This window comes from Glycine soja, chromosome 4 (assembly GCF_004193775.1).
Source record: "Glycine soja cultivar W05 chromosome 4, ASM419377v2, whole genome shotgun sequence".
Classification (NCBI taxonomy): domain Eukaryota; kingdom Viridiplantae; phylum Streptophyta; class Magnoliopsida; order Fabales; family Fabaceae; genus Glycine; species Glycine soja.
The window spans coordinates 25675466-25747554 of NC_041005.1; the positions used below are offsets into that span (position 1 = coordinate 25675466).

General features: G+C 39.2%; 3 protein-coding genes across 4 annotated transcripts; 2 read left to right on the forward strand and 1 right to left on the reverse strand.

The window, feature by feature from the left end:
• The first annotated feature begins 6785 nt into the window (after nt 1-6785).
• LOC114410697 (ABSCISIC ACID-INSENSITIVE 5-like protein 1) lies at nt 6786-7318 on the forward strand. The gene is made up of 2 exons (XM_028374644.1): nt 6786-7209; nt 7314-7318. Exons 1-2 carry the CDS (start codon nt 6786-6788, stop codon nt 7316-7318), a joined length of 429 nt encoding a protein of 142 aa, XP_028230445.1.
• A 21967-nt stretch (nt 7319-29285) lies between these two features.
• LOC114409555 (kinesin-like protein KIN-8A) lies at nt 29286-34091 on the reverse strand. Of its 2 annotated transcripts, none has more exons than XM_028373045.1 (7): nt 33472-34091; nt 31954-32227; nt 31470-31520; nt 31278-31370; nt 30830-31195; nt 29986-30639; nt 29286-29657 (listed from the first exon to the last, which is right to left on the reverse strand). In XM_028373045.1, the coding sequence occupies exons 1-7, from the start codon at nt 33861-33863 to the stop codon at nt 29625-29627; spliced, it is 1863 nt and encodes a 620-aa protein (XP_028228846.1). In that variant the 5' UTR covers nt 33864-34091; the 3' UTR covers nt 29286-29624. The 2 variants fall into 2 exon arrangements, with proteins under 2 accessions (XP_028228846.1, XP_028228847.1); XM_028373046.1 differs by having other exon boundaries at nt 31954-32219; nt 33472-33643.
• A 21941-nt stretch (nt 34092-56032) lies between these two features.
• On the forward strand, nt 56033-56497 carry LOC114410699. The gene has a single exon (XM_028374645.1). The coding sequence runs from the start codon at nt 56033-56035 to the stop codon at nt 56495-56497; it is 465 nt and encodes a 154-aa protein (XP_028230446.1).
• Nucleotides 56498-72089: the final 15592 nt, after the last annotated feature.

A 72089-nucleotide genomic window follows, 5' to 3' on the forward strand; every position in this document is an offset into this window, starting at 1 on the left:
TCACAATTCTCCTTATGGCGATCACTACAATGGTGGGAGGACAGCTACCAAGGTGCTTCAATCTGGATTCTATTGGACTTCAATTTTTAAAGATGCACATGCTCATGCACAAGTTTGTGACGAGTGCCAAAGGACTGAAAGCATCTTAAAGAGGCATGAAATGCCACTGTAGAATATTTCGGAGGTGGAAGTGTTTGATTGTTGGGACATGATTTTGTTGGCCCTATTCCATCTTCATTTTCTAATGAATACATTCCAGTGATAGTGGATTATGTGAGTAAATGGGTTGAGGTTGTTGCTTATCAGAAAAATTATGGCAATACTGTGATTAAATTCCTAACAAGCAAATCCTCAAGGTTTGGTGTGACAAGAGTCTTGATTAATGGTGGAGGATATCATTTTTACAATGCTCAACTAGAAATGGTCCTCCAAAACTATGATGTGAGACATAAATTTGTTTCTCCACATCATCCATAAACCAATGGCCAAGCAAAAGTTTCTAATAGAGAAATTAAGTGGATATTGGAGAAGACTGTGGCTTCTTCAAGGAAAGATTAGGTTCACAAGCATAATGATGCCATGTGAGCATATAGAACTGCAATGAAGACCCAAATTAGGCTCACTCTTTTCCAAATGTTTTTTGGCAAAGCTTTCCACTTGCCCGTGGAGATGGAGCACAAGGCCTATTGGGCAATCAAATTTCTGAATTTTGTTCCTACATAACCAGTTAAGAAGAGAAAGGTTCCGCTTTTAGAGCTTGAAGAGTGGAGGACTTATGCTTATGAGTCTTCTTAGCATTACAAGGAAAGAGTCAAAGCCTATCATGAGAAGAAGTTGCTCAAGAAGGAGTCTTATGCTAGACAACAAGTGCTCTTGTTCAACTTAAGATTGAAGCTCTTCCCTGGAAAGCTCAAATTCAAATGGTCTAGGCCATTCATCATCAAAAAGGTCAAGCCCTTTGGTGCTGTAGAATTAGTTGAGCCTTCATCCTTTGAACCTAAAAGAAGTTGGATTGTCTATGGCCAAAGGTTAAAGTCTTACAATGGTAAAGAATTTGAGAGATTGATGTTAAAGAAGCACTTACTAGGAGGCAATCTAGAATTCCTATCTCTTAATCTTCTATTTTTCTGTCTTGTTTCTGTTTAAGTTCCTTCTTGTTCTGTTTATGTTTGCATTCTGAAACTACAGTTTTGCATAACTTCCCAACAAGTTCACAAATTAAAACAAAAACAGATATTCACTCACTGGTTAAGCTAGGATCGTCTAGTGAGATACAAATCTGGAAAATTCCCAAAAAGCTATGAAGATGGATGAAGATTATGCATAAACACGAAGAACAAAATACTAAAAAGCGCATCAGCTTGCCAAGAAAGCAGTGCTCGACTAGTGAGCAAGCATTTTGGCAAATGCCTTATATGCATGAGACAATCATCAAATGAATCAACAGATTCCAAGGTCTCTCATTCACCAACATCAAAGCCTCATCCAAAAACTCCTTTCGAATTTCATCTTCTTTGAGAGTCACATCTTTGTCCACCAAATGAGGCAAATGGTTAGCTATAATGTTCTCACAACCCTTCTTACCCTTAATCTCAAGATCAAACTCTTGCAACAAGAGAATCCATTGAATTAGCCTTCGCTTGGAATTCTATTTGGTGAGAAGATATTTAATGGTTCTATTATCCGTGTAGATAATGACTTTAGACCTAATCAAATAAGATCTAAACTTCCCCAAAGCATACACAATAGCCAATAATTCTTTCTCAATTGTGGCATAGTTGAATTGTGCATCATTCCACACCTTGCTAGCATAATAAATGAAGTAAAAAAAAATCTTGTTCCTCCTCCACTACCCCGAGATTGCACCCATTGCACAACCACTTGCATCACACATCAACTCAAAGTCTTGATTCCAATTAGGAGCAACTATGGCAAAGGTTGTGATAAGCTTTTCTTTCAACAATTGAAAAGCCTTAAAAAAATCTTCATCAAGGTGAAATTTGACATCTTTGACAAGCAAATTGTATAGAGGCTTGAAGATCTTAGGGAAATTCTTGATAGATCTTCTATAAAAGCCCGCATGATAAAAAAAAAACTCCTTAGTCCCTTAACATTCACCAGAGGTGGCAATTTAGCAATAACATCAATTTTGGCCTTGTCCACCTCAATACCTCTAGCTGAAATTTTGTGGCCAAGCACAGTTCATTCTTGCACAATGAAGTGGCATTTCTCCCAATTAAGCTCCAAGCTAGTTTCAATTCATCGCTTTAAAAAAGCTCAAGATTGGAGAGGCTCCAAAAATAGAAAATTCATTCATGAATACCTCAATGCACTTCTCCAAAAGATCTGAAAAGATGGCTAGCATGAAATGTTGAAAAGTTGTTGGAGCATTGCACAAACCAAATGACATTCTTCTATAAGCAAACCTCCAAAGGGGCATGTAAATGCAATTTTCTCTTGGTCTTTCAGATCAACCACAATTTGGTTATATCCAAATTAACCATCTAAAAAGCAATTGTAGGCTTTCCCTACAAACCTCTAGCATTTTGGTCCATGAAAGGTAATGGAAAATGGTTCTTCCTTATGGCATTGTTAGCTTCCAATAGTCAATACACATCCTTCAATAGGTCACCATCCTAGTTGGAATAAGCTCATTCTTTTCATTGTGAATCATCGTCACACCACCTTTCTTTAACACAACTTGAACCGACCGGACTCACCCAAGCTCTATTTGAGATTGGATATATCATACTAGCTTCAAGCAATTTGAGGACCTCCTTGCGAACTTCTTCCTCATGACCAAATTGAGCTTTCTTTGAGGTTGTCTAAACGATTTGTAGTCCAATTCCATCATGATTGTAACATCCCAAAATAAAATATACTTATTATAGAAAATTAATTAACAAGAATAGAAAATATATAGTTTAGATAAGAAAACATAAGATAGAATATTTGTTTTATCTTCTATTTTTAAAATGTTAGTTTACCGTATATTTATATTTAATATAAATAAGGTAAGAAAAGATATTCTATAAAAAAATATGATAAGATATTAGTTTTATTTATATGTTAGATAAAAAATAAGATAAGATAAGATGCAACCAAATAAGTAGATGATTAAGATTAAAAGAATCAAGGGACGTCAAAAAGAGAGATTACAGAGAGAGGCAAATATATAAACAAGAAGGAAAGGTGAGACCAAAACAATGAAAAAGCCAGAATGCATAGGGAGAGAACGTGTTGTGACTATAGGATACGTTGTGGGAACATCTAAAGGCTTCCATGGAATAAATTTTTGGGAATGCATCTTCTTGAATTTACCAATTATATATTGATAATTGATACATTGATTCTTGCATGAATTGACCCTTGTATGGTTAAAAAATTAGATACCGTAGTATTATTATGAGATCATGAATGGAATTGATTAAGAGACTTTGTCATTCAATTTGTGTTTAATATATACATAGATATATCTTGAATTTGTTATGTCCGGTTGCGTCCAAGTGCATTTGGACTATACCAAACAAGTAAATCCCTAAGGTTTTGATGTTAACAAAATATAAATTATATGTATTAACCTTTCATGCTTAAGCTACAGGTTCATATAACTCTATGAGATACAAGCAGAAAAGCATGAACTAAAAGACTTTGGGTGATAGGCAAAGTATCAGTCATTGGACGATATTGCTTTAGCGTCCAATCCTAAGAAGACAAGTGTTTTAGCACTTGGCTCACAACACAAAAGCAATGGAATAGTAACTCGATTCTCAAGTACTAAAAACATTCACAAGAAAGTAACGTCCATAGGCTTAGTAAGAAACTTGTGCCATAACGCACAAAAGGGAAGATTTAAATTGCCTTGTCTTGACATTCTTAATTCCTTGTCTTGTGCTGTTAACATTTCTTGCAATTCATACGATGAAAGTCAAGTTTGAGCACTAGGTGACACTGGCAAACTGTACTTCTTTGAAGATATGCTGCAAAAAGTGTTTGTGGTCCCCACTCTCTCTCTGCACAGTAATGGCCTTGTGCAAGCACTAAAGCTATTAGACAATGACTAGTAGGAATCTCTCAACAGATCAAAGCTTTTAAGTCTATATAAAGCTTAAAGATGTTCGTGTTAAAAAAATAGTAGAATTACAAGAGAACATTATGAGACAAAACAAACAAGTGTTGTAACGCTGTCAATCCGTTGGATGAAAGGAAATTTGAGCAAAATGAGTGAATATTAGCGAGTTTCATTGTATTCAAGCTTACTATGTAAATACTCTTTGGATGATTAGAATACATTTTCTATCAAACATATATTGTTTGTGCAAGTCAGGAGGCTTAGTGACAAAGAATACTTGGGTCTTAATATTAGGGAGAGATTATTTGTAGAGTTAGGAGGGGCCTAGAGAGTACTCATTGTAGCCTAAAGTGGCATAGAGAATATTTGGTTGTAATCAAAGGTTTGATTAGTGAAACCCTTTAAGGTTTGAAGGAGAACTGGACGTAACCCAAGAGTTGGGGTGAACTAGTATAAAATCTTTGTGTTTGTTTTTTTTCTATAAATCACTTCTACGCTACAATATCCAGGTTTTGTGAACTAGTTTTTCTGAGCACAACATGATTTTAAATCTCTTGGATGAAACCTTTCATCCATTGATATCTGTTTGAGAAAAGTTTTTAATAGTTTACAAAAGACTAAGCATTTATCCATCACACTATTCAACCCCCTTCTAGTGTGTTTCAGATACTTCAAAATTCATTAAAAGTATATATGTCATGACTCCATTAGTTACATGATTCTAGGTCCCATTGGCATGTATGATTTTATATTATAAATATTCTTATGTTTATATTATTGTTTATATACAAGTATGATATATTGTGTTCTGTTATTAATTGATAATTGTCATATTATAACAATGTCAAGGTATGAATGTGAAAATTGTTATTGAGACTTAGTGTTTGAGAATTAAATTTATAGTTATAAGAGATTACATGTTTTTTTTATTATTTGTAAGATTCGGTCATTACCTTTTGGGAAGGAATGACGATAAACATTCTATTATGTGAATAGGATGAGAGATATTACCATTCGAGATGGAATATCATATTATTGAAAATATTCACGTTTGGGATGAGATACCTATTAATTTAAAATATCCACATCTGGAATGGGATATTAGATACCTCTATCTTGCTTGGGAAAGACAGTGGGACATTATTGCATGGATATGAGTTCATAAACCTTCATGAATATAGGATTTACAGTGGATCCAAGATCCACATTGATTTTGGGAACCAAAGAGTTAAAGTCTAGTGATTCTGAAAAATCACTGTCATTGAATGGATATGAGCTCATAAACCTTAGTGAATATAGAATTCACAGTGGATCCAAGATCTACATTGATTTCAAGAACCAAAGAGTTAAGTCTAGTGATTCTTAAAATCACCGAGTTGCATTGTGATATTTATTTGAATACATAGAGATGTTGACATTTATTTATTAAAATATTTTATTCATTGAGAATGTTATATGAACTAAGTGTGGTTGCTTTAATTATTTGACTAATATTGGAATATTGATATAATATTCTATTTTAAATTCTCTATGGATATCGTGATTGAGTTTTTCGGGTTACCATATCGTCTGAGAACAACACTATTTGTGTACTATTTTAGAATTTTTTTTATTCACTGGGATTATCACTCTCATTAAAAGTATTTTTTTCAGAGCATAAGGAAAAAGTTGTTGAAACTGAAGAGACTTTTAAGATTTAGTTTTTTTTTTAGTCACAGAATAGTATCGGATATGGCTTATTCTATTATACTTTTGGCATTTGTTTTAGATGTCCATATTTAAAAGTAATGATTTTACTTATGTAGTCATACATTTATTTAAACCATTTCAATTTCTAAAATTTTATTTTGTAGGCATTTTAAAGTATTTTATATTATGAGTTGTTATTGTAACGACAAACTCTACAATGATCTTGTGCATACAATAGGAAGGACTAATCCCCTTGAGATCAAAGATATGCCAACCAATTGTTCCTTTAAACTTCTTGATCAAATCAACCAACTTGGCCTAAAAATTTATGTTAGGCCCTAATAAAATTAACTTAAATATAATTAAGAGCAAGGTTATCAGACTCGCGATTCTACGTAGAATCGTGGAGGCTCCGTAAACTCGACTCGTAAAATCGAATTGTAAACTCGTAAGAGTTTACTCAAATAAAAAAAATATTACCAATGGCAGTTAAAGTCTCTGACTCAAATCATAAACTCGTAATGCTCAAGACTGAGTGAAACAAATGTTGTTTTAAATGTTACCAATGGCAATTAAAGTCTCTGACTCTTTGCAGTTTGCAGTGTTACCATTCCTTCCCTTCTCGTCATTCCCCCTTTCTTTCACTCTGTTGGTGTTCCTTCTTTTCTCTCTGATATTTTTCTAATTCCAATTCTTTCTCTCTGTTTCAGAATTCAGATTCTCCCTTCTGTTTGTGTTCAGGTACCCTTGCTTTTAGTTTTATTTTCCTCTTCCAATTCAGATTCTCCTTTCAAATTTGTATCATACTTTTATTTTCTCTTATTCTTTCTTTAATGTTCTTTTGGGGAAAGGTGGGTTGGTTAAAAATTCATGCAAATTTGTTGAAAATTAGAATCAAGTTATTGATTTGATGCACTTGATTTGATGTAGATTTGTTTCTCAACTAAGCAAACAAAACTCAATACTCTCACTCACCCTTGATGAGTTCTATTGCAAGAATTAAAAGAGCTTAGGATCCATGAACATGGATGAATTCCTTTCTAGCATTTGGAACTCTGATGATAACAACCAAGTTAACCCACCACTACCCACCCTTGATGAAGCTGCAAAGGGTAAAAGTGTAGTAGCAACAGAACCCACCACCATTTCCCAGCCATTATCTCTCCCTCCCCCAATTTGCAAGAAAACTGTAGATGAAATTTGGTCTCAGATCCACAAAAGCCAACCACACTACAATGAAGCTAACAATAGCCTTGCCAAGAATGAGCCACTACTCAAAAGGCAGCAAAAACTTGGGGAAATGACTTTGGAGGATTTCTTAGTAAAAGCTGTGGTGGTACAAGAATCATTATCATTATTCAAGTCTTCATTATTATATCAGAATCAGATTGGTAACCTTGCAAGTAATGGACCATTGAGTGCAAGTTATAGGTTCTACCCGGAATTTTGTAAGTGTTACATTTAAATAATTATATATATATATATATATATATATATATATATATATATATATTCTTGGTAGAAGTATGTAAATTGGGGGAAAGATATGCAGGTTAGACTAATTAACGAAGAGTAACCCATAACCGGACGGTTATAGATTAATTCACAATTAATTAGTCTAAAAATTATCGTTTTGTGTGCATATTAAAATTTAACAAAACCAACCTCTAAACCACGCTCAGGGTCTCATTCTGAGCGTTTTGATATATATATTGCCTACTTTCGAAAACGGCCCCCAACGGGTGCAGAGAAACACGAGGAACTGGAACCAGAGAGGCGGAACGCAAACTGAGGCAGGATTTCAGCATCCAAAAAGGTCCAGTTTTTCTCCTTTATGGCTGAGTATGTGGTCGAATCAAAGGAAAAGGTGGGCCCTTTTTGGCTCCAATTAAAATAGGACATGTGGCATTTGCTTTTTGAAAAGAAAATGAAAAAGAAAAGAAAACCCTTTTTTATAAAAAAAAGCCAAATCCTCTCTCTTTTTTTCAGAAACTTCTAGCAGCCCCTCTTTCTCCCTCCATTTTGCTTTTTCTTCCTCTTCTTCTCCACCATTGTTGCCTCTCTTGAAGCTCCAAATTCCCCTTCATTTCTACCCCAAATTGCAAGGAAAAGCTATTTTCGGGGTCTAGGAGCCTACCTCTACTTCGTGGGGCCTTAAATTTCAGGTAAGGGTGAACTTCTTCTCACTTGAAATCTGTGGGTGTTGGGTTTTTGGGAGCTATAATGGGTAGTTCTACTAGGTTATTGCTTTAGGGTAGTTGTTTGTGAAGGAAATTGTTGAAATTATGCTAAACTTGACATGTTTGATGTAAGCAAAACTACCCATGTTGATTTAGGGTTTAATAATGATGCTTTGAGATATATGTATGCTTAAAATGTAGATAGAAAATTGGTAGAGGATGGGGAGAGTTAACTTAGAGTTAAATGTGAGAATGGTAGTGTTTTAGGTGAAAAAGTGTGAGATTTTGAGGGTTAGAAAGCCAAATTTGGGGTTAGTGGAAATTTGAGTGCAAAGTGAGTTGATTCTAGTTTAGAATGTCAATTAGGACTTGTAGGAAAGCTTGATCAGAGCAAATAAGGAAAATGAGTGATAAATGTGAAAGAAAAGAGCAATTTATAGAGTAAATTGAGTGTTGAGAGGTCAAATTTTGAATAGGTGGAAATTTTACCTTAAAATCAGTTTGAGCAAGTCTAATTCAATGTTATAGACTTGGTGAAGATGAGAGTTTACCCCAAAATCACCCAATTTTCATTTTCACCTTTCAAACCTTGAAAATTCACTAAATTTGATGGGTTTTGGATACCTAGAATTTGCTTTACCTTGGTTTGAAGTTTGTTTTTGGCTTGAACATGATTTATACATAATTTAGGACTTGTAGGATCCAATTTGAGTGGAATTGGATGCACGTAAGCTTGATTTCGAAAATCTGCAGAATTATGCAGCAAAGCTGTCAAATTGTGCAGCAAATTCTGTCATTTATGCAAAAAAAAAAAAAATGGTTGTGCAGTGCTAGTTTTTGCTGTCACGGGAAAGGCAGTATATCTCGTGTTCTAGACATTCTTTAGCAGATCCCAACGGTCAAGATTTAGATTTCTGTATTAGGAACCCCCAGTTAAATTTTCAAGGCGATCCAATGGTTAACGAATCGGAACATAGAGGATTATGCTGAGGTATGAGGGTAGGAAAAACTCTGTGGAATTTGAATGAATCTTGTGCAAAGATTTCTGCCTCCACTTTGTTTTTCTTTGTTTAAGGTAGTTTCATGACAAATGGAATTGAATTGTTTAGATGTTGTGAAAGTTTGGCGGGGTTGATGGGGACCCGGGCTGAGAGGAACGAGGAGAAGGCTACGTGTGTGCACGTGAGCTAAATTTAAAGGTGGGCAACTGGGGATGGTGTGCTTATGCCTGGCTTGTGGAAATGGGATAGTTGATTTGTGCCATCGCCCGACCGCCACCTAGTACCACATATGACGGGTGTCCCATAATCCAATAAGTTTGGTGTGAGAAAGCATGGAAGAGTCAGTCTTCCTACTTTATTTGTTGACCACAGAGTGGTACTTGGAGATATGTCGCGGGGGTCAGGAGACCTTGGGGACGTCAGGTGGGGTGCTATTGCCCAAAACCAAGCTTGGCCAATCCCAACCCAACCCGGGCATAGTCAGTTAGTGAGAACCTGTGGCGTACCTAAGCAGGCGAGCTCCTGGCAGTCAACCAATAAAAGAATAAAAGTCCACGAAGCAAGGAGGCTTGTGTGGCGGCTGGCCAGCTATCTAGTTTGTGTTATATCTGAAAAATCCCCTCTGGTAATCGATTACCATTCTTGGGTAATCGATTACAGGGTCTAAAAATTGAAACATGACGTTCAGTAGCCTCTGGTAATCGATTACCAATGTTGTGTAATCGATTACACAGTGTTATATGCTACTGGTAATCGATTACCAATTGTGTGTAATCGATTACACAGTGTCATATGCTACTGGTAATCGATTACCATTTATGTGTAATCGATTACACGGTGTAACTTTCAGGTTCCAATGTGCAAAGGCTGTTGTAATTCATTTTTGGGCACTGGTAATCGATTACATACTGTGGTAATCGATTACCAGAGAGGAAATCCCTTGAAAAAGACATTTTGACTATGCGTAGCCGTTATGGGGCGCATTGTATTGTTACCTGTGTAGTTAGATTTCTTATGAAAGAGTCTACCCTCTTTCTTTTATCTCTTGTAGATCGCGATGGCAGCGCAGTTGATCCATGATCGCGTTGTGATGGAGTGCCTAGAGGGTGTTTGGGAGACCCTCGAAGGCAATGAGAGGTGCCAATTCCGTGTCACAATTCGACTCACTGCTACTTCACTAGTACATCCGGAGCAACCCGCATGCACACTTTAGTAGCCTGTTGATGGAAGCTTGCTTGTGGGGCTTCTATGGAGGCTGGATCTTTGAGCTTCAATGTGGTCCTTTAATGGTGATTTTCCACCATGGAGATGCAGCGGAAGACAAAGGAAAGGAGGTGAGAGGAGGCGCCATCCATTAAGGAATAAGCCATGGAAGAAGGAGCTTCACCACCAAGATGAGCCTTGGATAAGAAGCTTGGAGAGGATGCTTCAATGGAGGAAAAGAAAGAGGGAGAGAAAGAGGGAGGGGGGAGCACGAAATTGAAGGAAGAAAAAGGGAGAGAAGTTGAACTTTGAGTTGTGTCTCACAAAACTCTCATTCATCAAAGTTACAACAAGTGTTACACATGCTTCTATTTATAGACTAGGTAGCTTCCTTGAGAAGCTTTCTTGAGAAAACTTCCTTGAGAAGCTTCTTTGAGAAAACTTCCTTGAGAAGCTAGAGCTTAGCTGCACACACCCCTCTCATAACTAAGCTCACCTCCTTGAGAAGCTTCCTTAAGAAGATTCCTAAAGAAGCTAGAGATTAGCTACACATACCTCTCTAATAGTTAAGCTCACCTCCTTGAGATGAGAAGCTAGAACTTAGCTACACACCCCCTATAATAGCTAAGCTCACCCCCATGACAAAAAAAACATGAAAATACAAAAAAAAGTCCTTACTACAAAGACTACTCAAAATGCCCCGAAATACAAGGCTAAAACCCTATACTACTAGAATGGCCAAAATACAAGGCCCAAACGAAGGAAAAACCTATTCTAATATTTACAAAGATAAGTGGGCTCATACTTAGCCCATGGGCTCGAAATCTACCCTAAGGCTCATGAGAACCCTAGGGCCTACCCTTGGATCTCTAGCCCAATCTACTTGGAGTCTTCTACCCAATGCCCTTGCGGGATAGGATTGCATCACCTGTGGAGTGGATACTACCTACACCTACTCCATATCGACTAGTTGAGCCGGTTCAAGTGATAGAGGTGTCATCCTCTGAAGAGGATCTTGAAGAGGACCCAGAGGAGTTACCTCCTGAACCTGCTGCGGACGCCCCTGACTTCCCAGAGGATGATGAGGACCCACTCCCTGATGTTGATTCTCCAGAGGATATTATGTCAGCATCTGAGGCAGACTCTACAGAGGAGAGTGGCCCTAGAGGGACAATGAATAGTGACGACTCTTCATCATAGCAGACGGCTCCTTAGATTAGGCGTACATACTTTTTATGGATGGGTGTATCTAGTTAAGACTGCTAGGTTTAGTCTTTTGATTTTTGGGTGGGTAGACCTCTTGTATAGAAATTTTGATGATTGTATATATTGTGGCTGAAGCCACCACAGTTGTTACCTTTGCTCTGGATGTCACTGTGCTATTTTGCAAACTCCCATATTTTAGACAGTTTTAGATGATGGAAACAATTATGTTTTATCTTGTTATTTGAAAAAAAAAAGAAATGTTAACGAACTTTTGATTGGTGCCATCTTGTCATACCCTAATTTCGTCCGGGGATTATTATTTGATGACATACAACCTTTGATTGGCCGCTTCGAGGTACTTGGCACCCTTTGTTGCACAATATGTGAAGTCCCGAGACGTGCCGAAAATCAAAAGGCTTACGCGATCCGTGAAAATTCCGTAATGTGACGGAAATCGAAAAGAGGTGTTTTTCGCAATCCGTGAGTTTTCGTAACTTCTTCGAAAGCTAAAAAAGAGTAAATACATAATCCGTGAAGATTTGTAACCTTGCGGAAGGAAAATAAGTATCGTTATGAAATTCGTAAAGTTTCGTAACATTACGGAAAAAGAATTACCAAAAAAGGTAAAGGAGGGTGCATTTAGTAAAAAGGGGGGTACAAATAGCAATCAGGCCCACTTGGGCTTTCCATATTCTTCCTCCAGAAGACTGTTGCTTCTGGAGGAAGCAACCTTGCTCGCCTGGGCGAGCTGGGTGGCAAGCTCCTCCCCTATTTTGCTATAAATAGGGGGATGAGTTAAGGGAGAAGGGGTTCAGCCTTCTTGGCACTTCGTATTCTCTTAAATTTGCTGAGGAAAATTGTTTCCGTGAAGAAAATCCAAGACGAGGCGTTTCCGTAACGTTTCCGTGAGTAATTACGCGAAGATTCTCGACCGTTCTTCAACATTCATCGTTCGTTCTTCGTTTTCTTCAGTCTTCAACGGGTAAGTACCTCAAACCGAGCTTTTCAATTCATTCTATGTATCTGTGGTGGTCCACATTTTGTTTCATGTATTTTTATTCTCGTTTTCATTCGCTTTCTATACCCCCTTTTGACGTGCTTCAGTCATTTATTTAAGTCATTTCTCGCCTAATCTAAAAATAAAATAAATTTCCACCGATCATTTGAATTGTATCATCCGTTAATTTTGGTTAAAATGAATTCTGACCGTTCGGTCGTACCGCAACCACGTTGAAAATCAAAAAAGAGGTAAAATAATAATATGATAATAAAAAATATCTTTTAGTGAAATGAAGCGGAAAAATCAATCGGACGTTTTCTCTTTGGGATTTCTCATTCTTAATTGAAATGACTAAATAACTAAAGCGAAACTAAGGCTAAAATCAATTCGCCAAGTCAAGCTCGTCCACCAAAAAAATCACTAAAAAAGGATTTGAAAGTTTTATCTCAGCTTTTTCTTACCAAGTTAAATGGATCATTTTTTTAGGCCCAACACCTTTAAGTGATCACCTTTCAAGTAAAAGAATCGCTTGATTCACCTCTAAAGAAAGAACTACGTAGGTCTGATTTCCTCTTTGATGGAGGGTACGTAGGAGCAAAAGCTCCGCTTTTGTCGACCTCAAAAAATAAAAAGATATAAAAGTTAAGGTAACACAATTTCCACAATTCTAAAAAATAGGCTGTTGTCCTTTGAGACAAACGTGAGAGGTTCTAATACCTTCCTCAAACGTAAATATAACTCCCGAACTTAGAATTTTCATTTTGACCGGTTTCCTTTGGTTTTTCCGACGTTTTCCACAAATAAACGTTGGTGGCGACTCCACGCATCTTTCCTCCTTTGGAAAGCACACCCGTGAGCCTCGCCTTCGCTCGCCCGCGAAGGGCATGTTGCGAAAGTTGGCGACTCCGCTGGGGACTTTTTGTGAGTTAGGCCTATTTTAAGGAATTGTGGAATTGTGAAACTTTGTTTGTGCATTTTTTGAACTGTGTAAAATGTAAATAACTGTTGTCTATTTCACATTCTTTACACTGCATTCTAAGCACCCACGGGTTTGAGTAAAAATGGGGCCCTATTCCCGGGTTCATGGGAATCTAAGGAGTGGAGGTGAATCTATCATCATGCTAGGTCTCCGACTTGCTTGATAATAGTGAAACCTCGTCTAGAGCTTTCTCTCTTTATAATATGTTGTCGTTGGTATTCCATACCGCCACAATATTATTATCTTGAGTGATGATACCTCTAGAAAACAGCCGTGTGAGTTATGAATCTTTGGGAGTAGTTATTAGAGACCCCTAGATACTATCCTGTAGGTCCCTAAAATAGGGGCACGGAGCAAACACACTGCGTGCCGTTTTAAACACTGCCATGCATGTAGTCCTAAATGTCATATACGCCTTTTCTTGTAATTATTTATGGATATTGTCGTACTCTGTGCATCCCCCTGTTGCGCTTTTGCGCATCGGCATCATGCCGTCACACATGCGTTGTATGTGGGTCTCGTCTTTTGTCATGGGAAGTCGAAAGATCCATATCGTCTTCTTAACTGCACACATGGGGCACTGGGCCCCCAAATGCGCAGTAAGGAGAGATGATTTTCTGGGCCCTCGTGTCCGTAAATGCATTCATATCATGCACCGCATAAACATCTCTTCAGCATCATAATGAACATATCGTTCCTGCATTTGTCCGTAGTCACATTCCCATTTTGCATGAGTCATTGCATAATCATGCATATGCGTTCAACATAATTTTTGTTCTACATGTTTGCTCATACATGATCCTTGTATTTTCCCCTACAAAACAAAAAAACAAAAAAAAAGGGAGGCATGAAAATTCATGATGCATTCTTAGTTGCATGTGTTAGGTACCATGAGCCAACCATGTTGGGATCATAAACCCATTTCTAAAATTAAAAAAAAACACAAACAACAAAACAAAATGATTGAGCATGGTACCTAATGCGTGGTTAATTAAGAAAGGATGTCTCTTCGGGCATCTCAATCTCATAATTACATTTTCCATGCATAGCATGCGTATTCTCGAGTCTTTCATCCCTATGAAATGTTGTTGAAGTATTGGCGATCAAAATTGCCATTCTCTGGGTTATGGGGTTGAACCAAGCTCGTGCTTTTACGAAAAGGTTCATCGAGTCAAGTTGAAGTATGGAAGTAACCATCTTGCAAAAAATTGGGGCAAAAGATGGATCGTGTTACATCGCTCCTTCGTCTACAGCCAAACACATTTAGGGCTGTCGATGTCCCTGTTACTTCCAGTTTCACCTTGACGGAGATGTCATGGACCATGTTGAAAATCTAAATTGATTCAACCCCATATCCTGTGTAAAAATTCGCAATACTTCAATTGTGCATCATTCGCATACATCCATGTTGTTCATTGGTTGCATTGCTCATTACATTCTTTCCTTGAAAAATAAAAAAAAAAAGAACTTAATCATTGTTATAAAAAAGAAAAAACATGCTTTACGCTGCCCTTACCGAACCCGTGCTAGAGCTAGAGTAATGGGTAAAGAGGAGGAGGTACAAGAGTAGATGGAGGCCAACGTGGAGGCCATGAAAGAGCAAATGTCCGCAATGATGGAGGCCATGATGAGCGTGAAGAAGATAATGGAGGCCAATGCAATTGCAATTGCCGCTACCAGCGTTGTTGCTAAGGTGAACCTGATGTCCCCATCCGACATCAATCAAATGAATCATCCAACCTCAGATATGGTAGGCAAAGACTTGGGAAGTACGGGCGGCCCCCATGATGTGCAAATTCAAAACGAGCACGCCTTCCCGCCATATGGCTTGCCTCTCAACTATACGCCACCCAATGTGGCGTACACTCCCAATAAGAATGTCAATAACTCCACTCTTATACCCATTAAGAGCCAACAACCTCAAACTGATCATGCACCTGTCTCTTAAACCGTGAGGGAGACATATGAAATTCCCCACCACAATCTAGCCGACTTCGAGCCTTGCCTCGGATATCCCACTGAAGGGCAAGCAGTTGGTGGTATACCCCTTGAAAACACTTCGGAAGGCCTTCAGTATCACCCCCAACTACACCTCTTGCATTCCACAAACAAGTAAAAACCCTCATGCTATGGCAGAAATGGGAAAGTTGGACCATCTAGAGGAAAGGCTCAGGGCCATTGAAAGAGGTGAAGATTATGCCTTTGCTAACCTAAAAGAGTAGTTCCTAGTACCCAATATCATCACCCCTCCCAAATTCAAGGTGTTGGACTTTGACAAGTACAAGGGGACTACTTGCCCCAAGAACCATCTAAAGATGTATTATCGGAAGATGGGGGCATACGCAAAAGATGAGGAATTATTGATACATTCCTTCCAAGAAAGTCTTACTGGGATAGTTGTTACTTGGTACACTAACTTGGAACCTTCCCGAGTCCATTCTTGGAAGGACCTAATGGTTGCCTTCGTTAGGCAGTGTCAGTATAATGGCTTCGGATAGGATGCAACTACAAAACATGTGCAAAAAGGGGGCACAAATCCTTCAAAAGAATACGCCCAAAGGTGGAGAGACCTGGCAGCTCAAGTGGCACCTCAATGACGGGAAAAAAATGATGACAATAATAGTAGACACATTACCAGTATTCTACTATGAAAAGATGGTGGGCAACACACCTTCAAGCTTTGATGATATGGTCTTCACCAACGAAAGGATCAAAGTGGGTCTAAAAAGAGGCAAATCTAATCATCATGCTTTGATAAATGCAAAAAAAAAAACTAGGGCAAATGAAGAGGGTGAGAATGAGGGAGAAGCCCATGCTGTGACTGCCATTCCTATACAGCCAAGTTTCCCACCAACCCAACAATGTCATTACTCAGCCAATAACCAACCTTCTCCTTACCCACCGCCCAGTTATCCACAAAGGCCATCCCTAAAACAACCACAAAGTCTGTCTACCGCACTTCCAATGACGAACATCACCTTTAGCATAATCCAAAAACACCAACCAAGAAATGAATTTTGCAGCGAGGAAGCCTGTAGAATTCACCCCAATTCCGGTGTCCTATGCTGACTTGCTCCCATATCTACTTGATAATTCAATGGTAGCCATAGCCCCAACCAAGGTGCATCAACCTCCATTTCTCCGAGAATACGACTCGAACGCAACGTGTGCTTGTCATGGAGAAGCCCCGGGGCATTCCATTGAGCATTGTAGGGGCCTGAAGCGTAAGGTGCAAGGTCTAACTGATGCGGGCTGGCTGAAATTTGAGGAGAATCGCATGTAAATCCTGACATTGACAAGAGGTGCCACACATGGGGCAATTTTGAAAGCTGTTGTTAGATGTCTCTAATGACTCATCAGGATTTTCAACTTTCACCGGAATTGGGTGCAAGCCATTGGTCTATTTGCTCAAGCGACCTGTGCTCCTGAGTTTGGACTTCCAAGACCATTCAATCAGAGATTACTCGTCTTGCACGTTGGTGGGGCTGCCGTAGAACAACAAAAAAAAGTTCAAAACAAATAAGTTTCAGAAATAAAAATAAAAATAAAAATAAAAATACAAATAAAAAGTTCAAAAAAAAAGGGGGCATTTGATTGACTGTCTTTTCAAGACGTTCATGTGAGCTCATTTTATCATTCCGGAAAGTTTGTCTTTTTAGAGATAAGTGAGTTATCAAGAATAGGATGTTGGACAAATGACCTCAGTTACCTTAAGAAAAAGGGGGGTTGAATTAAGATACAAAGACTATTCCCCAATTAAGCTTTCACTCTCTCTTTTCGGATTAACAATGCACCCTTAACATGAATTACTCAAAAGACAATTCAAAATAAACTTCTTTAAAGCAAAAGATAAATAGCAATAAATAAAAGAAGTTTAAGGGAAGAGAGGAATGCAAACTTGATTTATACTGGTTCCGCCACTTCCCGTGCCTACGTCCAGTCCTCAAGCAACCCACTTGAGATTTTCCACTCTCTTTGTAAAATTTCTTCTATAAAGTCTGAACCGCACAGGGACAACCCTTCCCTTGTGTTTAAGAATCCTCTACAACAAGAGACCCACGGTCTCTTAATCCCTTTTCAGAAATAAGAAGAAGAGAAGAAGAAATCTCTCTTAAAAGAGATAGATTGTACAATGAAGATCAATCAAAATTCCTTATTGAATATGCAAGTGGTTGACCAATGAATCTTTTTGAGAGGATAAGACAGTTCTGTTCAGAAAAAACTATTAATCTTTTGAAAGGATAAAATTTTTGGGAAATGAAAACTCCCTTTAAATTCGTGTTTCCAAGTCACCTTTGATGGCCATTCATAAAACATTTGAATAGATGTGACTCTTGGAAATTATTTTCTGAAAATCCCCCCTGGTAATCGGTTACAAGACTTGTGTAAACGATTACAGGTTATGAAATTTGAATTAAAACATTCAATAAACTGCTGGTAATCAATTACCATCCATGTGTAATCAATTACACGTTATAAATTTTGAATTCAAATTTCTAGTGACTGTTATAAACATTTTCAGCTGCTGGTAATCGATTACCAGAGAGCAAATCTCAATTTGAAATGATAGAATTCTTTGGTCAAACCTTTTGTTTTTCAATTTGGAAACTTCTTCCTAAAGATTCTAGAGATCAACTTGATCATACATTTTATTGGATTCTTGTCTTGAATAAAACTTAGAAGCACTTGATCCTTTAGCATCATCAAGACATCAAAACATCTTGCTTCTACATAGGAGTCATTTGACTGAAAAATCCTTCAACTATTTCTCGTCCTTGGAAAATTCTTTTTGCAAGAATCAACTGCTTCTTTCATTCTTCCTCACTATGAGGTTGTGAAAACAAGACAACAATTGGTACCTCTAAGCCCTACACTGGGGCAATGAAAGGCACCATGCAAAAACCTCAAGCGAACCTAGGGGCAGATTAGAAGTTTTCACCCAATAGGTTCCCAGCTACAAGGTCATGACGAAAGATAACAATTGGTACCCCAAAGCTTTACACTGGGGCAATGAGGGACATTGTGCATGAGCCTCAAGTGAACATAGGGGCAGATCAAAAGTTCTCACCCGTCGATGTTTTTAAACAAGAAAAAAAAGGGAGACTAGCCCTGGAAGTTCAATAGATTGATTAAAAGTCAAACGGCTCCATTGCCGTCACTCCGAAATGGTCAAGTGACTAAATCAAACAGAATATACACTCTGAGGGAGTTCCCAGAGAGATTTGCAAAAGATGGGATAAGGTTGCATGAATTATCACCTTTTTCAAAAGGACAGTCAATCTGTGTTTTCCAAAAAGATTAAATCAAAATCAAAATCACAAAATAGGGAAAGAATGTCATGAACATTGTACAACTTTCCATTGCATTGCATTGTTTCATATAAGGTCAGCGTTACCAAGTTTCACAACAAAGGTTGCATGCATCTGCATCCCTAAAAATCATGTTAACTGCATAGATTTCCTACATCTCGTGTCCAATCTTTTTGGATGACCGGCCCTCTCGATGAATCGATCTCTTGCTTTCTCATAAAGGTGGACCCTTGGGTATTAGTACCTATCACCTTCAGAGGACTGCACATCGTCGCCTGCAGAGGGCTGCACGCGCTCGCCTTTAGAGGGCTACGCGTCCTCATTTTCAGTGTGCTCCATATCCACACCTTAGGAGAATATAAGGTCCTTTGCCCTTAGATGCTTAACCGAGACTTGCGCTCCCGGTTAAAGGGCCAGTAGTTTCATTTTATTGGTTCCTGGGCCACCCCTTGATATTGGAGGGCAACCAACTGTGCGAGCGCATCCAGAGAGGGAGACTATCACGCATCTACTATGCATATCGGGGCAAGATTTCACCCATGTCGCTGCAAAAAGACGAGTGCGGATCATGCGCACCAACATGACCAATCTTACGTGGATATGGATGACGTTGCTATTTAGCAACATTCTGCCCAGCGACCACGATGTCAATCTCCGCCTGCAGATGTATCGGTTGGTCTGTGCCGTCATGACATAGGTAAGTATGCACATGGCTCAATTGATTTCTGATGTCATCTATTGTTTGCAGGGATCACGCCCACAAGACGCCCAGTGGACCCAAAGAAGTCCAACAGGGCCCTGGGGTTTCCAACTCTGGTTACGGGCCTCTGTAGTCCTACATGGTGCCTATTTCCCCCGGCAATGTCACGTCACCATGACATAGGTAAGTATGCACATCGCTCAACTGATTTTTGATTTCATGTATTGTTTGCAAGGATCGCGCCTGCAAGACACCCAGTGGACCCGAAGAAGTCCAACAGGGCCTTGGAGTTGTCAAGCTCTAATTACGGGTCTCTGTCAGTTCTACGGAGTGTCTGTCACCTCCAGCAAGGGCATCAGGTCCCCTACTAATCGAGTTTTCATCAAGAAGTACTGCGTCCCCAGGCAGGCGCAGGGCGAAACACCAAAGCAGCCTGGGGATGGCCGGCAGTAGGCAACAGACGCACCGCCATCACCTCTAGAGTTCACCTCAGCTCATCCACAAAAAGGTTAGAGTGTTGCTTACGATCCATGACCGACCAATAGGCGACCAAGTCCAAAGCCAAAGGTAAGCAAAGTACTAGGTCCATGACCTACAAGCCATCATGCGTCCAGCTCAAGACGTTAAAGAAGCGCTACTAGGAGGCAACCTAGTAACTTTTAAATCTCTGCTTGTTTGATCACCTTTGTTTCTCAAGTAATAGTAGGACACACCTAGTTGCTCTTGATCCTAGGAATTTAAATAAAACAAGCACAGGCTCGGAAGGTAGTCATACCTCACAAAAAATATATGTATATATGTATGTTTAGGTAGCAAGATACCTTGGATATGCATGTATATAGCAAAAATATTATACGTATGTTTAGGTAGCAAAATACCTCATGAAAAAAAAAGAGAGCAAAAAGAGAGCGAGCAAGAAAAGAATAAAAAGGAAGAAAAAAAATAGAAAATAAAAAATAATAAAGGTTGTCTAGCTAAAAAACAACATGCTTGTGAAAAGAGATAACTTCCAGTTTTTCTTTGAAAAATTCGCTGATCATAACCAGTTTTTGAAAAAATGTGTATACACCTGAAGGGTGAGTGCTGTGAAAATTTTCCCGAACGCCCAAAATGGACTCGGATGAATGCATGAATTGATAAAAAAAACATATTTTGGAAACACTAGGTTGACTTAAGTAGGGAAAATGAATCCTGAGCCCTAGTGTCACATGACCATAAAAACTTGATGCTTGAGTGTCCACATGGGTGCATGCATGACCAGTTTTGCATAAAATTTCCTAATCATCATTGTTGCATGTATATCATGGAAATAATGTGGGACATCCCCTTTATCCCCGAACCGCTGGCCAAACCCTGACATATATCATGACCAGCCGTTCTACAAGCCTTGAGCCAAAATCCCAACTTATCATAAACTTTGACCCTGGATGAGAATGTCGATCCTTGCCCTCGGAAGAAAACAAAAAAGAAAAAAAAGAGAAAAAAAGAAAAGAAAAATTCTCAATCAAAGAGGGGGAGAAAGCAAAAAAAGGAAAGAAAATTCCCAATCAAGGATCGGAAGAAAACTGAAGAAACATCCAGAAAGGTTTTTAGGCCAGACAATATCTGAACAATACAGAATTGTCACCAAGTGAACAAGAAAAAGGAAACCACAACCTAAAGTGATCCTTGTGACACCCTCTACCCCTCACATATATATTAATAAAGGAATAAAAATTCAAATATTAATTAAAAGTATTTTTAAAACATTTTTAAATACAAGCTTTTCAAATGGGTAAAAGGCTCACATTCACTTTCTTCTACATCATATTCAAACTTGTCCAAATAAATAATAAAGTCATCTCGACTCAAAGAAAGTCATATAAGTCTCATACAATTAATATAGAACCTATATCCTAATGTCACATCCTATCAGAGCATGGTGTTCCCGTGTCCTCTAGCATGAGGTTCTTCATAGTCATCCACCTATTCATCTGCTCCCCCGAACACAAAGTTCAAGATCATCACAGGATCCAAACACAAACAACAAACCGGGAGTGAGTTATCACATTGCTAACTACTAGAGAGAAACAACACAACATATAGTAGCCAAATACAATTTACTTAGCATATCTCACATTATTTCATCACTTTGTCATTCATCAATCACACTTTTCATCCATCAATCACACCTTTCAATCATCAATCATTATACACAGGAATCACACACTCCGATCAAGACATAATAACACATCAATTTCATAATAAACAATTAGCAAGCGTATGCGACAGTTATGCTAAGACTCAAGCCTATATGCAATGTGGTACCATGTCAGTGAAAAACCACCCTGGGGCGCTTAAGAGTACATAACAAGACACACCACACAATGGGTTTGTCAGGTCACTCTCACTAAGTAAGATCATAGGGAGACCAGTCAGGGTCACGATGTTTTGCGAGAATGCTCCAACCATATAGGATCAACATAGGCTTAAAGGAGCACTCAAACCCGGTGACCCCCAAGGCCTACACTCCGAAGAGTCCGTCAGGGCCTCTCCCTCCTGATTCAGGTCCAACCCCTAAAATTATTTTAGCACACAGACTCTATCTATGAACTGTACAAAACACACGACACCTCAATTGTTCTCAAAATAATTTTAACTCGTCGCCCTTTAAGGGTCTTATCATTAACTCGTCGCCCAAAAAGGGACTTAGCATCAACTCGTCGCCCTAAAAGGGACTTAACATCAACTCGTCGCCCTAAAAGGGACTTAGCATTAACTCGTCGCCCTAAAAGGGACTTAGCATTAACTCGACAACCCCACTTTTTTTCGGAGCCCCATGAATGTCATTGCCTAGTGCTGTTCATGCATCCTCCACCCAAAGAGTTTGGAGCAATGCTTCATGATTGCCTAGTGTGGACCCTCTAGTGCAATCCTCCATTCTCCACTTTTTTTTCGGAGCCCCATGAATGTCATTGCCTAGCGTTGTTCATGCATCCTCCACCCAAAGAGTTTGGAGCTATGCTTCATGATTGCCTAAGTGTGGACCCTCTAGTGTAATCCTCCATTCTCCACTTTTTTCGGAGCTCCATGAATGTCATTGCCTAGTGCTGTTCATGTGTCCTCCACCTTCGAGTTTGGAGCCCCGCGAATGTCATTGCCAAGCGCTGTTCGCCAATTCTCCATTCTCCACTTTTTTTCGGAGCCCCATGAATGTCATTGCCTAGCGCTGTTCATGCATCCTCCACCCAAAGAGTTTGGAGTTATGCTTCATGATTGCCTAAGTGTGGACCCTCTAGTGCAATCCTCCATTCTCCACTTTTTTCAGGAGACCCATGAATGTCATTGCCTAGCGCTGTTCATGTGTCCTCCGCCTTCAAGTCTGGAGCCCCGCGAATGTCATTGCCTAGCGCTGTTCGCCAATTCTCCATTCTCCACTTTTTTTCGGAGCCCCATGAATGTCATTGCCTAGCGCTGTTCATGCATCCTCCACCCAAAGAGTTTGGAGCTATGCTTCATGATTGCCTAAGTGTGGACCCTCTAGTGCAATCCTCCATTCTCCACTTTTTCGGAGCCCCATGAATGTCATTGCCTAGCGCTATTCATGTGTCCTCCACCTTCGAGTCTGGAGCTATGCTTCATGATTGCCTAAGTGTGGACCCTATAGTGCAATCCTCTATTATCCACTCTTTTCGGAGCTCCATGAATGTCATTGCCTAACATTGTTCATGCACCCTCCACCCAAAGAGTTTGGAGCTATGCTTCATGATTGCCTAGTGTGGACCCTCTAGTGCAATCCTCCATTCTCCACTTTTTTCGGAGCCCCATGAATGTCATTGTCTAGCGCTGTTCATGTGTCCTCCACCTTCAAGTCTGGAGCCCCGCGAATGTCATTGCCTAGCGCTGCTCGCCAATTCTCCATTCTCCACTTTTATTTGGAGCCCCATGAATGTCATTGCCTAGCGCTGTTCATGCATCCTCCACCCAAAGAGTTTGGAGCTATGCTTTATGATTGCCTAAGTGTGGATCCTCTAGTGCAATCCTCCATTCTCCACTTTTTTCAGGAGCCCCATGAATGTCATTGCCTAGCGCTGTTCATGTGTCCTCCACCTTCGAGTCTGGAGCCCCGCGAATGTCATTGTCTAACGCTGTTCGTCAATTCTCCATTCTCCACTTTTTTTCGGAGCCCCATGAATGTCATTGCCTAGCGCTGTTCATGCATCCTCCACCCAAAGAGTTTGGAGCTATGCTTCATGATAGCCTAAGTGTGGACCCTCTAGTGCAATCCTCCATTCTCCACTTTTTCAAAGCCCCATGAATGTCATTGCCTAGCGCTGTTCATGTGTCCTCCACCTTCGAGTTTGGAGCTATGCTTCATGATTGCCTAAGTGTGGACCCTCTAGTGCAATCCTCCATTCTCCACTTTTTTCGGAGCCCCATGAATGTCATTGCCTAGCGCTGTTCATGTGTCCTCCACCTTCGAGTTTGGAGCTATGCTTCATGATTTCCTAAGTGTGGACCCTCTAGTGCAATCCTCCATTCTCCACTTTTTTCGGAGCCCATGAATGTCATTGCCTAGCGCTGTTCATGTGTCCTCCGTCATCAAGCGCGGAGCCTCTGGTGACTGGGAAATATGTTTTTCTGTTATTTTCCGAATCGGTTCCTTCGCCAAACATGTGTATATGTGTATATGTACGAGAATCGTCATCACGGAAAGGGCAGGACGGACGAAATCAGTGTCTTATCTTTGCTTTCCTCTTATCTCCGATGAGAGGTAAGTAAAGAGGGGCAACTGTCATACCCTAATTTCGTCCGGGGATTATTATTTGATGATATACAACCTTTGATTGGCCGCTTCGAGGTACTTGGCACCCTTTGTTGCACAATATGTGAAGTCCCGAGACGTGCCAAAAATCAAAAGGCTTACGCGATCCGTGAAAATTCCGTAATGTGACGGAAATCGAAAGGAGGTGTTTTTCGCAATTCGTGAGTTTTCGTAACTTCTTCGAAAGCTAAAAAAGAGTAAATACATAATCCGTGAAGATTCGTAACCTTGCGGAAAGAAAATAAGTATCGTTACGAAATTCGTACAGTATCGTTACGAAATTCGTAAAGTTTCGTAACATTACGGAAAAAGAATTACCAAAAAAGGTAAAGGAGGGTGCATTTAGTAAAAAGGGGGGTACAAATAGCAATCAGGCCCACTTGGGCCTTCCAGATTCTTCCTCCAGAAGACTGTTGCTTCTGGAGGAAGCAACCTTGCTCGCCTGGGCTAGCTGGGTGGCAAGCTCCTCCCCTATTTTGCTATAAATAGGGGGAGGAGTGAAGGGAGAAGGGGTTCAGCCTTCTTGACACTTCGTATTCTCTTAAATTTGCTGAGGAAAATTGTTTCCGTGAAGAAAATTCAAGTCGAGGCGTTTCCGTAATGTTTCCGTGAGTAATTACGCGAAGATTCTCGACCGTTCTTCAACATTCATCGTTCGTTCTTCGTTTTCTTCAGTCTTCAACGGGTAAGTACCTCAAACCGAGCTTTTCAATTCATTCTATGTACCCGTGGTGGTCCACATTTTGTTTCATGTATTTTTATTCTCGTTTTCATTCGCTTTCTATACCCCCTTTTGACGTGCTTCAGTCATTTATTTAAGTCATTTCTCGCCTAATCTAAAAATAAAATAAATTTTCACCGATCATTTGAATTGTATCATCCGTTAATTTCGGTTAAAATGAATTCCGACCGTTCGGTCGTGCCGTAACCACGTTGAAAATCAAAAAAGAGGTAAAATAATAATATAATAATAAAAAATATCTTTTAGTAAAATGAAGCGGAAAAATCAATCGGACGTTTTCTGTTTGGGATTTCTCATTCTTAATTGAATTGACTAAATAACTAAAGCGAAACTAAGGCTAAAATCAATTCGCCAAGTCAAGCTCGTCCACCAAAAAAATCACTAAAAAAGGATTTGAAAGTTTTATCTCAGCTTTTTCTTACCAAGTTAAATGGATCATTTTTTTAGGCCCAACACCTCTAAGTGATCACCTTTCAAGTAAAAGAATCGCTTGATTCACCTCTAAAGAAAGAACTACGTAGGTCTGATTTCCTCTTTGATGGAGGGTACGTAGGAGCAAAAGCTCCGCTTTTGTCGACCTCAAAAAATAAAAAGAAATAAAAGTTAAGGTAACACAATTTCCACAATTCTAAAAAATAGGCTGTTGTCCTTTGAGACAAACGTGAGAGGTGCTAACACCTTCCTCAAACGTAAATATAACTCCCGAACTTAGAATTTTCATTTTGACCGGTTTCCTTCGGTTTTTCCGATGTTTTCCACAAATAAACGTTGGTGGCGAGTCTGCGCATCTTTCCTCCTTTAGAAAGCACACCCATGAGCCTCGCCTTCGCTCGCCCGCGAAGGGCACGTTGCGACAAGGTTCTAGTGATATACAGGGTTGCTTGCAACATTTAATTCAATTACTCCCTTAATAAGCATGGTTTCAATTAACAGAGATGAATTAACAGAGAAGCTTTGAGAAAGAAAACACCTTAGCATCGTGGAGCAAAGCTTGGAGCTAGGTCATGAAATGAGGCCTTCGACGAGTGAGGGCTTTCAAGTTTCAATCTTCTACGATGACGAGGACCAGCAGTCCAACACAGCAGCACAACAGCGATGACGAGGACCACCACGATGCGAGTAGCTCAGCACCCAAACCAAACTTGAACAAGGCTGAGTGAGTGAGTAGAAAGAGTCACGAGAGTCATTTTCGGAGGGTTTTCGTACGACGTCGTTTCGGGTTTTCGTAAACCCGCAGACTCGCGAGTCTACCCAAACTCGCCCGAGTCTGTGCTAAATCGGATGAGTCTACTCTATTTTCGATTCTGCTTCCGATTTAACTCGCCGAACCTTAGTGGAATCGTAAAATCGTACGATTTTATGATTTAAATCGCGAGTTTAACAACCATGATTAAGAGCAATGAAATTAGTTCAAGAAAATCTGTTGTCCCAAGAAACACAATTGTAACATAGGTCGACAGCATGCCATTGTTGAAGCTAGAAAGCAAATAAGCACCTTATGGGTAAGGTCAAATAGGCCGAAGGGCATAGGTAAATGGGGTGGGGCTTTAGGAGGTGGAAGTAAGTGAGATGAAGGTTGTAGTATTATAGTGGATATAAAAGTGGAGAAATTTGGCATAGGACGGTAATATCAAGGTTTAGAATCCTTAAAGTTAGCTTCAAGAAGTTTGGTCATACTTAGGGCTTAAGAGATGGTTTGGGGTTGAAGAATGGCTATTTCGCGTCTAATTTTGGATTTAAGTCGTAAGATGAAACAATTTAGGATAACTTCATGGTTGAGACCATTAACTTTGTTATAGAGTTTTTCAAAATGTGTTTGGTAGTCCAAAATAAATCCTATCTGTCAGAGCTCAAAAAGCTCTACATGGTGGTTTTCATAAGTTGAAGACCCAAAATGCAAGGGAACTGCTTGGGGCACCTAGCATTTTTGCTGGTACACCCAACAATTTTCCCAAATACCAAAAATGCCCTTATGGGTATTTTTGGTTACAAATAACATATTAGTTTTTTTATTTTTGTAGCGCCTTTTTTATTGTAAAACCGCACTCCCTTAGTGTAACTTACTTTTGTTAGCGTCCTTTTGTCACTGTTTGTTGTCGTGGGTGGTGCACGTACGTTGTTTACAGATATATTGTGAAGTTCAGAGATTTTTCATCGTTGAAGAAGAAAAGCGTATTAAAAAAATTCAAAACATATGAATTGGCAATCCGTATGAACCATATGGATTAGCAATCCGTATGAACCATACTAATTGCCAATCTGTATGTTTTGAATTTTTTTAAAATTATAATTTTTTTATACATTATTTTGTTTACAAAATTTGATAATTAAACAAATGTGATATTTAACTGGATGTTGTATTAAGATGTTTATTACAATAATTAGTAATTAAATAAATTTGATATTTAATTGAATGATGCATTTGGATGTTTATTACTGTGATTGAAAATTAAACAAATATGATATTTAATTGAATGATGTATTTAGATGTTTATTATAGCAATTGATATAAATGAATTTGGTATTTTTTTTTACATATGTAAATTTTTATCAAACCTATGATTTTTATTTACAATTTATATATGTAAACAAATTAATTATTAGATAAAAATTAATTATCACAAAATTTATCATGTAAAGTTACATGTGCATTAAATATATATTAGAAATTTTAGTATTATATATAGCGACATTAATTATTTATAACATAATTGGTCTATTAGATCAGTTGATTAAAGTGTTATGTTAATAATGTGAAAGTTATAGGTTCGACTCTTGCTTGGATCATTAATTTTAAATTAATTCCAAAATTATATTTTTGGAAAATTCGTATGAGGCTTACCAATTAACAATCCGTATTGGGCTTACAAAAGGGCAAAATCAACATTTTGCACGTTATGTTGGGTGTACCAGCAAAAATGTTGGATGTCCCTAGGAGTTCCCAAAATGTAACTCAAGGGCCTCGGTAAAAGAAAATCAATAATAGAGTTGTTGGTTGTAATACACCCATTTGAATCAACTAAAGGCCTCGCCATGCCTAAAGAAGACAACCATGTCAGCAATTTTCCCATGAAATTTAATAAAAGTGAAAATATTGCTTGACTTGGAAGATCGAATTCAGGGGTTCAAAACCATCGAAGGTTGAAATTTGGATTTTGGGGTTTGGTATAGGGTTAGGGGAGGGGAAAACATGGGGTAGATAAAGTGGAGGTGTAGCAAAAATATTAGTGAATAGGGCAATGGACAAAGGGGAAGCAATGGTGGTAAAATTGGGCGGTGGTCTGGTGGTAGGACGGGTAATAACAGCACCTGAAGAGGGGGTTGTAAGTGGTGGCATGCAGGTTCCAAAGGTGGAGGTTAGCTGAAGTAGACCAAGAAGGTCAACTAGGGTTTTCGTGATGGATTCATGGTGTGAATCCTGAAAGTCACGTTGGTTGTCCAGATGAGTCAAATTGTCAATATAAACTCATGTTGCTTATACAAACTTTTGAAAAGCGTTTTGTCAATCCAAATGGCCCTGGCTAAGTGTCATTATTTCCTAATTTTCCATTTGAATCTCAATTATCCATATACAAAAGAAAATTTTATCTAATGACCATAAATTCTAAAATCCACTAGTACACCATTTAAAGTTGTCTTTGAGAACGCCTCATAGGAAATAGTGAAAACATCATGTTTTTTTATTGTTTTTTTTTCTATTTTCATTTCTTGTTTATATTTTCCCTATATAAATTTCAAATAATAAAAAATAAAGAACAGGAAATAAAAATAAAAATTATTTTCAACATAATTACATTAGAATATGTATTTTTTATTGGAAAATATGAAAATTGGTTCTGTAACTTTAAATAAACAAGGGGTTACTGTTAAACAACAATAATAGTGCATAAAGTTGTACGGCAGTAATTTATGCTGGTCATTTAAAGGCAGGCAAACATTTATCTAGGCTTAAAGCAAACTTTAAACTAATAAAACAATTTATTAATATCATTATAATTTTTGAAACTTCTCATTATATCAAATTATTTCTTAAATTTTATGGTAATTAACTTTGAATTTTTTAATCTTAAATAGTAAAATGCAAGTATTTTGCTTAAGGCCAAAGATTAAAAAAAATGCAAATGTCTAGTGATGGGCAAAGTAAGGGAAAAGAAAATGAGTATGAAAGGTTAGAATATGACCCTTTATATAAAGAGAGTCGTAGTGAACTTATTTCTTTGTTTGCAGTAATGAAAGGTCGTATATAACGGTCAGGCTATTATTGTTCATTATTTAAAAAATTAATAATTTAATTTTGTTCTGACACCATGAACTTATTTTTATCTTTAAACAATCATAAACCTTATTTCAATATTGGAGGGCTGGGGCGTTAATTTACCAACTCAAATTAAAAAAAAAAGGAAAAAAATGAATGTACAAATATAATAATGATTTTGGAAATTTCTCCAAAAGCTTCAATGAAGCATGTAAAACATCACCTTGGTTTGGCGCGGACTAGGCCTAAAGAAACTATCATCCTAATTCCTAATTTCCTATGACTGAATTACACGAGAAGAGATGAGGTGGAAGGAGAAGCACACCAACCTGCAATGATCTCTTTTCTTTTATGTTGGACTACCAGTTCAAGCCCAGAGAGAATTTTGAGGACGTATCAGGGTCTTCGGAAAAAAAAAAACCTCTATACGTGGGCTTCTGTCCTTAAACTTCCTCTTGTAACTCCTTCCAAGAAGACCCCACGTTTAAATATCGCCCTTTTTTCGAGCAAATCCGGGCTGAATAATATAATCCAAGAAGCTGGATCAGTAACACAACAAAGAAAAATAAAAGTGCGTCTATGACGTTTATTAAAAGGGTGAAACGGGATTTCAACAATGTAATTAAAATCACGACATATTAGTTTTTTTTTCCTAGTTAACTTCTTTTCTTTGAGATAAACAAATAAAAAGAGCCATATGATGAGTATTGAGAACTAACTTCTAAAAGAGTATATATTATAGGAGGCCTTAGATTATAAATTTAATTGTGTAATATGCTGATGGTTGATGTACACATGCAGGTGAAAAGTATTAGGAATAAGGAGAAAAAAAAAAGGCACTGGACCTGAAGAAGCATAGATGGATGTGCAGTAGGTTCAGAAATGAGATGACTTCTAGTTTTTCTCCCATTCAATGTGGTGACTGACGGGCTGTTAGCAGTAGTTATGTCCCAAAAGCTTCGTTTCTTTGCAGTTTGTACTGGTGACCGAAAACGATAGCTTGGACTCTTCAATTCTCCAGTGTTTGCCTCCTTTGGCCGTAGACTAGCCCTTGTTGCTACCACTTTTTTCCCACCCTTTTGTGAAAGCTCACGAATGACATCATCTTTCTGCTTTAGCTGCAAGCTGTAATCCTTTTTCACTCTCTCTAGCTCTGCCTCCAAGGCTTTAACTCTTTGTTGAAGTGTTCTGATTGTAACAGCTACCTCATCTCCCTTGTTCTTGGCCTCTGGAGTGAAATGTGTTGCAGCTAACAAAGAGGGCCTGGTCCTTCGTTTTTCACTTGGTGGGGCAGAAGTTGGAGGAGTGGAAAGAAGAGATGTAGCTGAAGGTGGTGTTGGGGGAGCTGAGGAATGTGCTTGGAGTGTCATAATCTTCTGATGCTGTCGTGCTAGCTGCATTCGCAATTCACGATTCTCCTTTTGCAGCTCAAGTACTAGCTTGGCCTGGTCTGTTTCTGTCTCAGGCACTGGCAATAGGTCCTCATTTGCATTAATTGCCTGGATACACATAAAGCAGGTTAAAAAAAGGTTGAACCCTGTACTTGCAGAAGTGATAAACTGAAAAAAAACAGAAAATTGACTATTATCTCTTTTGATGATCCAAATATTAATGTGCATGTTGATTTATGGCAACATTTGGAAGATACTAGTGTGTATATGAAACGCTTGAAAGGATTAAGAGGATAACCTTTGTTCGAATCTCCTTAGCTCTGTCAGCCCAATGAAGGGTGTTCTGTGTTTCACCGAATGCGAGGTTACTTGGGCTTATGTTTGCAATCATGACTGTGTTGCATGATCCTCCTAATGAGTCTTTGAGAAGTTGAGTGAGTTTTGAATTTCGGTATGGTATGTGCTTCTTGCCTTCTACAAGAGCATTAATGCAGCTGCTTAGAGCCAGAAGAGATCGGTTTATATTGGCACCCTCAAGAGATCTAACTGTTCTTTGATCTGTGGCAAGAGCTCTCTCTGACCCTGCAAGATCAATCAGTGAGAGCTTGCCCATTTTTTTAATAATATTCATTGCAGCATCTCTAACTCGGTACTCAACCACAACCTAGATGTAACAAATTAAGCATGTCACAATCATGACATTTAAGGGATTGCTCATTTTTTTCCTCAAAAACTTCAAAGTTTACCTGCAAAATAGCATGGGAGCGTGAAGATGTTTCGTTTGCACGAGTTGGTTCTGTGGTTCTGCTCCGATTTCCTTGTTGAAGCAATGCCATCACCTGAAGCAACAAAGAATAGAATAAACAAATTTCTCTGAGAGTTCAAAGTTCAAACAGCTGCTAAACTTCTAAATTTACCAAATTGGATCAGTATATTACTTCATCAGTGGAATAAGCTCGGTATTGTGTAAGACCCGCTGCAACAATCCCCTATAACATAATTAGACAATGTACAATCAGATATCTTCCAGAGTTAAAATTTAAGCAATACAATGGAGACAGGAGAGTTTATTGAACAATGGACTTATATTTGATGACCCTGCAAGAGAAAGTCCTTATTTGACTTATATATTGAACAATGGACTCCACAAATATACATGTAAACTTGAGCTTTATCAAAACTTTGCCATATATTTGCAAATTAGGCTATGAACCAAACAAAGACTGGCATCAAACAATACCATAAATAAACCATTCAATTTCGCTCAAGAACCAATAATTAAAGACAATCAACAAGGCACAGGAAGTCTAATCACATACACTATAATATGATTGTCACTCAGCAGGAATAAATAATGTTCAGTAGCTTCTCTCTTGAATCTTTCTGAAGATTTTACATTATTTATAAGATAAGCAAGTGGACCTGTTTATCTTCTCTGAGAACCAGAGGTCTTCCAGGTGAAAGCAAATCCCTGACAGTTTCATTATAAACCTCAAGATAGGACAAATGAACCGCATGGTTTCCATCATAACTTCTCATCCTAATTTTATTGAACAAATCCTTAATTGCCAACACCATTACACCAGGGCTCTCCACTGTACCAAGCATTGTATAAGTTTTTCCAGCTCCGGTGGCACCATAACAGAAAACTGATCCATTCCTCCCTTGCAGAACTGCTTCCACAAGTTCTGAGGTTCTGAAAAAGTAAAAGTCAATGTATACCTTCCATCAAACATAAATGAGTACACCTAAGCTATAAGATTTTGAATGCATGCCGCATATTAGTGCTGTCAAACCCTTTTCTCTTTAAGGGTTTAATTTCCAAGTATAGTATAAAGTCAAATGAACTCCAAAGGCCAACAAGCTTGAAACTCAATTAGTAATATTGACATAACAAGTTCAATTCTCCTCAAGACCTTTTAATTTTTCCTGTTGAACTGTTATCAAGCAAAGCAACTAAGCAAGTAATGAAGAATGCACAAACAATAATTGTCAAAACAAGATCCACTTACGAAAATAGAAGGTAAAATAAAAAACACATCACTGGTATTAAAAAAGCAAATTGCAAATAAATGTAATGTAACATATATTTAACTCTGGATAACAAACTAGCTCGTGAATAAGAAGCAAAACATTCATTTACATTAACATAAAACCAACATGATTCTTTTCTTAACAGTATAAAGATAAATAGAGAAATCAAAATTAGTCTTTAGAAAAACACTGCATCTGTCATTAGTGCTTGTTCGTGCAGTGACTGGTGCTTTAGAAGGACAAGGACATTTCCCAAATTACGATGCATATCCAAAGCAGTTTTATCAAAGGAAAAAAAATGTAAAATGTAAACACAAACGAAGTCTAGTCTCTCAAACAAAAAATACCACATAGGCATGCTCGTATATATACTTTTTTAAAATATAATCTCTTTTCAACTCTTTTAAAAAAGTGAAAAAAAAAACTAAAGGAAATATTTATATCCAAGTATAAGCTCCATCAAATAAATCCACATTCCTAAAGTTCTCAAAAATGTTAAATTAATCAAGTAACTATTGAAATGGGAACTCGACAATTCGTGATAGTTTCCTTATTTCCTATTCCTATGTTATATTCATTTTCAGCTTACTAATAGCATGCAATAACTTAGGTACTTTTCGTACAGGTATTTCGACTATAACAAGATGAAACTCAAGTGTGTGTTTGTTTTTCTGTTGAACAAGCTCCAAAAATACGATGAAGGAGAAGTAACATTTTGTCGTCTCTCACAAAACGGTGCATCGGAAATTGAAACGGTAAAACAAACACACCCAAATTGACGAGAAAACAACAAAAAATACCTAAATTATTGGACCTAAATGCCGTTCTTTCTCAAAAAATTCTTTCAAGAAGCGAATGAATTCAAGTAATTATCATTCTCAAAAACAAATCGAAAACGAAACTCACGTGGTGGAATAAACGTCTTGCTGAGTAGCCGAATCGGGAAACGAAGCATCGAAGGCAAAATGGCGACCCCTGAGCCTCTTCAGCCTGAGGTAATCCTTCTCGGACGCAAACTCCGTTAGGTAAACGTCGCGGCGATCGACGATTCTGACGCAGCACCGTGAACCCGCTTCCATTTCCTTCTTCGCCAACGGCCTAACCCTAACGAACACCAGAATGCGGGTCCCAGTCTTCAAAGAAGGGTTCTTGCTGGGAGGAGGTGCTGCTGCAGCAGCACCGTGCTTCTGCTTGTGCTGCTCGTACAACGCAAGAAGCGATTTCATCTTCTCCTTTAGGGCATCGTGTTCCGAGTTTGACTCGTTCGGTACAGTCTGGGACCGAGTTGACGCCGGCATTGAAAGGACAGAGTTGACTCGTTCGGCTTCGGTTAGGTTTGGGGAAGAATGGATCGGTGAGTAATTAACTAATTATGATGTTAAGCGGTGGAAATGTGATGTTGAAGCTCCGTTTTCTGCTCATTACGCTGCCCAATCTCAATGCCTTCTTCTTCGTTCACGGTTGAAACGCCGCCCCTTTTTATTTACCAAGTATCGTGAAAAAAAAAACAAACTGGTGTATGGACCGGAGAGTGTGAAAGTTTTGAATTTTATATTGTAAATTAATTTTGAATTGAATTTGTTGGTAATCGTCCAATGTAGCCCAAACGGTTACTCCTTAGGTTCCATTTTCTTTCTTTCATTCATTTTTTTTTAATTGAAACCCAATCTAAGCTTCAAAGTAAAATTTGCATTTTGTAATACCTTCTCGTAAATTTTTGGACTATACTTTGTGAGATTAACTAGTATTGATAAACATTATAAATATTATATTAAATGAATAATTTTATTTTACATTACTCATAGGATTGACTTAATAGTAATTTCATGCGCTCACATATAAAAGAATGATTTAGTAAGATCGCAAAACAGAGTGATTCACTCCGCCCACCACCAATCCTTCAAAAACAGGTCGGGTTGACTCGTCTCACATTTTAGAAAATGGCCAAAAGTACCCGTCCGACACTTTTTTGGTTAGGATGACGGGTTGATATGTTGGCCCACTAAAACCCAAAATTATTTGTAGATGGGTGCGAGTTTATTTTTTAAAGAAAAAAAATAAATTAATATGCATACGCATGCACTCATACTCATAATCTCATTCTCATACAAACAAAAATTACAAACATAAGATAAAACAAAAACATTTAAATAATACTAGTCTAATATCCAATTATCCATGACAACATCACAACAAATCAACAATAGTCTCAAAGTCTAAGTCTCACAACATCACAACATTTAGATAGTACTAATCTAATACTAGTCCAATATCCATGAAATGAAAATAAAGCAACAATCCAAAATAGTAATCTTAATGCCAATGGCTATGGTATTTTCACAAAGTCAAACTAAAACAACTAAATTAAGCTTCATCATCTTCCAAATCCAAAACATTGGACACTTCATTGGAAGATGACTCCCATTTCTTATCTTTGATGTCACCATCATCATCTACATATCACAAAATCAAAATAGAAAATAATTAAATTTACAAAATGACACATGTAGATGATTATCATAATAATAAATAACTAAGTTTAAATTAAATAAATCATCATTATTAACAAAACCTAACAACCAATTGCGAGTACAAATCCTAGCATTTGTATTTTTTGACAGAAGACGACTCCTATACTTGTTAAGAACAATAAAACCAATGCTAAAAGCTTATTCAGATGCAACAATAGTAATTTGAATGTTCAACAAGTCACGAGCCATTAAGGACAGATTTGGATATCTATTATGATTATCCTTCTACCAATGTAAGACATCCAAGTTTTCATGGTAATTGAAATCCAGATTTGGTTCTTCCAAATAAACTTCTAGTTGAGACTTTCCAATCTTACAAGCAAGCTGTTGATAGTGCTTTTTTAGTTCCTAAACAAATAAAAAGAAATCATTAAAGCAATAATGATGATAAAATTTAGTAAAAAAAAATAAAAGCTAAATTGTTAATTGAATAGACATATAAAAACTTACATTAAACAATAGCTGAGAGAAAACTTGGGTTCATTCACAATGTTGGAAGTAGGTGTGCCTTGGGTGGTCGTAGTATTTTGCTCCTTGAAAGAGTGATACTCAAATATCTTGTACAACTTGTTCTTTATGCTTTCTAGTTTACTCTCACTTGTAGATGCATCAACTTTGGAGTAAGAATATTCCAATAAAGAAAGCTTTGTGTGTGGGTCAAGAACAGCACCTAGAGCAAGTACAACACTATACTTCTCCCAATATTTTTCAAACTTAGCAACCATCATTTCAGCCGTTTCTTTTACAACTCCATCATCATCATTCAAACTTTCAAGTAGAACATATTGAATTTTCCAAACTTGCAAAAAATACAAGTTGGAGGTTGTTAGACTAGGGACCTCAGATATCTTAAGAGGAGGGGGTTGAATTAAGATATCACAAATTTTTTCTTAAATAAAAATTCTATTTTGATTTTAACCCAAAACCCAAGACTCCTTTCAAAATGACTTCCTAAATAATTATGTAAATTAAACTTACTGAAAAGAAGCAATAAGCAATAATGAATAAAGGAGTTTAAGGGAAGAGAAAATGCAAACTCAGATTTATATTGGTTCGGCCACACCCTTGTGCCTACGTCCAGTCCCTAAGCAACCCGCTTGAGAGTTCCACTATCTTGCAAAAGCCCTTTACAAGTTTTGAACCACACAAGGACAACCCTTCATTTGTGTTCAAATTTCTTTACAACAAGAGACCCTTGGTCTCTTAAACCCTTTTTAGAAATAAGATGAAGAGAAGAAGAAATCTCTCTTGAAAGAGATAGATTGAACAATGGAGCACTCAAAATAATTCCTTATTGAATTGCAAATGTATTGGCCAAGGAATTTTGAAGAGGATAAGATAATTTTGCTTTTGAGAGGATAAGACCTTTTTGTTCTGAAAAACTCTGAGCAAATTCATGTTCCAAGTCACATATAAATAGACCTTTGATGGCCATTAAAAAATCATTTGAACAGATGTGACTCTTGGAAATTATTTTCTCAAATTCTCCTTTGGTAATGAATTACAAGATTTGTGTAATCGATTACAGGCTTTAAAATTTGAATCAAAATGTTCAATAACTGCTGGTAATCGATTACCTACACATTATAAGTTTTGAATTCAAATTTCTAGTGACTGTTGTAAACATTTTCAGCTGCTGGTAATCGATTACAATCCTCATGTAATCGATTGCATGCCCTCAAAAATATTCAAAATTATTTTTAAAATGTTTTAGGAAGTGTTTTGGCCACTGGTAATCGATTACATCCTCTGGTAATCGATTACCAAAGAGTAAATCTCTTGTAAAAACATTTTTGCTTAAATTCATTGGCCAAACCTCTTGCTGTTTCAACTTGGAATTCCCTTCCTAAATCACTAGAGATCTTCTTGATGATGTATCTTGAATTTCTTGGATTTTTGTCTTTAATTAAACTTGAGAAGCACATGATCATATGGCATCATCAAAACATCAAAGTCAAAGTCTTTGCTTCTACAATCTCCCCCTTTTTGATGATGACAATTAAATTCCTGAAATCAAGATACAAGATAGAATATATGCAAGATATAATGTTACGTTCACTCATTCCATACTCCCCCTATGTTTTGGAATTAATGATCTCTTGATTTCTAAGCTTTTCTAAGCTTCTAAACCACCCCGTTTCTCTCCCCCTTTGGCAACATCAAAAGGCCAAAGTACATGGTAAGCAACACAAGGCGAAAGAATAATAATCAAATATAACTAAAGTTCACAGAATCATTCATAAGTCAAAACCAAATATAATCCAATCATAAAATACTAAGTGCCAAATACCAAAATATAACTAAAGTTCAGAAAATGATAACGTAAAAAGCATAGCCAAATATACGACTTAAAATAAAAGATAATAGTAATCTAAAACTAGGAAGGTGGTGGAAGGTCGAAGCACCGACGAAGATAACTCACGTCCTCTTCAAGCTGGGTAATGCGGGTATCCATTCCTCCAAAGCGACCATCCAAGGAATCAAAGTGTTCACCAACATAGGTGCGGAGGCCCCGAAATTCCGAAAGAACTTTATTCATAAGGGCTGAGGAATCATCTCGTTGAGGAGGAGGAGAGGGAGTACGCTCGTCTTGCGGAGGGTGCACGTCCTTCTTTAGCCACTGTCCATCATGATCCTTACGGTAACCAAATGAAGTTACTACACCAGCACCAATGGCAAAATATCGCTTGACTTGAACAAAAGGTTCATCATCAAGAGGAATTTGAAAATGACGGAGAAAAAGGGTGACCAATTGAGGATACGGAAGAGGTGCATTGGCCCGTAATGCCTTATGCATTCGGTACCTAACCAAGTGAGCCCAGTCGATCTGACAACCGGTAACGAAATCCCACATCAAAATCAAGTCCTCCTCAGAGGCTTGAGCTAGATTAGAAGAACGGGGAAGCAAAATTCTAACTATGATATAGTGCATGATGCGACAATCAAAGGTTAATGATCCGGCCAACAATCTACCGGTCATATCAGCCTGGTCATTATAGACCATATGGTGAGCATCATTACTAGAATAGTCGAACTTCCAGTCATCAACAATGGTGCCCTCAAAAGGTGCACCTTGACTGGGTAATTTAGTTAATAAAAAGAACAGAGATTGATCAATGATTATAGAAATACCATGCACCTCAGAGTGAATCGTACCATCCTGTATTTTTAAATTACTGTAAAAGACTCTAACTAGTTCAGGATAATAAGGCAATTTTAAGGACATAAAATCAACTAATCCTGAGTTTTGAAACACTTGATAACAGTCAAATGTCTCATCATTAAAGAAGGCTATGTCTAGGTACTTAGGGTCTAAGATGATCCTAGAAGAAAATTGAGAAGAGTACCATAGACGTTGATCATCTGAAGAAAATAGAGTAGATGATCATGGAGATGACAAGGAAGGGGGAAGTGGTGTTGTGGGTGCTTCAGATGGTCCGTGGTGTCGATGGGCAGCAACGACGGAGGAAGTGGATGAGCCCTTTCACTTTTTGGATGATTCTGCCATTTGGTGAAGTTATTGAAGATTTTGATCGGTTAGAATGACAGAGAATAAAAAATGATGAAGAATGGGCTTTGTGGGAGGTGATTTGGTGGAGAAATGAGTGAGATATGAGGATTAGAAGTTTTTGGAGAAAGAGGCACGTCGGGGGAGTGTGGCTGCGCAGCGCTACTGGTTTACGTGAGCTTTTATAGAGAGGACCACTGGTAATCGATTATAGAATACTGTAATCGATTACAAGGCTGATGTTCTACTGTAATCGATTACACACACTGGTAATTGATTACCAGGCCATTTGTTCATGTGTAATCGATTACACAGGTTGGTAATCGATTACCAGAACACTATAGGAGCCTTTTCTCTTAAAAATTCCTAAGTCTAAATCTAAAATCATCATCAAACTCTATCAATCAATCATACTAACAATAATTTCTAGTAGTCAAGCAAAATCATGCACAATAACATACTTAATTAACCAACACAATCATTAAGCATAAATGTTTCAATCAATCCTTATTTATCCAAATCACTGACATCTAAGAGGCCTAATTCTCTTCTAATGGCAAAGAATGTTTCTTTGGGGAGAGGTTTTGTAAAGATATCAGCAAGCTGATTCTTTGTATCAACAAATTCTAGCACACAATCTACCTTTAGAACATGATCTCTTAGAAAATGGTGCCTAATTTCTATATGCTTGGTTCTAGAGTGTTGAACTGGATTTTTGGAAAGATTGATTGCACTTGTATTATCACACCTAATAGGTATATGGTCAAGAAAGATTCCATAATCAGAGAGTTGTTGCTTCATCCATAAAATCTGTGCAAAACAACTACCGGCAGAAATATATTTCGCTTCTGCAGTGGATAAGGCAACACTGTTTTGTTTCTTACTATGCCAAAAGACTAGAGCAGATCCAATGAATTGACAAGTTCCACTTGTGCTCTTTCTATCTGTTTTAGAACCGGCAAAGTCTGAATCAGAGTATCCTATTAAGGTACATGTGGAATTCCTAGGATACCATAAACCTATATTCATAGTGCCTAACAAATATCTTATGATTCTTTTTACGAAACTAAGATGTGACTGTTTGGGGTTTGATTGAAATCTAGCACACATACACACACTAAAACATAATATCAGGTCTGCTAGCAGATAAATAAAGAAGGGATCTGATCATACCTCGATATTGCTTAACATCTATTGACTGACCGGTTTCATCTTTATCTAAATAGCAAGCAGTGCTTATTGGTGTAGCCATGTGCTTAGCATTTTCCATGCTGAATCCCTTTTGAGATGTCACCGATGATGTTGTCAAGGGGATGATCTCTTGAAGTTTTCCACTCTCTTGGAAAATCATTATTTTCTTTGACTTCTACTGGTGGATCTTCATTGCTTCCTTCTTCTTTTCCTTTAGAATCTTGTTTATGAATGTGCATTTGTTCTAAAGATTCTGCAATATCATCTAACATATCCTTTCTTGGAGAAATAGCATTAGACTCATCAAAGGAAACATGAATTGATTCTTCAACTATCATTGTTCTCTTATTATATATTCTATAAGCTTTACTATGCAAAGAATATCCAAGGAAATTTCCTTCATCTGACTTAGCATCAAACTTTCCTAAGTTTTCTTTTCCATTGTTTAATACAAAACATTTACAACCAAAAACATGAAGATGTGAGATGTTTGGTTTTCTACCATTGAACAGTTCATATGGGGTTTTCTTTAAAATGGGTCTTATTAAAGCCCTATTCATAATATAATATGCAGTATTAACGACTTCAGCCCAAAAATATTTTGGAAGAGGAGTATCATTTAATAATGTTCTAGCAATTTCTTCCAAAGACCTATTTTTCCTTTCAACAACTCCATTTTGTTGAGGGGTTCTAGGTGCAAAAAAATTATGTTCAATGCCATGCTTTTCACAAAATAAATCAAATTCTTTATTTTCAAACTCACCCCCATGATCACTCCTAATAGATATAATTTTGAGATTTTTTTTTTCTTATTTTGAATAACTTTTTCAAGTTTCTTAAATGCTTGAAATGCATCATTCTTATGAGTGATAAATAGTGTCCAAGTATATCTAGAATAATCATCAACAATGACAAGTGCATAATAGCTTCCACCAAAACTCATAATTCTAGAGGGACCAAACAAATCCATATGTAACAATTGTAATGGTTGAGTAGTTGAAACAATATTTTTGGATTTGAAAGAAACTCTAGTTTGTTTTCCCTTTTGACATGCATCAAACAATCTATCTTTTTCAAATTTCAATTTAGGCAAACCAACAACTAAATCTTTTGAAATTAATTTATTTAAGTGTTCCATGTTTATGTGAGCAATACGTTTATGCCATAGCCATGGATCATCATCTTTGCTAAGAAAACATTTATTATTATCTAATTTTTGGCTTAAGTCTATCATATAAACATTGTTGACTCTATACCCTATATGCTTTATATTAGTATCATGTTTATGTACAATGAGACATTTTTTAGAGTCAAATGATACTAGATAGCCTTTATCACATAATTGACTAACACTAAGCAAGTTGTGCTTAAGGCCTTCAACAAGTAGAACATTTTCAATGGAGTTTGAAGAATTCATACCTATTTTTCCAACTCCAAGAATTCTACCTTTGTTGTTGTCACCATAAGTTACATGTCCGCTTTTCTTGGGAGAGATATGTGTGAACTTTGATGAATCTCCCGTCATATGTTTCGAACAACCACTATCTATGTACCATTTCTTCTTCAAGGATACCTACATGATCAAGTTTGCGACTTAGGTACCCAAACTCTATTGGGTCCTTGTGTGTTAGTGTTAACTAAAGATCCTTTTGGGACCCATATCATTTTGATATTGTTGCAATTTTTCTTAACATAACATGTAGATGGGCCATGCCCTTTTCTTCCACAATAAAAACAAGTAATGAAAGGAGAATTATATTTTTGTGTGGAAGCAAAGAAATTTTTGTAAAATTTTTGTTGTTTTTCAGGTTTATATCCTATTCCTGCCTTATCAAAGACACATCTTTGTTTTCCTAATATGACATCTAGGTTATTTTTACCAATAGAAAATTTTGCAAGTGAGTTTTTCAAATCTTTAATTTCTTTTTCATACTTACTACAACATTTACATGAATAAGATATTACTTTTTCATCAGGAATAGTAGAGACATCAACTTTCATTTGATTTAGAAATTAAAATTTCAGTTTTAAGATGATCTAATTCTTTATTTAATTTTAAAATTTCATTTTCTAAATCTGAAATTGTTTTCTTAGAAGATGAAACTAACTTTTCAAGTTTGATTGATTCTCTATGCAAATCAGCAAATGCATCTTGTAATTCATCAAAAGAAATGGATAAGTTGTTGTTTGAAGATGTTACCTCTTCATCGCTTTCATAACTTTTACCCATTAGACACAAGTTTATCTCTTCATTTTCTAAATCCTCAGATGATTCCATATCATTGTCATCCCATGTGATGTAGGCCTTCTTCATCTTCTTTTCACTAAAAATTTTCTTTTCAGATTTCTCCATTCTTTTCTTGAAGATTGGGCAATCAACCCTCAGATGTCCAGGTTGATTGCATTCAAAGCATTTTGGAGTAGTGGATGAATCTTTTGTCCTTCTTTTAGGTTTAAAATTTGGTCTCCTTTGATTTCCTCTGAGTTTTAGGAACTTGTTGAACCTTTTTACAAAAAGGCTAAGATCATCATCTTCATTCAAATCAATTAAGTCTTCTTTATCACTTTCTTCTTGGATTGAAGATGAAGCTTTAAGGGCAATTCCCTTCTTTTTCTTATCATTTTCATCGTGTTGATTTAGTCTCAATAGTTCAATTTCGTGTTCCTATAACTTCCCAAATAGTGTAGCAAGAGACATGTTAGATAAATCTCGTGATTCAGTAATGGTTGTTACCTTAGGTTGCCATTCTCTGCTTAAACATCTCAATACTTTATTTATGAGATCTTCATTTTGAAAATTTTTCCCTAAAGATGCAAGATGATTTAATATGTGTGTGAACCTCTTTTGCATGTCTTCTATACTCTCATCTGCATTCATCCTAAATAGTTCATATTCGTGAGTTAATGTGTTTATCCTAGATCTTTTAACATCTGTTGTACCTTCATGTGTTACTTGTAAGGTATCCCACATATCATTTGCACTTTTACAGTTTGATACCCTAAAGTATTCATCCATTCCTAGGGCAGATGTAATTATATTTTTGGCTTTTAAGTTGTATTGTACTAGTCTTCTTTCTTCCTCACTCCAATCTTCCCTAGGCTTTTCTATTGTTGTATTTCCAGCAACCATGGTGGGAATATAAGGCCCTACTTCTATTGCATCCTAAACATTTAAATCTATTGCCTCTATAAAAATTTGCATACAGGTTTTCCAGTAATGGTAACCCACTCAATTAAAAATAGGAGGCCTATTTATTGAATTCCCTTCAGGAAATAAATAGTTTGATGAGGCCATTATTCTTGAAGCTTCTAAACTTTATACAAGAATGAAGCTCTGATACCACTTGTTAGATAAATGGCCTCAGATATCTTAAGAAGGGGGGGGGGTTGAATTAAGATATTACAAACTTTTTCTTAAATAAAAATTCTATTTTTACTTTAACCCAAAACCCAAGACTCCTTTCAAAATGACTTCCTAAATAATTATGCAAATTAAACTTACTGAAAAGAAGCAATAAGCAATAATAAATAAAAGAGTTTAAGGGAAGAGAAAATACAAACTCAGATTTATACTGGTTCGGCCACACCTTTGTGCCCACGTCCAGTCCCCAAGCAACCCGCTTGAGAGTTCCACTATCTGTTGGACAAGTGGCCTCAGATATCTTAAGAAGGGGGGTTGAATTAAGATATCACAGGCTATTCCCCAATGAAAAAAATTCTACTTTTAATTTAACCCAACAACCCAAGATTCCTTTTAAACAAGAACTCCTAGATAATAATGCAAATTAATCTTACTAAATAGAAATAATAAGCAATAAACAATAAAGGAGTTTAAGGGAAGAGAAAATGCAAACTCAGATTTATACTGGTTCGGCCACACCCTTGTGCCTATGTCCAGTCCCCAAGCAACCCGCTTGAGAGTTCCATTATCATGCAAAATCCCTTTACAAGTTCTGAACCACACAAGGACAACCCTTCCTTTGTGTTCAGATTTCTTTACAACAAGAAACCCTCGGTCTCTTAATCCCTTTTTGAGAAATAGAAAGAAGAGAAGAAGAAATCTCTCTTGAAAGAGATAGATTGTACAATTGAGCACTCAATTAATTCCTTATTGAATTGCAGGTGTATCGGCCAAGGAATTCTTAAGAGGATAAAATGATTTTGCTTTTTGAGAGGATAAGATTTTTTATTCTGAAAAACTCTGAGCAAATTCGTGTTCCAAGTCACATATAAATAGACCTTTGATGGCAAGGTAAAAACCATTTGAAAAGTTGTGACCCTTGGAAATAATTTTCTGAAAATCTCCTTTGGTAATCGATTACAAGACTTATATAATCGATTATAGGCTTTAAAATTTGAATCAAAACGTTCAGTAACTGCTGGTAATCGATTACCATCCATGTGTAATCGATTACACAGTGTAAAATTTGAATTCAAATTTCTAATAGCTGTTATAAGTCATTTTGGCCACTGGTAATCGATTACATCCTCTGGTAATTGATTACCAGAGAGTAAATCTCTTGAAAAAGACATTTTTGCTTAAATTTCTTGGCCAAACCTTTTGCAGTTTCAATTTGGAATTCCCTTCCTAAAACACTAGAAATCTTCTTGATGTTGTATCTTGTATTCTTGGATTTTTGTCTTGAATTAAACTTTAGAAGCGCATTTTCATAAGGCATCAAAACATCACGATCATATGGCATCATCAAAACATCAAGGGCAAAGTCTTTGCTTCTACACTATCTTGCAAAATCCCTTTACAAGTTCTGAATCACATAAGGACAACCCTTCCTTTGTGTTCAGATTTCTTTACAACAAGAGACCCTCGGTCTCTTAAACCCTTTTTAGAAATAAGATGAAGAGAAGAAGAAATCTCTCTTAAAAGAGATAGATTGAACAATGGAGCACTCAAAATAATTCCTTATTGAATTGCAAGTGTATTGGTCAAGGAATTTTTAAGAGGATAAGATAATTTTGCTTTTGAGAGGATAAGACCTTTTTGTTCTGAAAAACTCTGAGCAAATTCGTGTTCCAAGTCACATATAAATAGACCTTTGATGGCCATTAAAAAATCATTTGAACAGATGTGACTCTTGGAAATTATTTTCTCAAATTCTTCTCAGGTAATCGATTACAAGATTTGTGTAATCGATTACAGGCTTTAAAATTTGAATCAAAACGTTCAATAACTGCTGGTAATCGATTACCATCCATGTGTTTTGAATTCAAATTTCTAGTGACTGTTGTAAACATTTTCAGCTGCTGGTAATGGATTACATGCCCTTAAAAATATTCAAAATTATTTTAAAAACGTTTTAGGTAGTGTTTTGGCCACTGGTAATCAATTACATCCTCTGGTAATCGATTACCAGAGAGTAAATCTCGTGTAAAAACATTTTTGCTTAAATTCATTGGCCAAACCTCTTGCTGTTTCAACTTGGAATTCCCTTCCTAAATCACTAGAGATCTTCTTGATGATGTATCTTGAATTTCTTGGATTTTTTTCTTGAATTAAACTTGAGAAGCGCATGATCATATGGCATCATCAAAACATCAAAGTCAAAGTCTTTGCTTCTACAGAGGTAGGATAAGATGTCCCCGAAATCAAATTGGTGGTTTCATAAAAAGGCAACAAGAATACACAAATCTTTTCTCCTCTTATCCATTCTTCAGCTAAAGGACAGTACTTATATTTCTCATCATGAAAGTGAAGACTACAAAATACCCTGTGATATTTAATAGCAAAATTAAGCATCAAATAAGTTGAGTTCCACCTTGTAAGAACATCTAGACACAAACTAGCTGGAGTATCAACACCACCAACTCTCTCAATGCATTCCTTAATTTTTTTCATTCTACTCTCTGATGCCCTCACATATTTCACACCATCTCTAATTTTTTTCCAAGGCTTTAATACACAGTTTTAGTCCCTCTTGAACAATAAGCTTAAGAACATGGGTAGGACAACAAACATGAAAAAAGTCTCCATCACAAAACAACCCATTATTTTGCAAAACAAGTTGACTTTTTAAATGCTCTTGCATAATGTCATACCCTAATTTCGTCTGGGAGTACTTGCGGTCGGTCCTTGAACCTTGTTTGCTCCCTTCGAAACCCTCGAAACAAGCATCGTTGCATAATCCGTAAAGTTTCACAACATTTCGGAAGGAAAACGAGCATTTGTTGCGTAATCCATAAAATTTCACAACATTCCGGAAGGAAAACAGATGTCGTTGTGTTATCCGTAAAGTTCTGCAACGTTTCGAAAAGAAATCAATAAAAAAACACAGAAGGGGGTGTCTTTAGTGAAAAGGGGGTGCAAATAGCAATTAGGCCCACTTGGGCCTTCCTGAGGGTTCCAAAAGAAGGCGGTGCCTTCTGGTGGAAGCAATCCAGCTCGCCTGGGTGAGCTGGGCAGCAACCACCTCCCTCTTTTCTCCTATAAATAGGGGAAGAAAGGCAGAGCAAATGGGTTTAGCCCTTCTGGTTTTGAGAAATCTCTCGAAATTAGTGAGAAAAATTGTTTCCGTGAAAAAATCCAAGCCGAGGTGCTTCCGTAACGCTTTCAAGACGTTTCCGTAAGCAATTTCGTGGAGATTCTTCACCGTTCTTCGTTTGTTCTTCGTCGTTCTTCGGTCTTCAACCGGTAAGTTCCCAAAATCGAATATTTCAATTCATTCTATGCACCCTTAGTGGTCCCTACTTGTTTTGTGTACTTTTACTTTCATTACGTTTATTTTTCGTACCCCTTTTAACGAGCTTTTAACCGTTTATTTAAGTTATTTCTCACCTAATAAATGATAAAATGAATTTCAACTGATCATTTGTGTTGTAATGTCGTTTAATCACTGTTAAAGCAAAATCTAACCGATCGTTCACGCTGTAACCTCGGTTAAACCAAAAAAAGCAAAATAATAATAAAATAATCAAAATATCTTTGAATAAAATAAAAAAAAATCAATCGAACGTTTTTATTTGGAAGTTTCCTTGAATTAATTGACTAATAATCAAAGTGAAACTAAGGCTAAAATCAACTCATAAATCAAGCTTTGTCCGCAAAAATCACTAAAAACCGTTTTAAGGTCCAACGCCTTAAACAGTCCTCTTTGCTTTTATCGGTTAACATGGACCGTTCAAAAGCATAAAATCAACATGTAACTTTACCACTTTTGCAAGAACTATGTAGGTCTGATTTCCTCATCGCAATTGAGGATACGTAGGAGCAAAAGCCTCGCTTTTGTCGACCACCCCAAGAGATCGTTAATGGTCCAACTCCTTAACGTTTCTCTACTTTCAAAAACCAAGAGATCGTTAATGGTCCAACGCCTTAATGTTTCTCTCCTTTCAAAATCAAAAGATCGTTTAATGATCCAACGCCTTAAATGACCTTTTTGTTCGGTTAAAATATATCTTGCGAAAAAAGATAAAAATAACTTAACCAATCTTTAGTTCTGAAAGAATTATATAGGTCTGATTTCCTCATCGCAATTGGGGATATGTAGGAGCAAGGGAAACAACCTTGCCGACCACACCAAAAATAAAAAAACATAAAAAGCATAAAACACAAAAAGACATAAAAAAGGGAAAATAAAACATTTTGAAGTCATATTTGCACACTTGATTAAAGGCTGTCGTTCCTTGTGATGGACGCGTGGGGTGCTAATACCTTCCTCGTGCGTAAAAACAACTCCCGAACCTTTCACGATTAAAGTTCGTAGACCACACCTTTCCGGTTTTTCTGATGTTTTCCTCAAATAAACGTTGGTGGCGACTCTGTGCATTTTCCTTTCTTGGAAGACGCACCTGTGAGCCCCGCGTCTCCCTCCCACCGAAGGATAGGTTGCGACAGTTGGCGACTCCGCTGGGGACTATTTTTAGAGAGTTAGGCCTTCTAATCTCGTGCAATATCATGACTTCCTCTTTTGTCGATTTCCTTTTATCTCTCTCACGTTCTTGTAAATAACTCTTTTATGCTTTTAGTGTGTTTTTTTGAAATGTATGCATGAGATAGATATTTATTCATTTGATTCACACAAACACCAACACTATTTGTACACACGGTGAGTTGAAAAGGGGCCCTATACCCAGGTCCATGGGAACATACCTGGGTCTCCGACTTGCTTGATAACAGTGAACCCTCATCTAGAGTTTTTCTCTTTGATAACATATTGTTGCTGGGAGTCCCTACTGCCGCAATATGTTTTTTCGAAGGGGATGATACCTCTAGAAACCATCAAGAGAGATATGACCACCTTGGGGGTTATCACTAAAAGCCTTTTAGTTCCTCCCGTTTAGTTCCTAAAATAGGGTCACAAAGCAAACACGCTCCATGCCTTTTAAATACTGCCATGCATATAACTTAAATGTCATGTACACCTTTGTTGTATGATTATTTGTGGATATTGCCATGCTGTGGACATCCCCCTGTTACACTTTTTCGAATATGCATCATGTCATCACACACGCGTTGTATGTTGATCCCCTCATTTGTCACGAGAAGTCGGAAGGTCCATGTCACCTTCTTAAATGCATGCATCGGGCGCTGTGTTGCCCAAATGCTGTATTTAAAAAAGAGATAATCTTCCGGGCTCTTATGTCCGTAAAATGCATCTGTGCCATAAGCATTTCTTCATGCATTCATCCATTTCACCCGTGGTAGATGTCGGAGTCTTGATTCACACATGGTTTTTTTTATTCCAATTTAGTAAAACATGGGATCGAGTCAGGCGCCCTGGCTTAAAAAGAGGTTATATCAAGTCAAGATCAAGAGTCTAGGAGTCGCCAATTTGAAAGAGTTAGGATAGTTGATGGGTCAACTCCAGTGACAAGCCTTTCGCAAGGCCTATGGTAAAATCTGGGACCTAACTATGGCAGAGGTCTCCACAGAGGCCATTGCCTCCCTCACCCAGTATTATGACCAGCCTTTGAGGTGTTTCACCTTTGGGGACTTCTAGTTAACACTCACGGTAGAAGAGTTTGAAGAGATCCTGGGATGCTCTCTGGGAGGAAGGAAACCGTATCTTCTCTTAGGGTTTTATCCCTCCTTGGCTAGAATTTCCAAAATAGTCAAAATCTCGGCACAGGAATTGGACCGGGGGAAGCAAGTCGAAAATGGGGCGGTTGGAGTACCAAGGAAATGTTTGGAAGCAAAGGCGAGAACCTTGGCAAGTCAAGACGAATGGGCTCTGTTCATGGACGTCCTGACGCTCTTGATCTTCGAAGTGGTCCTCTTTCCAAACGTAGATGGGTTGGTGGACCTGGCAGCAATTGATGTTTTTCTTGCCTTTCACTACCGCAAGGAAAGCCTGGTTGTCGCTATCTTAGCTGATCTATATGACACATTCGACCGAAGATGTGAGAAGAACAGTGCAAGGATTGTTTGCTGTACACCGGTCCTTTATGTATGGTTGGTTTCACACCTTTTCTGCCAAGAGGTGAGACACGTTTATCCACTAGAAGGCCACCGCTCATGCACCGAGAAGAAGGAGGCAAACTGGGATCGACTCTTAGCAAGCAAAGAAGGACCGTCTGTCAGTTGGTTCCCCCGATGGAAAGAAGGAAGAACCAGGATTCTTATTTCGTGTGGAGGATTTCCAAATGTTCCCTTAATGGGGACGAGGGGTTGCATTAATTACAATCTCGTCATCGCCATAAGACAACTTGGCTACCCTATGAGGGGGGCACCATTAGAGGAAGACCTCACACCTTTTATTGCGCGAGGTTTCAATAGCTCCAACGCGGGGGTGCTTCAGAGGGTCTGCAAGGCATGGGGAATGGTGCAAAAGAAGGATGAAGAACTTATGGGAAGTAGCAACGGGCCCATTGGCGGTTACCATAAGTGGTTGAAAGCCTACGCACAAGGTCTGGATTGGCTCCCGAATTTGAGAGCCATTAAAGAGGTGGAGGTTGAAGCTCCGGAAGAAGACGAAGAGGTACAAGCCCTCAGAACAGAGCTTGAGAAAGCCCAAGCAATCAAAGAAAAGTTCAAGTCAACAGCCATTAGGATCCGAAAAGAGAACGCCGAACTGAGAGACGTCAACATAACCACCACCATGGTTGTTAAACTCGCGATTCTACGTAGAATCGTGGAGGTTCCGTAAACTCGACCCGTAGAATCGAATCGTAAACTCGTAAGAGTTTACTCAAAAGGGCAACAACAGAACCCACTACCCAAAAGGCAGCAACAAAACCCACTACCCACCCTTGATGAAGCCAGAATTTCAATCAACAGATAATTTGTCCATGTTCGGAGGACCACCTTAGCATTGCCAGAATTCAACACTAAGCATCGTTTCAAACTTTCAATTAACAAAGATTTCAATTAACAAATACTCCCTTAATTTAGCAATAGAACCCAAAACTCAACACTACAATGAAGCTAACAATAGCCTTGCTAGAATTTCAATTAACAGATACTTCCTTAATAAGCATCATTTCAAACTTTCAATTAACAGAGATGAATTAACAAAGAAGCTTTGAGAAAGAAAACACCTTAGCGCGTCGTGGAGCAAAGCTTGGAGCTAGGTCAGGAAATGAGGGCTTTCGATGAGTGCGGGCTTTTAAGTTTCAAACAATGACAAGGACCACCACGATGCGATTAGCTCAGCAGTCCAGCACTACAGCACGACAGCTATGACGACAACCACGACGACGCGAGTAGCTCAACGAGAGTCACTTTGGGGGGTTAGTAGCTTGAACAAGGTAGAGTGAGTGAGTAGAAAGAGTTGCGAGAGTCATTTTCGAGGGTTGTTGTACGACACCGTTTCGGGTTTTCATAAACTCATGGACTCGGAGCAGACTCGCGAGTCTACCCAAACTCGTCCGAGTCTACGTAAAATCGGACGAGTCTACTCCGGTTTCGATTCTACTTCCGATTTAACTCGCCAACCCTTAGTAGAATCGTAAAATCGTAAGATTTTATGATTTAAATCGAGAGTTTAACAACCATGACCACCACCAAGGCCTTGGAGCAAGAAACCAAGAGGGCCCGCAAGGAAGAACATGGCCGGAACAAAGTTCTGAGGGGCTCTGTGGGGCAGTAACAACAAACTTAAGCTCCGAAGAGAGGAAATGGACGAATACGCCCGAGTGTACGTGGAAAAGGAGGCTAGGGGAAGGGTGATTGACTCATTACATCAAGAAGCGATGATGTGGATGGACCAGTTTGCTCTTACTTTGAACGGGAGTCAAGATCTTCCCTGATTATTGGCAAAGGCCAAAGCAATGGTAGACGCATACTCCGCCCCCGAGGAAATCCACGGGCTCCTCAGCTATTGTCAGCATATGATAGACTTGATGGCCCATATAATTAGGAGCCGTTAGGGAGTTTGTATTGTCACTCAGATCTTGACTAGTTATAACTTTCTGAATAAAATGAGTTTATCCCATGATTTCACTCCAAAAACCAGTGTGAATCAAATGACTCCCACACTTTATCTCTAGCATGCATTAATTCCTCATTACGTACTCCTCACATTTGGTCTCTTTAGGAAAGACGCCATAACTAACTGTGCCCCAAGGCATCCCTATCGCACCAGATCCAAGTCTAGGATGATGGGTAACCTAGAGGAAGTACAGGAACAGATGAAAGTCAACATGTCGATTTTGAAAGAACAAATGGCTTCTATGATGGAAGCCATGTTGGGAATGAAACGACTAATGGAGAGTAACGTGGCCACCGCCGCCACTACTAGCATGGCTGCCGAGGCAGACCCGGCTCTCTCGACTGTTGCGCAACATCCCGTTCCAAACATTGTGGGACGAGGGAGAAGCACACTGGGCCATGTCAACAATCCCCATCTGGGGTAGCCATGCATGAAGACGCGGGTCACGTTACTCCCTTCATCCTCGAAGGGGAGCCTCCTCAGCATCCTGATGGGGTCCACGAGGATCCTCAAGAGCACGCTTAGGGAGACGTCGACTCCTACTCCCCATTTCCCGCTAAGGGGCCGGCGCCCAATGCACTACCTCAACCCAACATCACAGGAGAGCCTCGAACCCACCCAACGCAGCCAATGCTTCTGTCTGTGGGAGGGCCGCCCCCGGCAGCGGAAGGAAAGGAAAAACTTAATCTCATCAAAGAAAGATTGAGGGTCGTTGAAGGATTCAACAATTATCCTTTCGTAGACATGACCGACCTGTGCCTGGTGCTGGACGTCGTCATCCCTCCAAAGTTCAAGGTACCTGACTTCGATAGGTACAAAGGGACGACGTGTCCTAAGAATCACCTAAAAATGTATTGTCTAAAGATGAGTGCATATTCTAGGGATGAGAAGTTATTAATGCATTTCGTTCAAGATAGTTTGGCTGGGGTAGCAGTCATCTGGTACACTAACCTAGAAGCTTCCCGCATCCGCACCTGGAAGGATCTGATTACGGCCTTCCTTAGGCAGTATCAGTACAACTCTGACATGGCTCCCGACCAAACTCAGCTGCAAAACATGAGTAAACGAGAACACGAGTCTTTTAAAGAATACGCTCAGCGTTGGAGAGACCTAGCAGCGCAAGTGGCCCCTCCCATGGTCAAGAGAGAAATGGTTACTATGATAGTGGATACCTTGCCTGTATTTTACTATGAGAAATTAGTGGGCTACATGCCCTCTAGCTTCGCGGACTTGGTATTCGCCGGAGAAAGGATCGAGGTGGGTTTGAAGAGGGGAAAGTTTGATTACGTCTCCCCCACAGGTGCCAACGGTAGGAGGACCGGAACAACTGGGGTAAAGAAGAAAGAGGGAGATGCCCATACCGTTACTTCAACGCCTGCGTGGCCCAAGCCACCACAAACCCTCCACGGTACCCATCAATATGCACAACATCACCCGAGCTTTTCGGCTCTTCCGACTCAGCGCTCGCCCAGCTAAGGGCGCCCACGACCCCACAGAGGGGGGCTCCTCAGGCTCTGGCTCCAACCCAGCCTCACTCGGCCAACAATGCCCACCTTGACGTGGGCTCCAACAGAGCGAGGAACTTTTTGCCAAGGCAGGCTCAGAGTTTCACCCCGATCCCAATGACGTATGAGGACCTCTTGCCATCTCTCATCGCCAACCAATTGGCCATGGTGATTCCGGGAAGGATCTTCCAGTCTCCGTTCCCGAAGTGGTATAACCCTAGTGCAACCTGCACATACCATGGGGGAACCCCAGGCCACTCGGTCGAATAGTGCTTGGCCTTGAAGAACAAGGTCCAAAATTTGATAGAAGCCGGATGGTTGACATTTCAAGAGGACGGGCCCAACATAAAGACAAACTCGCTTGCCAATCATGGAGGGGGAGCTGTTAATGCCATCGAGGTGAGTAGGTCGCACGAGCCCAAACATTTGAAGGACGTAACAACCTCCAGAAGGTTTATCTATGAATCCTTACAAAAGGAGGGCGTGATTCCCCATGACGGGCACAAAGAGGATTCGTGTTTAATGCATTCGGGCATGCGGCATAACATGGAAACATGTTCAGCAGTAACAGATCTATTACAACAAATGATGGACCAAGGCCGGCTTGAGGTCAGCAATGAGGGGGAGGAGGAACAACATATATGCATACAGTCGGCATATAAGGAAGCTCCTAAAAAGCCTAAACCCTTGGTAATACACTTCACCAGGGACACGGCTCCCCAAAGGCCCCAACACCACTCGGTAGTGTCGAGCGTTAGACCTATTCCTTTTCCTTACAAGAACAGCCGCACATTTCCATGGAGGTATGCCCTTCCGGGCGGTAGGGAGGAAAAAGCTACCGACATCGGCTCACTATCGGCCAAAGTAACCAACATCACCAGGTTGAGCGGCATAACCCGCAACGGTCACGTGTTCAAACCCCCCAGCCTGCCAACGCAGCCCATGAACACTAAAGGGAAAGCAAAGGTGACCGAAGGGCAAAATATCAAGGCGATCCCCGCACTGGACGAGGATGTTTCGACGGAGGAACTTGTCGAAGGAAGAGAGGGCCACGACAAGAAAGAGGTATCACTCGAGGAGGCCAGCGAGTTCCTTCACATTATCCAACAAAGTGAGTTCAAAGTCATTGAACAACTCAACAAGACCCCGGCTAGAGTCTCCCTTCTGGAGCAGCTCATGAGCTCTGAGCCTCACCGAGCTTTGTTGGTGAAGGTTTTGAATGAAGCTCACGTAGCCCAAGACATCTCTGTAGAAGGCTTTGAGGGGATCGTCAATAACATCACAGCTAACAACTACCTCACCTTCACTGAAGAGGAAATCCCCGCCGAGGGGAGAGGGCATAATAGGGCTTTACATGTATCGGTCAAATGCATGGAACACGTTATGGCCAAAGTACTCATCGACAACGGCTCAAGCCTGAATGTGATGCCCAAGAACATCTCGGAAATTCGGGTTAGGCTATAAACCTACGCAGGCTGATGTAAGGAAAAACATCTCGGAAAGGAGGAACAAAGGCCAAGGCCCACGGTCAGGACAACAAGTCAAAGAGGTTCCACCATGCCACATCAGTAGAAGCTTCGCGAGTGCGGGTTTAAGACGCGAAGGACAAGTCGCCGCGATATGCGATGAGGACTCCCCGAGGAGGTTGAATTTGGTATGGCCATGCCCTCCCGGCTTCCAACTAGGGAATTGGCAGGTAGAGAAACGCCCAGAGGTTTACACGACAAGCATAATGTAACCCTTTTAGCTTTAAACTCTACGGTTGGGCCTAGACTTTAGGGTTTCCTTTTGTTAAGGCATTATGTCTTTTGTTCTTGAAAATTATTATATAAAGATCTTTCTTCATCTGTTCTTGCGCCTCCACCCATTCTCATTCATTTGCATGTTTATTTCCTTGTTACGCTTAAATGATGCATATCCGACGACAAGTCCCGTGAAGGTACCAATACCGAGGACCTGGACGTCGATTTCGAGCAAGAAGCGAGTCAGACGGAGGATGAAGAAGGCGAAGATGTAGGACTTCCCTCAAAGCTAGAGAGGATAATTGCTCAGGAGGATCGAGAGATGAAGCCGTATCAAGAAGAGACAGAGCTCGTAGACTTAGGTGCTGGCAGTGAAAAAAAGGAAGTAAAAGTAGGCACGAGTATGACCCCCCCCCATCCGTGAGAAATTAGTGGCCCTGCTGAGGGAATACCAAGATGTCTTTGCCTGGTCGTACCAAGACATGCCTGGTTTAAGCCACGACATTGTGCAGCACAGGTTAGCTTCAAACTCCGGTTATTCTCCGGTGAAACAAAAGCTAAGGAGAATGAAACCCGAGATGTCACTGAAGATCAAGGAGGAGGTAAAAAAGCAGTTCGACGTTGGTTTCTTGGCGGTAGCTCGATACCCTGAGTGGGTGGCCAACATTGTGCCGGTCCCTAAGAAGGATAGGAAGGTACGAATGTGTGTGGATTATCGGGACCTGAATCGAGTCAGTCCCAAAGACAATTTCCCTCTGCCGCACATCGATGTCCTCGTAGATAACATAGCCAATTTCACTTTGTTTTCCTTCATGGACGGTTTCTCAGGATACAATCAAATAAAGATAGCGCCAGAGGATATGGAAAAGACCACGTTCGTCATCCTGTGGGGAACATTCTGCTATAAGGTGATGTCCTTTGGGCTCAAGAACACCGGGGCAACCTATCAATGGGCTATGGTGGCTTTGTTCCATGACATGATGCACTGAGAGATTGAAGTCTGCGTAGACGACATGATCGCCAAGTCTAAAACTGAGGAGGAACACCTCATTAACCCCGCTAAGTGCACCTTCGAGGTCAAGTCGGGAAAATTGATGGGTTTCATCGTAAGTTAGAAAGGAATAGAGATGGACCCCAAAAAGGTAAAAGCCATCCTCGAGATGCCAGAACCACGTACTGAGAAGCAGGTTCGAGATTTCCTGGGCGTTTAAACTACATTGCCAGATTCATATCACAGCTCACAGCTACTTGTGAGCTGCTGTTCAAACTCTTACGCAAGAACCAGTCCGTCCACTGGGACGAGGACTGTCAAGAGGCGTTTGGAAAAATCAAACAGCGCCTCATGAACCCTCCAGTACTTATGCCGCTGGTGCCCGGGAGACCTCTCATCCTGTACATGACAGTTTTGGACGAGTCAATGGGGTGCATGCTGGGGCAGCATGACGAGTCCAGAAAAAGAGAGTGAGTCGTCTACTACTTAAGTAAGAAGTTCACGGCTTGTGAGATGAACTACTCCTTGCTGGAAAGGACATGTTGCGCTTTGGTTTGGGCGTCCCACCGTCTAAGACAGTACATGCTGAGCCATACCACCTGGCTGGTATCTAAGATGGACCCGGTCAAGTACATCTTTGAGAAGCCCGCTCTCACCGGGCGGATCGCTGGATGGCAGGTTTTGCTATCCGAGTTCGACATAGTCTGCGTCGCCCAAAAGGCGATAAAGGGGAGCGCCTCGGCGGACTATTTGGCTCTGCAACCTCTCAATGATTATCAACCCATGCATTCCGAGTTCCTAGATGAGGACATCATGGCCTCATTTGAAGAGAAGCTATACAAGGACAGAGACAAGTGGATCGTGTGGTTCGATGAAGCATCAAACGTTCTGGGCCATGGCGTTAGGGTAGCATTGGTCTCTCCGGACAATCAATGCATACCTTTCACGACCAGGCTTGGTTTCGACTGCACCAACAACATGGCTGAATACGAACCATGCGCCCTGGGTGTCCAGGCAACAATTGACTTCAACATTAAGCTACTCAAGGTATACGGAGACTTGACGCTGGTGATTCACTAGCTGAGAGAAGAATGGGAAACTAGGGATCACAAACTAATACCCTACCAGACTTATATCAAGGAGTTGGCTGAGTTCTTTGATGAGATCACTTTCCATCATGTTCCCTGAGAGGAAAATCAAATGGCTGATGCACTTGCCACTTTAGCGTCCATGTTCTAGTTGACGCCGCATAGAGACCTGCCATACATTGAGTTCATGTGTCGCGGTAGGCCCACACATTGCTGTGTGGTGGAAGAGGAGTGGGACGGTAAGCCTTGGTATTTCAACATCAAGCGAGTACCCACCGGAGGCTTCTGACAACAACAAGAGGACGTTAAGAAGATTGGCGGCCGATTTCTTCTTAAGCGGAAGCGTACTATACAAGAGAAACCATGACATGGTTTTACTCCGATGCGTGAATGCTAAGGAAGCTGAGCACATGCTAGGGGAGGTCCATGAGGGCTCTTTCGGTACGCATGCCATGGCTAGGAAGATCTTAAGGGCGGGCTATTATTGGCTCACCATGGAGAGCGATTGTTGCCTCCATGTAAGGAAGTGTCACAAATGCCAGACATTTGCGGATAATGTCAACGCTTTGCCCCTTCCATTGAATGTATTGGTCACGTCATGGCCCTTTTCCATGTGGGGAGTAGATGTGATCGGCGCCATAGAGCCCAAAGCTACGAACAGACATCGTTTCATCTTGGTGGCAATCGATTACTTTACCAAGTGGGTCGAAGATGCCTCATACGCTAGCGTCACGAGGAGTGTGGTGGTCAGGTTCATCAAGAGGGAGATAATCTGCCCGTATGGTTTGCCAAGGAAGATTATCACAGACAACAACACAAACTTGAATAATAAAATGATGGGGGAAATGTGCGAGGAATTTAAGATCCAACACCATAATTCCACACCCTACAGACCCAAGATGAATGGAGCGGTGGATGCAGCCAATAAGAATATCAAGAAGATTATTTAGAAGATGACCGTGTCATACAAGGACTGGCATGAGATACTCCCTTTCGCGCTACATGGTTACCGAACCTCGGTGCGCACTTTAACCGGGGCAACGCCATTTTTGTTGGTGTACGAAATGGAGGTCGTGCTACCGTTTGAGGTGGAAATCCCGTCTTTAAGAATCTTGGCGGAGTCCGGATTAAAGGAGCCGGAGTGGGCCCAAGAACGTTTCGATCAACTCAATCTCATAGAAGGCAAGTATCTGGCCGCTATGAGCCATGGGTGTTTGTACCAAAGATGGGTGAAGAATGCTTTCGACAAAAAGGTACGCTCACGCAGGTTCAGCGAAGAGGACCTGGTACTGAAGAAAGTCTCCCAAGCCCTAAAAGACAATAGGGGAAAGTGGGCCCCAAACTACGAAGGGCCTTTCATCGTAAAAAAGGCTTTCTCCAGAGGGGCCCTTGTGCTCACCAACATGGATGACAAGGAACTACCTTCACCCGTAAACTCCGACGTCGTCAAGCGATACTACGCTTAAGACTTGAGGCAATTAAGGAAGTCGCTGCATGTTTTATTTTCTGTGGTTTCCCCCAGGGATTCCTATCCTCTGTAAATTTTCGTCGCAATCATTTAAAGAACCTGGGATTGATGATTCCTATCCTATGGATTCCGAGAAAACATGCACTGACCCGTAGAGAGCACGTAATTTCTTCTTAAAAAAAAAGGTTAGCTTGCCTGGGCGAGCACCCCTGCACGAATTAGTTAAAAAAGGAGGGGGGGTGAGTTTCTTCACCCAAAATTTCTCCCTTTCACTCAAGAACGCTATCACCCACAGGATTGGCCATCCTTCACTCCTAGGTCACCATTCTTTTGTGTTTACAACCCCAATTTTCATTGTTGATTGTCCCCAACAAGTAAGTACCTCATTATTGGTCTCTCTAGCTTTCCATTGATGCTTTTGGTGCTTTGAGTTGCATGTTTTGGTCAAAAAAGAAAGAAAAATGCGAGCAAAGTTATCCTTGAATTGTTGCTCGTTTTTGTTGAGTTGAAGGGCTGTAGGCAATGGCCTTAGGCCTCAGTTGTATTCTGAAAGGATTGAGCATGCCACATTGCCCCCGTTCCCTAGCTATTTACGCCTGAACCTGTGCCCACCAAGTGTTCGGTGAAATGCCCCAATGGCATTGGCCCATGATTTGGAGAGGAGTGACCCATGGAACAAGTGGGTGTGAGTATGTTTGCCATTTTTCAGCATGTGGGTAGCTCCATGAGGGTTAGATTGATTGCCTTGGATATACCTTAGGCCTAGGAACCAAAGCTTGTTTTTGGGTACAAGAGAACACAAAACTGGGCGCTAGTTAGAGCTTACCTTTGGGCCAAAACGGTCAGCCTTGGGCAGTACCATGACGCTGGCTTTATGCCCTAGTTTTGAAAAAAAAAACGTTGCTCGTCATGCACTTGAAGGCGTAGGATAGGTAACAAAATACCCTAATTAATTTAGGTAGCAAAATACTTTGTTAGTTAAGTTAGTTATCAAAATGTCGTTGTTAATTTCTTAATTTAATTAGTTATCAAAAGGCATTTGTTAATGGTGTAGGTAGCAAAAATACTTTCATTGGAAATACTTGAATGTATATAAATAGAAAAAATGCCTCGTTGATTTGATTAATGTAGATAACAAAATGCCTTGGTCAATCGTGTGGGTAGAAAAAATATTTCTTTTGATTAAGTGTATATATGTATTGCTTGTTAGGTAGCAAGAAGGTCTCATAGGTGTATATATTGCGTGGTAGGTAGCCAAAATATTTTTTGATTGAATTAATAGGGGCAACAAAGATACCTTGTTAATTTAATTTAAGTGCCTTACAAGATATGCAATCTTTCGGGTAGCCAAAATACTATAAAATGCATGTATGTGATCTTAAGGCAGCCGAAATACTATGGAATGCATGTATGTGATCTTAAGGTAGCCAAGATACTTTGAAAATGCGTGTGTGTGATTTAGGTAGCAAATGTTTTGAATGTATGGGGGTTTGCCCAAATTCACATTGACGTTTGCATTTCGGAAGAAGTGGTACCCCCCTATTGTTTGGTCTTGCTTATAAGATGGCAATTCTAGGTAAGCTGACTTCCTGAATTTTTTTCCGCTTGCAGGAGATGGCTCCGAAGAAGCTTTCCACAAAGAGGTCCAGGAGGGATGCCCATGGGGAAGGCTCCAACGCCCCCATGGAGTTTGACAATCACCGGTTCTGGAGTGCCGAACACCAGCAGCGCTTCGAGGCCATCAAGGGATGGTCGTTCCACAGGGAGAGGCAATTCCAGCTCAGGGAGGATGAGTACCCTAACTTCAAGGAAGAGATAGCTCACAGGCATTGGAAACGACTAGTGACCCCTATGGCTAAATTCGACCCGGAGATAGTCATAGAATTCTATGCCAACGCCTAGCCCACTAAGGAGGGGGTTCAAGACATGCGCTCATGTGTGAGGGGTCACTGGATCCCCTTCGATGCAGATGCCCTCAGCCAGTTCTTGGGTGACCCGTTGCTTTTGGAGGAGAACCAGTAGTGTGAGTTCAGCTAGAGGAGGAACCATGCAGACGACTTCGATGAGGAGGCCATCGCCCGACTCCTGTGCATACCGGGGCAGGATTTCGCCCGAACCGCTGCGCGGAGGTGGGTGCGGATCATGCGCACCAGCATAACTACCCTAACCCAGATATGGATGACACTGGTGCTCAGCAACGTCTTGCCTAGCGATCACAACTCTGACCTCCCTCTGCCTAAGTGTCAGTTGGTGTATGTCATCCTAACATGGATGAGCGTTCACGTGGCCCAGGTAATTGCTGACTCCATTTATTTGTTTGCAGGAATGGCGCCTACTAGGCACCCTTTGGACTCGGAGAAGTCTAATAGGGCCCTAGGGTTTCCGGCTTTGATCACGGGCCTCTGCCAGTTCTACGAAGTGCATGTCGCCCCCAACAAGGTAATCCGTCCGCCGATCACTCGTGCCTTCATCGAGAAGTACTACACGCCTAGACAGGCACAGGGTGACGCACCTCAGGCCGCGGGCACACCGCCACCACCTCGGCAGGCCGATTCGGCTGGACCACTGTGCGTGGAGCAGTATCTACAGCATTTGGTTCGCCAGGGGCAGGGTTCCACCCCTTTTGTATGCCCTACCCCGGAGCAGTTTGGGGCTGAGGTCTCATGGCCCGATGCCCAGATAGGGGAGGAGCCTGCAGAATCCCCCGGTGATGCGGATGAATCTCATATGGACGAGGATATGACCGACCTGCTCGGTTTCTTGGGAGGGAGCGGAGCCACATGACCAAGGTCACCGCACTTTTAATTCCATTATGATCTACATTACTGCTTTCAATTATTGTTTTGTTTCCATTGTGATCTACATTACTGCTTTCAGTTATTGTTTTGTTTCCATTGTGATCTAACATTACTGCTTTCAGTTATTGTTTCTATTTCCACTATGATCTGGCATTATGGCTCTCAATTGTTCTGTCATTGTTTATCATTGCATTTTTTCGGTTACTTTGTGATTTGACGTAGGTAGGCCGTGCGTATCCTCGTTCGCACGACTTCTCAGAAAAGAAAAAATATATGTGATCGCAGATATCAACTTGTCGAAAAAGAAAAAAAAATAATAAATAAAAATACTTTGGTTAACTAAAAGCCAATATGTTTTGGAAAAGAAATAACTTCTGGCTGTTCTTTGAAAAAAAAGATTTTACTAATCATGACACAAAGGCTTTGTCGAAGGAAAAAAAGTGTGTGTACGCACCTGAAGGATGAATGCTGTGAAGATTTTCCCGAATGCCCAAAATAGACTCGGATAAATGTATGAATTGATAAAGGAGCACATTTTGGAAACATTGGGTTGACTTAAATAGGAAAAATCATGAATCATGAGCCCTAGTGTCACGTGACCACAAAAACTTGATGCTTAAGTGTCCACATAGGTGCATGCGTGACCAATTTTGCATAAAATTTCTGAATCATCATTGTTGCGCGCGTGTCATGGAAATAATGTGGGACATCCCTTTACCCTTGGACTGCTGACCAAACCAACACCCTGACATATATCATGTCCAGTCATTCTACAAGCTTTGAGCCAAGATCCCAACTCACCATGAACCTTGACCCGGGATGAGAATTTCGGTCCTCGCCCTTGGAAGAAAACAGAAGAAAACCAAAAAGAAGTTCCCAATCAAAGATCGGAAGAAAACCAAAAAATAAGAGAAGAAGAGATTCCCGGTCAAAGATCAGAAGAAAACAAAGAAAAGAAAAAGAAAATCTCCGATCAAAGGTCGGAAGAAAAGGAAAGAATTATATGAAAGGGTCTTCAGATCGGACAATATCTGAACAATACAAAATTGTCACAAGCAAACAAGAAAAGAAAGGAAACCACGACTTGAAGTGGCCCTCTTCCTTTGATTGCCAACCAAAATCCTGTGTGTTGGTGACTTTCTCTCCCCACACTAAACAAAAACAGAAAAGGAAAAGGTCAAAATACTCGGATCCAAATTTCCCCACCAAAAACACTATTCCCGAAAAAGTCCTATTGATCCATGATCACGCATGTAATCTTTGATTTTACAGGAAATGATTTGCAAAATCAAGTCATGACATATCTATGGTTCGAAATTAGGATGAAACACTTGCCTGTGTGAGGTTTATACACTCTGAGTGATTTTCTTCTATTTTCAGTTAGACCCGGTGTTTCCTCTAAATGGTCGTTTAGAAATGAGACGCTAACATCCAAAATCTCATTTGTGGTTATGAGAAAATTTCATCAGCATACTCTTCTTCCCCAATAGACACATCTTTTTTTTCTCCAAATTACAGTTTTCTCTAATCAGTTGGAGGTTTTTGTTTCTTTACTAAAGCATGTTCGCATTTTAGTGAAAGAACGTCGAGACTATTTTTGGTCTCGCACCTTTGTCATCCAGAGACGACGAGTCCGATGACATGCGGGGGTACCTTATGGTTATCCACACCTTTCATCAACCAGAGGCAAGCGAGCCTGTTGACACGCAGAGATTAACGTCGCCATCTGCACCTTTGTCATCCAGAGGCAAGCGAGCCCGTTGACACGCAGAGACTAATGTCGTCTTCTGCACCTTTGTCATCCAGAAACGGTGAGTCCGATGACATGCAAGGGTACCTTATGGTTATCCGCACCTTTTGTCAACCAAAGGCAAGCGAGCTCGTTGACACGCCGAGACTATTTTTAGTCTCGCACCTTTTTCATCCAAAGGCGGCGGGTCCAATGACATGCGGGGGTACCTTATGGTTATCTGCACCTTTCGTCAACCAAGGCGAACGAGTCCGATGATATTGGAATGATTTTGGTCGTCCGATTCTGATTATTTTGAAAATATTTGCAGGTGTTACTTTCGTCATCCAGAGACATTCAAGTCCGACGATGCGCAAGATTCTTCTCTACTAGGCAGGGACGATCGAGTCCGATGACATACGGAGATACTTTATGGTTATCCACACCTTTCGTCAACCAAGGCGAATGAGTTCGATGATATCAGGATGATGTTGGTCGTCCGATTCTGATTATTTTGAAAATCTTTGCAGGTTTTACTTTCGTCAACCAGAGACATTCAAGTCCGACGATGTGCAAGATTCTTCTCTGCTAAGCAGGGACGATCGAGTTCGATAGCATGTGGAAACGTCATGGTTATCCCATTTTATCGCTTTCAAGGCACTAAAGTTTTGCTGACGCTCCTGGTGCCTTTTATATTCTTTCTGAATGACAGGTTCCGCTGGTTGGGATATTGATTGGTCGAATGAGGTTCCGCTCTAACGAAATCAGTGTCTTATCTTTACTTCCCTTTTATCACCAATAAAAGATAAGTAAAGAGGGGCAACTGTCATACCCTAATTTTGTCTAGGAGTACTTGTGGTCAGTCCTTGAACCTTGTTTTCTCCCTTCGGAACCCTCAAAACAAGCATCGTTGCGTAATCCGTAAAGTTTCACAATATAACGGAAGGAAAACGAGCATTTGTTGCATAATCCATAAAATTTTGTAACATTCTGGATGGAAAACAAGTGTCGTTGTGTAATCTGTAAAGTTCTACAACGTTTCGGAAAGAAATCAATAAAAAACACAAAGGGGGTGTATTTAGTGAAAATGGGGGTGCAAATAGCAACCAAGCTCACTTGGGCCTTCCTGAGGGTTCCAAAAGAAGGTGGTGCCTTCTGGTGGAAGCAACCCAACTCGCTTGGGCAAGCTGGGCGGCAACCACCTCCTTCTTTTCTCCTATAAATAAGGGAAGGAGGGCAGAGCAAATGGGTTCAGCCCTTCTGGTATTGAGAAATCTCTCGAAATTAATGAGAAAAATTGTTTCCGTGAAAAAAATCCAAGCCGAGGTACTTCCGTAACGCTTTCGAGACGTTTCTGTAAGCGATTTCGTGGGGATTCTTCACCGTTCTTCATTCGTTCTTCGGCCTCCAACCGATAAGTTCCTGAAATCGAATCTTTCAATTCATTCTATGCACCCTTAGTGGTCCATACTTGCTTTGTGTACTTTTACTTTCATTACGTTTATTTTCCATACCCCTTTTAACGAGCTTTTAACCGTTTATTTAAGCCGTTTCTCACCTAATAAATGATAAAATGAATTTCAACCGATCATTTGTGTTGTAATGTCGTTTAATCATTGTTAAAGAAAAATCTAACCGATCGTTCATGTTGTAACCTCGGTTAAACCAAAAAAAGCAAAATAATAATAAAATAATCAAAATATCTTTGAATAAAATAATAAAAAAAATCAATCGAACGTTTTTCTTTGGAAGTTTCCTTGAATGAATTGACTAATAACCAAAGTGAAACTAAGGCTAAAATCAATTCACAAATCAAGCTTTGTCTGCAAAAGTCACTAAAAACCGTTTTAAGGTCCAACGCCTTAAACGATCCTCTTTGCTTTTATCGGTTAACATGGATCGTTCAAAAGCATAAAATCAACATGTAACTTTACCACTTTTACAAGAACTACGTAGGTCTGATTTCCTCATCGCAATTGAGGATACGTAGGAGCAAAAGCCCTGCTTTTGTCGACCACCCCAAGAGATCGTTAATGGTCCAACGCCTTAATGTTTCTCTACTTTCAAAAACCAAGAGATTGTTAATAGTCCAATGCCTTAACGTTTCTCACCTTTCAAAATCAAAAGATCGTTTAATGGTCCAATGCCTTAAATGACCTTTTGTTCGGTTAAAATGTATCTTGCGAAAAAAGATAAAAACAACTTAACCAACGTTTAGTTCAGAAAGAATTACGTAGGTCTGATTTCCTCATCGCAATTGGGGATACGTAGGAGCAAGGTAAACACCCTTGTCGACCACACCAAAAATAAAAAAACATAAAAAGCATAAAACACAAAAAGACATAAAAAAGAGAAAATAAAACATTTTGAAGTCATATTTTCACACTTGATTAAAGGTTGTCGTCCCTTGTGATGGACGCGTGGGGTGCTAATACCTTCCCCGTGCGTAAAAACAACTCCTGAACCTTTCACGATTAAAGTTCGTAGACCATACCTTTCCGGTTTTTCTAACGTTTTCCTCAAATAAACGTTGGTGGCGACTCTGTGCATTTTCCTTTCTTGGAAGACACACCCGTGAGCCCCGTGTCGCCCTCCCGCCGAAGGGTAGGTTGTGACACATAACATCACTGACAGATGCATTATCTAAAGTGATAGAAAAAATATTTTTCTCTATTCCTCGATCAATCAAAAACTCAAGTATTTTCTTAGACAACTCATGTCCAGTGTGAGGGGGAGGCATGAGACAGAAGTTCAGAATTTTGCTATTCAGCCTCCAATTTGTGTCAATAAAGTGAGCAGTCAAACAAATGTAACCCTCAATGGTACATGCAATCCACAAATCAAAAGTTAAAGAAATCCTACTTGGGATTCTAGCTATTAGTTCCTTAAGTTTTTCCTTTTTCATCATATCAATTTTCAAGACATCAACCTTAGCAATATTTCTACTAATTGGAATTACATCAAGATTGAGATACTTCAGCCATTGCCTAATCTTTCTAAACTCAACAAACTTAAAGGGCAAATCATGTTCAATTATTGCTTGAGCACACATCTCATAAGATATCATTTGATCTATCTTAAGAGACTGTAATTTTCCCTGCATGTCTATAATCATCTGACCAACATCTTCACATTGAATTTTGTCACACTTTTGAATATGGCTTTTCAAAGATGATGTCCCATAAATTTTACAACCACATTTATACACTTTATTACAAGCATTACATTTTTCCCTTTCAATTCCATCCTCACCTGATCCCATCTTAGAAAAATATTTCCAACAATTTGATGTTAATGTTTTTTTTTCTCTTATTACAGACAGATTTGGACTCTTGTTCAAGTTCAATCTCAACATCCAAACTCTCTTGACCATCATCTACATCCATTTCTACAATTTAAGTATTTAACAATATCACAAAATAAATCCCCTCTAATATATCAAAATTATGTTAACTTGTTATGCTTCAATTAGATGCAATCATGCAATGAAATCAGTGATTCAATGCTTAAATATTGATTAACTTAAACACTTATCAATACCAAAATTAAAAAATTAAAACAGAGAATACAAGAAGTGGAAAACAGAGAATCAAACAAATTGGAATTATATTTTTGGATTTTCCTCTTAAAGAACCAACTAAAACATAGCAAAAATGAAAACTGAAAAACACAGAATCAAAGTCAAGATTCGAGAAGAAGAGAAATTGGAGAAAGGAACTTACCATGTGCGCATGCGGTGAGCAAGCGAGAAGACAAGAACTCGAGAACGAGAAGTCCATCATGTAGTCCGTGTTGCATCTGTCGACCTCTGTGTTGCGTCTTGTGTTGTGTCACGATGTCATTGTCCGTTGCATCTTGTGTCGTGCCATTGCAAGAGTCGAGAGTGGAAGACTGGAAGTGGAGTAGTGGAGAGTGTTTCATTTTTTCTTTGGCCTTTTCCCTAAATTCCCAATTCTTTTTGTTGTGTGATGTGTTGATATTATTATATTAATATAATTATATAAAATTATAAATAGAATTATTAACGGGTTACAAGTTAACTTGCCTCGCCACATGCTTAACCCTTTTTTGCAGGTCACAGCAGGGTGGGTCACGATAGGTTCACGAGCTATAAACAACATCCCGCCCCACAAAAAAAAAAGGGCTAAACGTGTTGGCCTGTCAAGTTGAACCCATTTTGCCACCCTAACGATTTATTTTGTGTTTGATTCCTTCTGTGTGCATCAAAATTTCTTGCGTTAGCGGCAGTCATGTACCACGAGCAAAATTAGTCTCTAACCCAGTGAGTTAGGGGACATGGGTGATCTCTGACCAAGGACCAAAAAATCAATCACAAATTTTCGTTGGACGTTGGTATGGTTGTTAAGATAATTATTGTAAAAGTCAATAAAGTTATCATACATATTAATTTGTTGTTAGATGATTATATAAAATTACTTTATTCTATCATAGATAGTCTATTTCCATATACATAAGTATATAAATTGTAGTTTTTTTATATATATAAAATGAGAGATAAAAAGGTGAAGATAAAAAGGGTAAAAAGACTTTCTTAGAAAAGTCAAAACCACTTATTAATGATAGGACACAATTTATTTCTTGTGCTATGTTTTATGTATATTTTATATGCAAATTAATTTATATATAGATTCAATGTGTAGAGTTTTTTTTATAAGTATTATTAGTATTGTGTTAATGATATATATATATATATATATATATATATATATATATATATATATATATTAATAAGAGAATATATTAAAATACTTAAATATGTTTTTAGTTTTTGAAATATTTTAAAAAAAATTCTTTTGATCTCTAATAATTTTATCTAGGCTTTTGATCCAAAAAAATCATTATTTTGTATTTTGTTTCTGTAAGTTACATAAGCTTTGTTAAGTGATCCTGAAATAATATTTTATTTTTCTTTTGAACGTATAATTTTTTTACCACAAACTATATGTTTACCATTAGATGGCAACAATGTGTTAAGTGTTGGATAAGCGGCCTCAATAACTTAAGAGGGTGAGGGTGAATTAAGTTTAAAATTTTTTCTTGATTAATCAAGTTTTAATTCCCCTTTTAAAACTATAGGTTCAAAATATTAAAGATAAAGATGAAGATGCAAACTATTTCAACAATATTCTTCATGTGACACCCTCTACCTCATACATATATGTACTAATAATATAAGGAATAATAAATAATAATTAATTAAAAGTTCTTAAAACACATTTAAATAAAAGTCTTTCAAAAGGGTAAAAGGCTTGCATTCACTTTTCTAACATCATAAAATGACTTGTCCGTTAAATACTATAACCATCTCGGCTTAAAACAAGGTTGTTCAAGACTTCATGTAATTAATATAGAAACTTATGCCCCAACGTCACATCCTATCAGAGCATTGTGTCCCGACGTCCTTCAGCATAAGGTTCCTTAAAGCAATTCACCTAGTCATCTTCTCCCCCGAACACAAAGTTTGAGATCATCACAGGATCCAAACACAAATAACACACAGGGAGTGAGTTATCACATTCCTAACTAATAGAGAAACAAGACAACTAGATATACATATCATATAAATGAGATACAACTTATGTGGCATCCTAGAATTTCTACCCGGAATTTTGTAAGCGTTATATTTTAAACAATTATATATATATATATATATATATATATATATATATATATATATATATATATATATATATATTCTTGGTAGAAGTATGTACATTGGGAGAGAAATACGCGGGTTAGGCTAATTAGCGAAGAGTAATCCATAACTGGACAGTTATAGATTAATTCTCAATTAATTAGTCTAAAAATTATCGTTTTGCGTGCAACTTAAAATTTAACAAAACCAACATCTGAACCACGCTCAGGGTCTCATTCTGAGTGTTTTGATATATATATTGCCTACTTTCGAAAATGTACCCCGACGAGTGCAGAGAAACGCGAGGAACTAGAACAGAGAGGCGGCATGCAAATCGAGGCAGGATTTTAGCATTCAAAATGTCAAATTTTTCTCTCCTTGTGGCTGAGTATGAAGTCACATCAAGGGGAAAAGGTGGGCCCCTTTTTGCTCCACTTAAAATGGGACAAGCGGCATTGCTTTATGAGAAAAAAAAGGGAAAAGAAAATCATTTTTTTTATAAAAGCCAAATTTCTCTCTCCTTCTTCAGAAATTTCAGCAGCTCTTCTTCTCCCTTCCACAAAGCTTTTTCTTCTTCCTTCTTCTCCACCATTGTTCTCCATTAAAGCTCCAAAATTTCTTCTCATTTCTACTCCAAATTGCAAGGAGAAGCCATTTTCGGAGTCTTGGAGCACACCTCTACATTGTGGGGCTTCGAATTTCAGGTATGGGTGGACTTCTTCTCACATGAAATTCGTGGGTGTTGGGTTTTTTGGAGTTATGATGGGTAGTTCTACTAGGTTATTGTCTTAGAGTAATTATTTGTGAAGGAATTTGTTGAAATCATGCTAAACTTGACATGTTTGATGTGAGTAAAGCTACCCATTCTGTTTTAGGGTTTTATGATGATGCTTTGTGATATTTGTATGCTGAAATTGTTGGTAGAAAATTGGTGGAGATGATGGGGAGAGTTAACTTAGGGTTAAATGTGAGAATGATAATGTTGTAGGTAGAAAAGTGTGAGATTTTGAGGGTTAGAGAAGCCAAATTTGGGGTTAGTGGAAATTGGAGTTTAAAGTGGGTTGATCCTAGTTTAAAATGTCAATTAGGACTTGTAGGAAAGCTTGGGCAGAGCAAATGAGAAAAATGAGTGACAAATGTGAAAGAGGAGAGCCATTTCTAGGGTTGGGTGTTGAGGGGTCAAATTTTGAATCGGTGGAGTTTTCACCTTAAAACCAGTTTGAGCAAGTCTAAATCAATGTTATAGACTTGATTGAGATGAGAGTTTACCCCAAAATTACCCAATTCTCATTTTCACTTCCTAAACCTTGAAAATTCACTAAATTGAGGGGTTTTGGATACCTATATTTTGATTTGTCTTGGTCTAAAGTTTGCTTTTGGTTTAAATATGATTTATACATGATTTAGGACTTTTAGGATCCAATTTGAGCAAAATTGGATGTGGGCAAGATGGATTTCGAAATCTGCCCTATTATGCAGAAAAAAGGCTGTCAAAATTGTGTAGCAGTTTTTTTAACATAGTGCAGAAAATGCTTGTGCATTGCTAGTCATGGGAAGAGTAGTACATTTCCGGTTCCAGACATTTTCTAGCAGATCCCAACGGTTAAAATGTAGATTTATGTACTAGGAACCTCCAATAAAAGTTTCAAGTCGATCAAATGGTTAACGAATCGGAACGAAGAGAATGTTACTGGGGTATATGAGTAAGGAAAGTTGTGGTATTTGAATGTGTTTTGGGCAGAGTTTTCTGCCTCTACCCTGTTTCTTGGTTTACGATAGTTTCATGATATTTGGAATTGAATTGCTTGGATATTGTGGAAGCTTGGAGGGGTTGATGGGGACCCGGTGCTGAGAGGAACGAGGATAAGGGCTACGTAGGAGTGCGTGAGCTCAGTTGAAAGGTGGGCAACTGGGGATGGCGTGTTTATGCTTGACTTGTGGAAGTGGGAGAGTTGATTTGCGCCATCGCCCGATCGCCACCTAGTATCACATATGACGGGTGCCCCATAATCCAACAAGCTTGATGTGAGAAAGCGTAGAAGAGTCTGTCTTCCTACTTTTGTTTGTTGACCACAGAGTGGTACCTGGAGATATGTCGCGGGGGTCAGGAGACCTTGGGGACGTCAAGTGGGGTGCTATTGCCCAAAACCAAGCTTAGCTAATCCTGACCCAACCCGGGCATAGTCAGTCAGTGAGAACCTGTGACATACCTAAACAGGCGAGCTCCTGGCAGTTAACCAATAAAAGAACAAAGTCCACAAAGCAAGGAGGCTTGTGTGGCGGCTGGCCAGCTATGTATCTTGGGTGGTATCTGAAGATTAGCCTCTGGTAATCGATTACCATTCGTGGGTAATCGATTACAGGGCTTAAAAATGAAGACAGGATGTTAAAATGGCCTCTAGTAATCGATTACCAATGGGGTGTAATCGATTACACAGGGTGATAGGGTACTAGTAATCGATTACCAGTTGGGTGTAATCGATTACACAGTGCTACCTGCCACTGGTAATCGATTACCATTTAGGTGTAATCGATTACAGTGTAATTTGTAGATTTCCATGTGCAAAGGCTGAGTAATACGTGTTTGGGCACTGGTAATCGATTACATTGGTAATCGATTACCAGAGAGGAAATCCCATGAGAGAGACCTTTTGACTATGCGTAGCGTTTATGGGACGCATTGTATTGATACCCGTAGTTAGATTTCTTGTGAAAGAGTCTACCCTCTTCCTTTTATCTCTTGTAGATCGCGATGGCAGCGCAGTTGATCCATGATCGTGTTGTGATGGAGTGCCTAGAGGGTGTTTGGGAGACCCTCGAAGGCAATGAGAGGTGCCGATTCTGTGGCACGATTCGACTCACTGCTACTTCATTAGTACATCCGGAGGAACCCGCACGAACAGTTCAGCAGCCTATGGAGTGGATACTATCTACACCTACTCCATATCGACTAGTGGAGTCAGTTCAAGTGATAGAGGTGTCATCCTCTGAAGAGGATCTTGAAGAGGACCCAGAGGAGTTACCTCCTGAACCTGCTGTGGATGCCCTTGACTTACCTGAGGATGATGAAGACCCATTCCCTGATGTTGATTCTCCAGAGGATATTATGTCAGCATCTGAGGCAGACTCTACAGAGGAGAGTGGCCCTGGAGGGACAGCGAATAGTGAAGACTCTTCATCATAGCAGACGGCTCCTTAGACTAGGTGTACATACTTTTTGTGGGTGGGTGTATCTAGTTCAGACTGCTAGGTTTACTCTTTTGATTTTTGGGTGGGTAGACCTATTGTATAGAAATTTTGATGATTGTATATATGTGGCTGAAGCCACCACAGTTGATACCTTTGCTCTGGATGTCACTATGTATTTTGCAAACTCCCATATTTTGGACAGTTTTAGATGATGAATGTAATTATGTTTAATCTTGTTATTTGAAAAGGAAATGTTAACAAATTCTATTTGAAAAGAGTTTATCGATCGTATTTTATTATCTTTCACGTGACGACCTAAAGTGATGACTGGTATATTTTTGAAAGAGAAAAATAGTTTGGAGGTTATGAGTGATCAGAAAGAAATGAATCCGAATAGAGTTGTGAACTGGCCATTCAGGACTCTATAGTGATAATTTTCCTTCTGAATTTAATTACCGTGAAATGAACAACAGTGCAAAAAAAAAGAGAGAGAAAAGAGAAAGAAAAAAATTCCCCATGGTTTCTACTATTTAATTTATTACAATTAAACCAGTCATTATTTAGGGACGCCACAACTTACTTAAACATAACTCACATAATTTCACCACTGTCATTTAAAATTAACTTTTCAATCATCAATCACATTACACATGAATCACACACTTTGATCAAGACATAATAACACTCATCAATTTCATAATAAACAATTAGCAAGCGTTATGCAACAGTTATGCTAAAACTCAA

Coding starts and splice junctions, on each gene's coding strand:
- LOC114410697 (XM_028374644.1), top strand. CDS start 6,786: ATGGATGAATTCCTTTCTAGCATTTGGAACTCTGATGATAACAACCAA.
- LOC114409555 (XM_028373045.1), bottom strand. CDS start 33,863: ATGCCGGCGTCAACTCGGTCCCAGACTGTACCGAACGAGTCAAACTCG. Junction 31,521..31,953: donor TTCTCAGAGAAGATAAACAG/GTCCACTTGCTT, acceptor ATTATGTTATAG/GGGATTGTTGCAGCGGGTCT. Junction 30,640..30,829: donor CTAAGGAGATTCGAACAAAG/GTTATCCTCTTA, acceptor ATGTGTATCCAG/GCAATTAATGCAAATGAGGA.
- LOC114410699 (XM_028374645.1), top strand. CDS start 56,033: ATGGACCCGGTCAAGTACATCTTTGAGAAGCCCGCTCTCACCGGGCGG.